At 40.9% G+C, this 60,948-nt stretch overlaps 3 protein-coding genes across 3 annotated transcripts in view; 1 reads left to right on the forward strand and 2 right to left on the reverse strand.

Moving 5' to 3' along the window:
* Positions 1-7,732, reverse strand: part of LOC306972034 (growth hormone-regulated TBC protein 1) — a gene marked incomplete at its 3' end in the record, with an annotated part of 15,102 nt that extends 7,370 nt beyond the window's left edge. Inside the window, exons 1-10 of the mRNA XM_079568477.1 lie at positions 7,540-7,732; positions 5,572-5,659; positions 5,330-5,437; positions 5,033-5,222; positions 4,801-4,926; positions 4,076-4,199; positions 3,860-3,929; positions 3,239-3,353; positions 3,028-3,145; positions 921-1,033 (exon numbers count right to left, since the gene is read on the reverse strand). Coding sequence (XP_079424603.1) covers positions 921-1,033; positions 3,028-3,145; positions 3,239-3,353; positions 3,860-3,929; positions 4,076-4,199; positions 4,801-4,926; positions 5,033-5,222; positions 5,330-5,437; positions 5,572-5,659; positions 7,540-7,685 — 1,198 coding nt within the window. The 5' untranslated portion in view covers positions 7,686-7,732. The remainder of the gene's footprint in view (positions 1-920; positions 1,034-3,027; positions 3,146-3,238; positions 3,354-3,859; positions 3,930-4,075; positions 4,200-4,800; positions 4,927-5,032; positions 5,223-5,329; positions 5,438-5,571; positions 5,660-7,539) is intronic.
* An 867-nt stretch (positions 7,733-8,599) lies between these two features.
* olfml1 (olfactomedin-like 1) lies at positions 8,600-11,602 on the reverse strand. The gene is made up of 8 exons (XM_079567725.1): positions 11,369-11,602; positions 10,563-10,666; positions 10,299-10,486; positions 10,126-10,229; positions 9,846-10,037; positions 9,266-9,446; positions 8,986-9,145; positions 8,600-8,910 (listed from the first exon to the last, which is right to left on the reverse strand). The coding sequence occupies exons 1-8, from the start codon at positions 11,495-11,497 to the stop codon at positions 8,754-8,756; spliced, it is 1,215 nt and encodes a 404-aa protein (XP_079423851.1). The 5' UTR covers positions 11,498-11,602; the 3' UTR covers positions 8,600-8,753.
* Positions 11,603-31,618: 20,016 nt separating this feature from the next.
* syt9b (synaptotagmin IXb) lies at positions 31,619-60,722 on the forward strand. Its single transcript, XM_079567369.1, has 8 exons — positions 31,619-31,966; positions 46,617-46,792; positions 46,873-47,090; positions 48,272-48,812; positions 56,126-56,246; positions 56,804-56,975; positions 57,195-57,324; positions 59,472-60,722. Exons 1-8 carry the CDS (start codon positions 31,819-31,821, stop codon positions 59,547-59,549), a joined length of 1,584 nt encoding a protein of 527 aa, XP_079423495.1. The 5' UTR covers positions 31,619-31,818; the 3' UTR covers positions 59,550-60,722.
* Positions 60,723-60,948: the final 226 nt, after the last annotated feature.

A 60,948-nucleotide genomic window follows, 5' to 3' on the forward strand; every position in this document is an offset into this window, starting at 1 on the left:
GCCTCTACAAACCTTATTTTACAGACTACACTCTCTCTCTGCCCCCTTTTTTCTTTCCAGAAAGCCAGCATGTGACTCATATCCAGACCAGAGCCTATCCCAGCACACATCTACTCACACACACACACACACACACACGCACACAAACACACAGAACTCTGCATAGAGGCACACAGGGGCAGCATTCCAACCTGTCTGCGTTAGGTGAAGTTGAGACTGCAGCCACGGCATTACAGATCGTGCTGGAGTGATACTTGAACAGCCTTCAAAAAGCTTACTGCTGCTTTGATCCTTGGAGCTGTGAGGTCTCACTCACACAAGCGTAGAAACACAACTCTCCTCATCAACACAAGATAACTTTTTTTTTTTTCCTTCGAATTACACAGGCAAACGTTTTGAGGTAACTAAAAACAAGAAGGCTGATTTCTTTTTTGCCTCAAAGTATGGCTGACTGTGGGGGGAAAAACTATTAGCTTGTTACCACAGAAACAATTGTGACTTTTCTAACCAGTTTTGCAATTGTGATTAAAAAACTATACTTATACCAGAATCCCATACATTTCTGAACATGTATTGGTCTAAAACTACTAGCAAGCCCTATATAAGGTCAGATGGAGACAGGATTTTATGGTGGATGAAAGAGCAGTAAAATATAATGTTGGTATGCAGGCATTACCTCCCTTCCCTAGAAAGTCTTGCAAAACTCCCAGTAGTGGACTCGATAAGATAAAAAGTGCACAATAAAAGGCGGCATGCAATGAGAAAAGGTTACATGTGTGCTACTTAAGGTTAAGTGGTCTAGGCCTAAAGACAGAACAGAACCCGAGCCACTAAATGCTCCCCATGGACTCTGACATCTTACAAAGAGGCTGTTGACGCAGTGTGTGTGTGTGTGTGTGTGTGTGTGTTGGTTAACTTACCAGGTGTGGGTTCACTGAGGGTCTCGTCCAGTACAAGGTTGTTCATGCATTTGAGCTCCCAGTCCTGCACCTCCATGTTCCACAGGGCAGAGATCAATACAGTGTACTGGGCTCTGGAAATAGGAAAGTTAAAATTGTAACTGGCTGTTCTAGGACTTCCTCAATGTTTGTTTATGCATTGGTCTTTAATGTGTGTGTGTGTGTTTTTTTTTTAACATTCTTTAATGTATGTTTGAATGTAGTTTGGCAATGCACATTTATCTTCAAGAACTTTTTCTGTTTATATACAAAGTTTGGTTTGTACAGCACAGAACAAATACAGTAAAGTTAATCTAAAGGAATTGGGGCAGAAAAAAACGTCTTGAACAAGAGGCGAAACATCTTTAATTCTTAGCATCCCAGCCCTAGTGTCTACATTTTTGAAAACTTTTGCTACTGGATAACTCAAGTACAATCAAGAGATTTCAGGTAGCCAACAAGTTTGGGAACGGTACCCTAAAACTCATAAGGCAACTAGAGAAGACAGAAGAAAAAAGACTTACATTCTAAACCACACACACTCCTGAACAACTTTAGGAAAACATTTTGCTTAATAATTAGTGATTTCAAACACTAAGAACAAGACAATAACACAACAAGAATCCCATTGCAACTTCCTCTAATTTCCAGGCACTGAGCAGGTTTACTACGGATTTCATTTCCAGAAATCAGACTTGGCAATAAAGGCCTGCCGGTTGGTGGTCTAAATGGATAAAGGCTCGACTTTGCTGAAGCCAGTAGTGTCAGAGTGAAGTGAACAAATAACGTGCCAACCCCTTCAGCAGAACGAGTGTCAATGTGTCAATGAAGAAGAATGAATGAATGAGGGGGCGCAGAGAGAGAGAGAGAGAGGGAGAGGGAGAAAGCAGGGGGAGGATGGACGGCCCGGGGAGATTTATGGGAACTGAGGACTGTGAAAAAGGGGTGAACAAAAGAGAGTGACGTCCAAAGACCCAAGTGGTAGTACTGCGTGGAACAGGAGTAACTCCAGGAAAACACTGTAGGTTGTGTGTGTGAATAACTTAATAAATAAATAAAACAAAAACAAAAATGAATAATCAAAGTCAACCACCAATAACAGGCAAACAATCGACGCCTGGTCCCATTTGGAAAGTAAACCCTCTACTTGCCAGACTTTTAGACATATTTTGCACCTTTCATCACTAAACCACAGAATAGTGTGTTTTGTTTGCTCTTTTTTTGGGGTTTCCCTTTTGTCAATCTGTCATTCTGTCTTGTACCTTTCTTTCTTTAAAGCTATCTTCCCAGAGTAAGAAGATCCTGCCACAAGAGACAAACCAACCACTTAGTGCGGACTTCCAATCGAGCAAGAAACAAGGCCCTCTAAATGTGACACTATGGCAGGCTGCCCACTGGACACCAGAGCTGCAGCCGCACTGCCCTTGTGTCTCCATGATACTTCTGTTTCAATCCATGGCATTGACTATTTAAATGTAGCCTTTTACACGTGCATGTCATGGAAGGAAACATTAGAAGTACAACAGGTAAACATTACTAGGAATGAAGTACAGATTCACATGAAGATGAAAATGTATGTGTGACGTCGGTGTTGCATTGACACACATAAGAAAGGATCGATTTACTCCAGTTTGAATTTCTACACTTGACTTATAATATGAAAAGCATTTGATCAATTAATAACAATTTTACCAACCACACATAAAATAAATGACCCACTGAGTTGCCATAACAACTATCCAAAGTCAGCAAAACATTCAATGATTATGCTCATGAAGTAAGGCGAGACTTCAAGAGAGCCATTGAAGAAGCTCATTTGCATAAAGGGCATTCTATTCAAACATGCATCAAAACAAGTGAAGCAACAATCTCACTTTATTTATAGAGATGTCAAAGCATGCCCACCTCTCATTGACAAATTCATATTCATGAGCTTCCGGGTGGCACTTGGGAAGTATGCTCGGAAAAAGAAGAAAAATCAGTATATGATTTTAGGAAAACTTTGATTTGATAGGAGGGTTGGCCCCATGTTGTCATTTCCCTTGCATGAATGTTGGTGATCTTATATTGCTAGCTAGACAGCACTCACACATCCACAGGGACTCGGAGCAGCAATGGTAATATGGCCCCTTCATCATTTAGCTCCATCAGCCGAGGCTCCAGCAGGTCAATGATGGTCAGCGCCGTTCGGAAAACAGCTGACAGGCCTGGGTTAATACAAGCAGGGCACCCACCAATCAAGCGACAAACGATTCAAGAGCATTGAAGTGGAGTGTGTGTGTGTATGTGTGCGCACATACCATGCAATATAATAAGATCCCAGACAGCTAGCACGGAGTCCCAGCAGGGTAGGGAAGTGAAGAGAGTGAGAAACCAGCGCATCACAAAGTCAACTGTCAAAACTCCAACTGACTCCTGAAAAGACAGCGCACATACAGAAGGGAGGTTCATACTACAAAAATATTATTTAGAAATTAGTATCAACTAATATCTTCAGTGAAGCACATACCAGGGAAATGTAATGAGAGAATTATTAGAAATCCCTACAACAATGTTACAATGTTTAGAACCAATAGCTCAAGCATGTCAGGAGAAATGATATTGAACAAGCATGTGAGAGTTAGCCCAGGGAAAGTCCCTGAAGCCATTTCAGCAGGTTAAACAATTGCTACTTTAAGTGAAGAAAAGAAATCCAGCAGCTTGGTCAACTTTGTGAATTAATAAAATGTGGATAATAAAACAACATCATACAATATACCTTTTAAATCTGTTTAAAAGGTACCTGTTACATGTTGTTGTGGTGAATTTAATTATAGTGTATTATAGTATTATAGTGTATTGTTTGTGCTGCTTTCAGCAACAAAGAAGTAGAGTCAAAGAATATACAGTATTATCACAAATAAAACTAAAGTAATACAAACCAGGTGTTGAGCGAGTATAGGTTTTCTGTGTTTCAGAAGCTGGTCAAAAACCTTGACCTGGTGCTGGATTCTGAAGAGACACAAAGACACAATTGATTCATCTTGAGAAAAAATAAATAAAAAATCCCAGACTGATTATTTCAAATAAAATAAAATTGTAAACTATTTAGTTTTGTTCGACCTCAGATCCTCTGATGGCACAATGTAGGGTCTTACTTTGACAGGTTCATGTCATAAAGGTCAGCAACATATTGCGGTTGATCCAATAGAGTCGTAAGAGCCCAAAATGCTTCCTCCTCTGCCAGCTGCATCAGCAGCACTGCTGCGATGTAGGACATCCCTGTTCACATATGAGACATGGAGCATTGCTATGATCCAAAACACAACATTGTTTATATCTTTCATGATCAGTTTATAAAATACTTACATAGTGCTGACTTACACACAGCAAAGTAGAACCACATACTGTTTGCATTATCTGCCTCCTGCTACCATCAAGTGGCCAGTGTAGGTATTGCAGTAATGTCTGTTCTATAAAGCAGTGTTTTTCAACCTTTTTTGAGCCAAGGCACATATTTTTCATTGAAAAAATCCCGAGGCACACCACCAGCAGAAAAAAAAAAAAAAAGTAACTCTGTAGCCTATATTCAGTAGGAACACCATATAGTCTCGCTAGACACAATGCCATTGATCATCACAAATGAGCTACCTGCGGCCACTTACTGATATGGAAGAGTATTACATGGTTACTCTGCCGAAACACTAGAGGGCACAGACATTTGAAAACTGTACATTATTTGCGGATAATAATGAATTTATTACAACAACAAAAAACTAGGTGAAATTGCATAATTTCCCAAGGCACACCAGACAATATCTCACGGCACACTAGTGTGCCACGGCACAGTGGTTGAAAAACACATCTATAAAGATCAGCTTACCTTGACAGTATCCGACCTCAGGGTTGTATCTGGCATAGGCAATGAGGACTCGGAAGAGTTTAGCCTGGCCCTCGATGGCTTCTGGACTGTTCCCCAACAGAGAGCGGTGTGTGGGGAAGGAGCGCTCTGTAAAATGTTTGTACTTTTACTGCCCTCTAGCTTTGGTTTTAAAGGTTCATGCAACAAATTAAATTTAGTTTGACTAATCTACACACGCAAGAGACAGACTTACGCAAGTCCAGAGCTATTTGTCTGAAGAGAGTGATGTCGTCCACAGCGAAGCGCATTTCTAAGCTGGTGGACTGCTGCTGGTTTGCCTCCAAATCATTCTGTGTCTCACTTAATGTGGCAATGGCTGACAAAATGCCATACTCACTGACGCCCAGGTCTACAAGAGGTCCTCGTACTTCTGCAAGACAGGCCTTTTGGACATGAAATTCAAAAACAGAAAAATAAATTACAACGTGTCATTAAATTTATGTGCAATGGAAGTGAATTAATTCTTAAAAAGGTGTTGATGGGACTTTACCTCATAGTTAAAATGGCTTGTTTGTCTCATATTATCAACGGAGAGAAGGCACCTCCACACACGACCTCGCAGACTTGAAGGAATTCCCATCCGGATGAATCTTTCAATCTTAAAACAAACAATTGCTACAATATAACAGTTATTCCCAAGAAGCCTTGATTATTTTACTAGTTGGACTTGTAACGTAGCTTTGCTGTAATACCATTGTTGGTGGTTTCTTAATATTGAAGTGAGAACATTACCTGGTTCTTACAGAGGAAGCTGGCTCCATTCCAGTAGCTGAGCAGTTCACACAGCTCTTTCACCCTCACAGAACTCAGCTGGGGGTACCTAACAAAGACAATACAGTAAAACCATTACTATTGGGAATCTGTGGCATTGTTATCCGTAATTCCAGAAATCCAGAGAAGAGTCCTACCTCTTGAAGTTACCACTATGGATAGAACACAACTAATAGGCTACTATAATTAACACAGATTAAATATATATATATATATATATATATATATATATATATATATATATATATATATAGAGTAAGCTTAATACTGTTCTAACAAGGGCCGGTGACGACTAAGACTTCAAAGTGACATCACCTTGACTGTGCATTTCATTGGATAGGAATACCTCAAAGGCAATCTGAAAAAGTTCCAAGTACTCTCTGCTCGGTTTTCGAGTCCCTGGTAGGGACTCGATACGATACCGATACTTTTGGGGTCTTTTTTGTCGATACCGATACTGATACTGGTCATTTCATATGGGTGAATGTATATCAATCAATATACATTTCTAAAACTGGTTGTTTTATATAATTAATTGGTCAATTAAAATTATATTACTTTAACTGGTTAATTAAACAATGTTAATGTGAAATTAAATACATAAACAACATTTGAAAGGAATACTTGACAAACAGAACCTAAACCAGAATGATAGGACTGGCTCAGTTCAATCCTTTGCTGTTGTGAACTGTTTTGGCTCAGAACAAAGAAATAAATCATCCTTTTGTGTTGATAATTGCTGCCCCGCCTTCCTTTTACATATGCAAATTAGTAGCGATACTTTTTGCCCAATATCGATACTTTAAAAGTAGCCGTTTGGTATCGATATATCGATACTTTGGTATCGATCCGCCCATCCCTAGTCCCTGGGGCTGGTTCCGAAACGGGCAGATTGCTAAGAGCTCTTACGCCAAACCGGATGTGCGTCAGCGTCCGCCATGGCAAGTTGCCTCCGAATTGGTAAGTCAGTTAGGAAGTAGTTAGGAAAAGGAGCCTTGATGCTAACTATCATGGCCACTTTAGCATAGGGACCTCTGATGCTAACTAACCAGTGATTAGGAGCTATGTGCCATCCCACAAGCCACTGCGCCAAATCCCCCCACCCCCCTCGCCCCCACCCTCGAGTGATTCATGCGCAACCACTGTTGATTGACAGGACCACATTTAATAATAAAAATAATAATAATTAAAAATTAAGATTCTGCACAAGCCAAACTTTATAAAGTGATAAATCCATGTTGTCGTCTCCACAGCTCAGTCACATGTCAGTGTTAAAGAGTAAACTCAGGAAACAGATTAAATGCTTTTGTTTTCATTTAGTAGAAACTTAAGCCACATGGATCATTTGCATAATGTAGTTTTATGAAACAGCTGTTGAAATAAAATAACACTAAAGGGAAATGTTTGGATCATTTGGATTTATTTTTTTCCTTAAATGTCTTTGTTTGGACACTATGTTGTTGTTGGACACTGTACACTAGGGGGCGACATGCACTTTTGTTTGGCTTGCACTCCACCAATAACTTTAAAGAAGAAGAAAAGCAGCTGTTGGTGATGTCACTTCCCCTTCCCCTGTTTAAGGACGGACGGATTGTTCAAATGCTGCTGAAGGTCTAGTTCCCTAACTGCATAGAGGTCTAACAGTTGACCCCATGAAAGGTTAAGGAGTTAGTTGCTAGTGTTAGTGCTTAGAGGCTACAATTTGATGGTTTCGGATTGAGCCCTAGTCTGTACCCCGGTTGGTTGGGAAACGGTCAATGTCACGTGAAAATGATCAAAGTTTTTGGGAAATATTTAGCAATATATTGTATACATTTCATGATATAAAACCATGAGAACCAGATAGACCCTTTAGCCTTCAGTAGCCTATGACAGCCCCCCGCTAATATCACCCTGTTGCCAAATAGTTATCAGTTGTGTATCTCGCACCTGTAATCGTGACATCTATGGAGAAGTTTTTGCCCCTTCTTTTTAGTGATAGCGAAGCCGAATTCATCAAATCGCACGTTCTCGCTGCGCCTTCTGAGAGTCCAGCTTCTCCTCCTGCTGCCTGCGCTGCTACTTCTTCTCTCCATGTTGACCACGGCCCATCACAGATCTGTTTTAGTTGTATCGGTGTGACTCAAAGCCGCAGAGAATGGTCAGGGTTTGAAACAAGCGGCTGTCAAATCAGCTGTGAACAAAGTCCAGTTAGTCCCGCCTCCTCTGACGGCACAGGCCAACCGAAAATGGGCGGGACGGGGTGAGATCACAGGCAAACAAAGGCGTCCCAGATGGTCCCAGCGTTTCCATGTGGGCAGGCCGAGGCTGTCATTTAATGGCCAAGAAACTCAAGGGCAGAGGCAAGAAAGTAGCCTTTCAAGAAAGCTGACTTATGTTCTACTTTATAAGGACGTTTTTCTGTAGTTTTTATTAACATCAAGCAATTTCATATTCTGGCCATTACACAGGCTATTTAATCTTTAAAGGGACTATACGGAGTTTAAGCATGTTAAAACTAAGTATTTTCATCCCCCTACATGTTCCAGCCATGTGGTAATGTGAAGAATGAGCTCAGACCTGTTCACTATCTGCCTCTAAAATCCTGCACTGTCACTCAAAAGTTGTTACTTTGGTCGAAGTGCCTTGCATCTAGTCCCTTTAAGGTTACTTTAGAGATGTAAAATGTGTTGAACCCACAATCTTGTCCTTTGGTCATGACACAGATCTCATGACCAAAGCAGGTGGCAGTAGGAATGTAGATCGACCGGTGAATTGAGTGCTTTGCCCCCGACTCAACTCCCTCTTCCTCACAGTGGCGCTACAGCGACCACATCACAGTCTGATGATCTCACGCTCCATCCGTCCCTGACTCTGGAGCCCGAGGTACATCACAAAATCGAGACACCATAACTGCAGTTTGCAGAAACATCTTTTGTTTCACAAGATGGAAAAAATGTTGTTGTCTGATATCATTTATTCTGTTGGCATACATTTTATATTGGTCAGTTATGTACTAATTTACTAAATAATTACGCAATTCCCATCCAGTGGCAGCGAGAATGACCATGTCACCATTAAAAATAGGCTATCAATCTTCTTTTGCAAATTATTGTCGGTCTTATGTCCTTGCAAAACTACGAATCCTTATCCTTTTGTCATAATCATTGAACAGTAACATCCTCATTTTGTTGTATCTCCACTTTGTAAATAGTCTGGTAGCCGTCATCCCAGGCATACAGCTGTTTGTCTTTGGGGTTGTAGTGAATGCTGCTGTGGCTTGTGTATCGCTTTGGGAAGAAAATCACCGGGCTCTCGTTGCTGTAAAAATAAAGGTAAATAGTCCATTATCAACAGTGTAATTCACAAACAACTGTCAGTCTGTGCGGAACTGACCTGTGAATGGTATCGTGAATATCAAAGAGACATTGCACAGTGGAGCGTCCTCCGTAGCGAGTATTATAGACCACATACAGAGTTCCACAAATGAAGAAGGCTCCCTCTGCATCACGGCTTTTACACTGAGTATCCCAGGCATAGTCTACTGCCAAACTGACTGAAGATAAATAAAATAAAATAGTAAAAAAATGAACAGAAGGGAAAAGGTTGGAAACAACTATATAACAACACTTCATAAAAGTGATTTTTGTGATAGCAGCATAAATGACCATGTTACCTTCATCCAGTTTAGTAATGACAAGGTTTCCTTCGTATTCTGAGTCAGTGTGGATGACCCACAGGCCCAGCTCATCAACAGCGAAATCCATGTATGTGTTTGGGTTCAGACTGTAGACTGGAATATGGCCTGCACCAGGAAGCAATGTGCTGTCCACCACTGTACCATTCAGCAAGTCAAGCTACATGTAAGCAAACACACAGGCTTTCACAACCAACGCAGGTCTTAAATTCTCAAAATATACTCCCAATGTCATGGTTAACATTTTTTATCCCAAGCTAGATTATTATAATAGTGCAAGCTGAAAAATAAAATATACTATTTTGCGTCCATGTTGCACCGGATTTAATATTTGAAATGATGTGTATTGAGGGCCACAAATCTGATATGTAAATGACAGAATGCTACAGGAGTAAATATTGCACAAATGACGGTGCTGTTAATCCACTTTTGCATGTGCTATTCAGCAAATCTAGAATTACACTGCTTGTCTTTTTCATTGTTTGCTAGCAGTCTAATTGCAATATTCCTATTGTAATATCCTCCAAGACAAATTGAATTAAAAAAAAAAAAGTGTTACCTTCAGAATCTGATTGGGCGTGTCTGCTTTGTGTAGGTAGAGGAACCCGTTGTACACCACCTGCCCTGTGCCTTGCCAATCGACGGACAACTGCAGCTCTCTGGCTGCTGGAGTGACCGCCTTCTCTGTGAAGCTCTTCAGAGAAACATACTCCAGCAGAGTGTTGTTACGGATTCCACTCATCAGGTACACCTGCAACTCATCACACACTGCACCCTTACTGGCCCATTCGTCGACCCAATAAAATGGAAAGCTCCACATACTAAAGGTTTGAGCTGACCTTGTTTGACCCCTCTGAAGGGTCTTCAAACCAGGATCCTGAAGTGTCTCCAGTTTTCTTCACAATCTTCAGAGACTTGATTTGGGTTAGCACAGTGCTACAGTCTATTTGAAACATCCGTTACTGTATTTATTATGTTTTGTTCCTGTATAAGATTTAATTTAGATATTAACCATTCTCGACTTTCATCTTGGCCTTCTGCTTCAGCTCACGCTCGATGTCTTTGATTTGCTGCTCGAGCAGGGCCTCCTCCATCTCGATGTCTGACTGCGTGGGGAACTTGTTCTCTAGATACTCCAGCTCTCTCTCCACTCGCTCCACCCGAGTGGAGACACTGTCCACATGAGTCTTCACGTCAGACCTGTAGATAAGGGGGCTCAGTGACTTGGATAAACTGTAACTGATTAATAAGCACTTCATACATTTCTCCAGCCTACCGTAAAACGCCCAGAGTGGACATGTGGCCTCTGAGATCTGAGGAGAGCTCGTAGATTTTCTGTGTGGCGCTGATGCTGTTTTGCTCACATTGGCTCAGGCGCTCCTGTAATTAGAAAATCCCTTCGTTATAGCAACAAGGAGGTGGTGTGAAGAGGTATCCGTGGTGGTAAGTTTAATTCAGGGTATGCTAGTGGTACGATAAAAACAAACTGCTGGCCAAATGGCACTCAGGAGCAGAAGCTTGCTTTGACATCCCCTGATAATGCTGATATGTATGACTTTTTGTGGCAAGCTAAAGAATCCCTTATGAGGATGCAGACACTTGGCACAAAGGGATTGGGATCAATGTTTTCTGCAGTAACTGTTGCTTACATTGTTTATTCTAACAAGAGACCGCACAGATACGTGACACTGCTTTAATTCCACAATGTATCAAATCCTGCTTTATCCAGGGAAGCTGCATGGACATCATTACTTCACTTTTTAAACAAGGAGATCTTTTGTACCACAAACCCTGACAGAAGTTGGAAACAAGAAATATTGTCTCCAGATGTTATCATCACGCAAACCCCTTTGTTATAGTTTACAGCAGAGTTTACTTGAGCTTGATCAATACCCCAAACTAACAAACCCCCAAACTTTTCTAGCCAAACTAACACTGCTTTACATTATTTACCATTTCTCACATGATAAAATAGGGCAGACAACAGATTTGTATGTATTCTATTTGTGCAAGCCCAACTTTACAGTACTTTACTTGAGTTGTCTGCTTAACGAGAAGCCAAACTGAACTGCGCACACTTACTTCTATCTGAGACAGCCTGCGCTCCAGATACTGTATAATGAAATTGTCATGTTGAGATCCCTGGCTTTGAACTGGGACCAGATCCACGCACAGGTGTAGAGCCACGAGAAGAAACAGGCTGCGCAACATCTTTATGTGGATGATGTCCTTGCCAGGCAGTCGTATTTGCAATTATTTACGGATTTCCTTGACAGCGTTCTGCAGCTTTAAGTGTCTTCCTGCTCACTCCGAAAAGTCGTGGGCAGGTTCTGATCCAGGACCTCACCCTCAGTCCCACATCTGAGAATCTGTATTTTTTTTCCTATTTTCCTTTGCTCCCACCCTTCCACCCTTCCTCCCTCCCACCTCCATATCCTGGATCTGGTTCCTAAAAAGTATGAGAGAGAAAAGTGGTAGTTGTAGGAACAAGACTCAGTTAGTCAGAGCAGTTTTTTGATGATGGTTGTTTTGTTACGGCGCAGAGGATCAGAACAACCACTGTTTACAAATCTCAAACCCAAGATTCCCATAGTTATAGAGAGGCATTGTTCTTTATGTTTCCCTTCGCCCAGACTGCGTCAACACATCACCACTCAGCTGTTTGCTACAAATTATTACTAACAGGACTTTTCATTTGACCTCACAACATGGTGAGAAAATGATGTGAGGTTTCAGAACAAAAGCAAAAAAAAACACTTCTTGCTTCTCCCTCTGTTGCTCTCTTCCCATGCAAGATTCCCATGCAAACAGTATGCTTGCCTAGACATACTAAGGGGTACTGTATGTGTTGATATAATTGTTAGTTAACAGTTCGCCTATGCTTTATAAATAATCTTAGTATAATCTTCCTCTTTCGAAAGCTGTTTTGCAACTCTTGGCTTGTTCAGTCCCTTAGCGTTCCACTTTTGATTATGAGAATGCAAGTTATGAGTAACCAAACCAAAAGTGGAAGCAGAGACAGACCGGGATGAGTGTTTACTGTTGCTCTTCCTGGGTTTCTTTATACAATTCACATATTAACAAAAAGAACTGCAAAACATTTAGAGCTGTCACAAATCAATATCATAATAATGATAACATGTATTACTCGATTTAGTAAAAGAATTAAAAAAAAGGTATGTTATTTGAAAGAGATTTTTTAGGAATTATAATTGTGGTATAGCTTGGATTGTTACAATTGTATATATTTCAATATGTATGTAGGTCAGTTCTGTTGCGGTACTTGTGTCTTCAAAGGGCTCTTATTTTAATATATCCTTGGTCCAGATATAGTTCTTTTGATTGTTATCCAACAGTGCGTTTATGAAGGACAGGTGCTGGTCAGCTGCCGATGGTTTGAACTTTATCTCCATCTGGTTCTCTGTGAAGTCACATGATGAAAGAGCACATCTGCCTCCAGCTAAGCTTAGCAGGGCCATACAACACATGGTACTGAAACCATTATGCAATTGGAAGATGATTTAACAGGACTTTTGCTGCTGAACAGATATTTATATATATATATATTTTAATTTTACTTTAGTGGTTTAGTTTAGCTTAAAGGTGCACTATGCAACTTTTTAAGTGAAAAAAAAAAACAGTGGCTTTATGGGTGCAGCTTGGCACCTTTGCTTTCCCCCTATGATGCTCCAGAATCAATTGTTTTGGGGTTTCTGGGCAGTTTCTGGTATGAACCCATAAAAACAACTAATCCATGAGTGTCATAAAGGCCACTATGAGGGAACACATAGGTGCTGTGCTGCACCCATAAAGCCACTGAGTCACTAAAAGGTCAAATATACACAAATATTTTTTGTTTTGTTTTTTCACTTAAAAAGTTGCAAAGTTGCATGCTTTAAATACAGTTAATCTGTGGCATTTGTTCAAAACCTAAAAAACGGATAGATTCATTTTCATTTAATAATAGGCAAAGGTGGGTGCATCAATAGGTTCGCTGAAAATATTAAAACATACTACTACATAAGGTAGCATAAGGTTTGGCCACAAAGATTATACTAAGCAAGAAATATCTTCTTTGTAAAACGTACAGTCAAAAAATGATTCAAATCCAAATTCTAATCACTGTATCAAAAGTCCTTTGTTTTACATGGATGTTTTACAAAATAGAAATACATTGCAAGTCATTTATCTCTGCTTTGTATAATTTTCCGTCAAGACTGTCTTCACATGAACAACAGCAGCCAGTTTCCAGGAGGTGGTGCTCTACCACAGGAATGGGAGATGTAAAGGGGACATGCCCCATTGTAGGGTAATGTATAGAACTGACATGACAAACAGAGCGGAATGTGAACACCAGTATGTTTGCTCTCTGGGGAGGCTGTTGTACATGTCAGCACACTGTATGTAACCTGATGAAAGATTGATTCTTGTTTGTTGTTCATAGCTATAAAATATCCATGGAGAATCAGCAATACAAGACTGTCAGCTCAGTGATGAAAACACACCTAATAATCTTGTAAAAGTTATATTTACAAATCCATACATACAGCCTTGTTATCTGATCTTGGAAGCCTCAAGCTATAAAGGTGGAGAGTGTGTGGAAATGAGAGGCTCTGTGAACTTGGCACAACAGTGGCTTAGTGATTAGAGCATACATCCACAATGGATCCACAGGTCAGTGGTTCAAATCTATCTCCAACAACTGCATACTGACAATCCTTGGGCAAGACATTTTCTCTCAGCTGTGACTACAAGCTTACCACCACAGAGTTTTGAAGTACTTTGGTATTCTCCCCGTGTCTGCCCTGGTTTCCTCCGGGTGCTCCGGTTTCCCCTACCACTAAAAACATGTACAATAGGTGAATCCTCCAGCCAGGTGTTTCTGACCACCAGCCTGGCTGCACATCATGGAGATGGGTCCCCGAGCGCCGGCCCATGCTGGCAGCTCACTGCTCCTACAGGTCGCTCCAGCGGCATTGAGGATGGGTCAAATGCAGAGAATGAATTTCCTGAGGGGATTAATAAAGTATACCTTAACCTTAATCTTGAAAAGCGCCATATAAGTGTAGGACATTGTTGGGTTGGTGCTTGAGTTGATACGTTGTAGGGAAACGAGTCCCTGGAGCTGTCTGCTGTAACATCACGTGTGACCTCCTGGTCATGTTGAGTGGAAGTGAGTAATGCAGGTGACCTTTGCTGCCAGTCAGTGCGGTAGCAGATGATGTTGTAATGACAGAGCAGGAAGGTGCTGCTGACATGTGGATGGACAGACAGGGAAATATCAATAGAAAATGATGTACGTATGATGTGTTGTAAATGTAACGAGTACATAAAAGGAAACATTTTTCTTTAACTTATATATAGTCATAGAAGTAGACTGCATTACAAGTGTCTACTTCTATGACTTTGGTACTGCTAAATACTTGCTAAATACAAGTATTTAGCAGTAGCAAATACTTGTAGCAGTACAAGTATTTGGTACTGCTATATTATGTACAAATAAGGTATGCTGCATGTGTCAGTAGACTTACATAAGTTGAAAAATGTAATGTGCATGAGGATGTCATGTATCTGACCTTCTGTGCCCCCTTGCTGCCCTGCTTCACTCCACCCCAACCTGACCTGTCTCTCTGTCAGCAGGATGTCTGACTCCCTAAGGTGCTGCCATTAAAAATGTAATTACAGCGGTGCGCCCGGGTGCAGCCGACGAAGGTGAATGCCAAGTCAACCCCAGGAACAGAAATTAATTAGTCTTAATGTGGCAGCGATCTATTGTTTCTTAGCATGCCATTTCCTTGTCAGTCGTTGCCTCTCTTCTCAGTTTTGAAACTTTTGATGTGTTCAGATCTTCATCTAGGCTTTTGCTTGAAAAGCATAGTAAATAATTATGCTGAATATTACAGTATGATTTTAATTCATAACTACTGACCTTTCATGTTTTTTGTCAGAATTAAAATGACCATACATGTGTTAATACTGTGCTTAAAGAAACATAACATCATATTTACATCAATCTTCTTGCCCCATTGTAGACTATACTGATTTATTCATGAACAAACTTTGGAAACAAGAGGCAGAAGCACAGTCTCCTGTTGTAGTCTTTACAGTGATTGATTCTGTACACAGGAGAGGGGACAGGTCTGGCATTTAAAATAAAATGAGCTTCGGGACTAAAACCATTAGTCTCCTTTAACAGACAATAGTTGTAGAGTGTTTGGATGGTGTAGTCCAAAAATATCACTCTGCACCCTCTAACTTGTGCAAAGATCGGAAGAATAAAAGTTGGCCTTCACATGGGCCATGGTGGCTCAGAATAATAGGATAGTTTGTGTAGGATTTCAAATTAAGCCTAAAATGGAGATATTAGTGGATATGAATAGCAGCATGAAAGACGTCTTGACGCATTGGTCAACACATCTACAGGTGTATTGACCTGTAGATGTATTGACCTGTAGATTACATTGGGAACCCCGAGTGGGTTTCGAGGTCCACTCTGAAATAAGTAAACAAAACTGCAAGAACTAAATTGCTCGATATTTCCCATTGGTCAAGTGTGAATGCAGATGCATGTAATAGATGCTCTATGGGTCTGAGGAAAAGGTGTCCAACTCAAGGACATCAGTTGCCATAGTGACAGGATTTATGAGAATGCATTGAGGAGGGGTCTCCAACGGGCGGCCCGCGGGCCAAATCCAGTCTGCGAGATGATTCAATACGGCCCCTGACTTGTAGAGGACAAATTCCTGAGTATGTAAAAAAAAAACACTAAGTCTCCAGCCCATTCCTGTGCGGAGTTATGAATTCTTAAAAAAAAATAACCTGAATGCTCACTCCAGCCACTAGGGGGCATCTTAAATAGAGAAAGGAAAGAATTCCACACATGTCCAGCAGAGGGCCCTGACATAAGAAGAGATCAGGATATAAACAACACATTATATACACTTGGTAAATGGACAGTCTGCCCCTAGGCGGCTGTGGCTACAATAGTAGTTTACCACCACAAAGTGCTGAGTGAATGAATAATGACTTCAGTGTAGCAGAGACTTGTGACACAGGCTTGTAAAGTGCAATACAAGTGGAAGCCGAGGCTACAGTCCTGTCAGGCTCATTAATATTCATTTATTGAAAAAAGTTTCCTCAATAGTATATTCCCAATCGAAACATATTTTACTCTAGCTTTTGTTTAAGGACCCGGGCGATACACTCCTGATATATTTTTGCCCCTGGCATAGAGGAAGGAACTCAAGAAAAATATATTGACAGATTATTGTGTGAAAATATTTTAATGGCTGAGATGGAGATTAGTTTTTGGTGCAAATTGACTGGGTCCAGGATTTTTGAGCGGGGCGTGTTTTTGTTTTGACCATAAAAGTGTTAAAGATCATGATCAATGGCACTAGTTGAGTTCGCCACAGTGCTAGGTTTAGGAAGTTTTGCAGCTTTGTTGATTTGGAAAAGTATTATTTAATTTCTGTTTTCCAACACATGCATTCTGTATTTGTTCACATTCTTTCAAAAATTCAAGCCTTTGTGACAAAAATACAGTAAAAGTCTTATTACCATAGATCAGGCACAATGGTCTGCTTAGCAGCCATTTCAAAGTTTTGCAAGGATATTAGCCGCATATTTGTAGGAGACAAAAACAAAGAGGTGCACTAATATGGTTACTGCAGTTGCCATGATTTCTTTCTCGAGTGTTAGTAGTGCTAAAGATTGGAGTTCTCGTGACTCCTAAGATCCTGTACATTTTAAATGACATCAAGGTCAGATTATGAGAAAGCAAGCTGGTTTTAGATGAAGTCTGATAAGTCTTCAAACTAATGCAGGAGCAGTCTTTGATGTTTAAGCCCAATGGCAAATGTTAATAGAGACACTTTTTGCCAGTGCATGGAATATAGAGGATCAAGGATAAAAAGCCAGTCAGATTTTAGGGAGTCATTTATTAAGGCAGGTTCAAACGAGTGCAAGCAAGAAATAAATTACATATACTATTTTGTGGGTATTTGCAGCTAATGTACCATTTGAAATTGTCATGGTTTGAGGTGGTACGAAGAAAACCCAAAATGCAGACTGCAACGGAACTAGATTTAATATATGCAAAAATCAAGAAACAAGAAACTGACAAAAACCAAAAATAACAAAATCCAGACATAACCAAAAACCGGGGCTGACAAAGACAATGACGCGACAAAGGACAAGGGAAACACAGGGGTATAAATACAAGAGGAAACGGGGCACAGGTGAAACACATCAGGGCGGGGCAGGCAGGTAACGAGGGAAGCAAAGCAAAATCACAAGGACAGAACACACGTCAAAATAAAACACAGGACGAGACCAGGAAACAAACTAAAAACAGGGGACAGAAGACAGATCATGACAGTACCCCCCCACCAAGGGACGGCTCCCAGACGTTCCATGATGAACACAGCCCCGGGTGGGTGGAGGGGGTCCGGAGGAGGGAATGGAGTGAGAACCAGGGGAGCAACTGGAGGGACACGAAGGACCGGGAGGAAAGGAGGCCAAAGTGGTGAGAGGGAGCTGGCAGATGAAAGTCCGGAGGGACACTAGAAGGTCCAGGATATTGCTCTGGTCGGAAGGCCTACTGAGGGCCATGGCGGATGAGGCAGGTCTAGGACATCAGGCATGTAGCAGGGACAGGAACAAAAAGAGCCCACTCCGGACAGAGGTCTCAGTCTGACGGCGGCCCCAGGACAAAAGGAACCCACCCCGAACGGAAACTGGTGTCCAGCGGTGGTTCCGGGACAGAAGGGGCCCACCGAGAACGGAGGTAGGTGTCCGGCAGTGGCTCAGGGACGGATGGCGCCAACCCCAGACGGAGTGTGTTGTCTGGCGGTGGTTCGAGGATAGGTGCAGGCACAGGAGGCAGCTGAGACAATGGGTGACGTAGAGGGATAGAAGCAGGAAGGGCCCACCCAGGACGAAGAACAATGTCCCGCAGTGGACCTAGGACACGAACAGGAGGCCACCCCAGACTGAGGTTCCAGTTCAATGGTGGCCCCAGGACAAGAAGAGCCCACCCTGGACGGAGAACAGTGTCCAGCGGTGGCTCAGGAACAGAAGGGGCCCACCTCGAACGAAGGAAGGAGTCTGGCGGTGGCTCAGGGCAGGAACGAGGGGAACAGGGTCCTCAGCTGCCAAAGGGCAGTCCGCTGGGTGTGGAAGTGGTCGCGTCATTCTGTCATGGTTTGAGGTGGTACGAAGAAAACCCAAAATGCAGACTGCAACAGAACTAGATTTAATATATGCAAAAATCAAGAAACAAGAAACTGACAAAAACCAAAAATAACAAAATCCAGACATAACCAAAAACCGGGGCTGACAAAGACAATGACGCGACAAAGGACAAGGGAAACACAGGGGTATAAATACAAGAGGAAACGGGGCACAGGTGAAACACATCAGGGCGGGGCAGGCAGGTAACGAGGGAAGCAAAGCAAAATCACAAGGACAGAACACACGTCAAAATAAAACACAGGACGAGACCAGGAAACAAACTAAAAACAGGGGACAGAAGACAGATCATGACAGAAATATCCTGTAATACAGAATTTGCCCCAAATCTCCCAAAAATGCAGAAATGAATCTGCTGCTGATGCACTTTTGCATGTGAGCAAAAGCTTGATAATGACCCTCTTTGTGTTCATATATGATGTTGTTAATATATGAAAACATGATCTTCTAAACCTAGAGATTCCAGTGTCAAATCTCCTATTTACTTTGTACTACTCATTTTTGAAGGCATGAAGAAGCTCTGTATCTGTGCTGCATTCTTCTCCCGGTTGTAATAATTTGCAGGTTAATTTGCACGCAGACATCCTCTGAGGAAATCACTTTATATTAGATAATGCTACTGAGTATTTATAATGGCATTATACAGTATCTTAGCAGGAGGTACATACAGCACATCTGGTCATGGCCAGGTTGGTACTCTATTTAAAAGCTTGCACTATAGATCAGGGTACATAATGAACTAAAAACTGTGTAAGTGCTGCTCTAATTTGGAACTCGGTATCATATCAATGAGTTTCATCTGTCAGAAGCTCATAATTATTTATTTTATCTCTACTCTGGTGGACAATAGTCATGTCCTTTTTATAAATAACTATCGGAAAGAAATTAGAAAGAAGTTATTATATGAAGCTGAGATGAGCAGCATTACTATTTTCAATTTTTTGCGCCATTTTCATTTTATTCTTCAAAAGAACAGTCACAGAATAGTCTTTGATGAAGATGTGGTGTAATGAATTCCACCAACACACTCCTGATGTATCGATTTGAAGAGGAGCGTAGCTTGTAGGCTACCTGATGAGCATGTGCATGTTTGTGATTCAACAAGCACCATAAGAACTGATGAATAAATTATTGGAGATGCTCACTTGAAGGAAAGGATGTCCTGAGTGGCTTGTGTTTCACATGCCATTTAGAAAAACTGTGCCAACAGGTTGTCAGCGGTGGGAAGCAATTTTCTTCAGTGACTTTTGCGATAAAATAGTGGCTTAATCACATGTACTTCTAGTTACATCATTTAGCGATAACTGTAAAACACTATTAGTTACTATTTGGGGCGACTGTAGTGTGGATACTACAGTGGATCTGTACTGTTCTTTGTGACCGAAGAGGCAGCTGTTCGAATCTGCAGAGACGCACTGTTGTTGTGTCCTTGGGCAAGACATTTCACCCACCTCGCCCCCAGTGTCTGACACTGGTGTATGAATAAGAGTGTGAATGAGTGGTTCCTTTATCCATCGTAGACAAAGGTTCTTGATTACCCATAGTCTTTACTCTGTAGACTATTTTAATGGATTTAATACACCAATTATATGTCAGAATTGTACAAAATGTATGCTAAAAATAATAATCCACACTTTGCTTTTACTTATACTTGCATCATTTTTGGGAGACTACTATTTACTTTTATTTTATGAACATTATTTTGAGCTTACTCTTACTTGGCCTCTCTACCCACGTCTAATAGTGTTAGCTGGCAATCCCACAATCCCTTTCAGTACAGAAATGTTCCTTTAACACTTTGTGTGACACATTCTACCGAATTTTCACAACAGACTTTGGTTTAAAGACACATGTTCTGTGACGCACTTCCCTAGACTGTGAGTGCTGTTTTGATTAAATATAGTTGCAGTGTGAAGTGTTAACACTTCACACTGCATGAGTTTAATCATACAGCACCTATTGCCACAGTCTCTTTTGTTATACAGTATGTAGGCATCTTGACAAGTTGACATAGTCGCAAGTGGAAAAAGCCTATACTCACATCTTTCTTTTTGTGAGAATAAGGTAAATAGAAAATGGAGTAAAAGTGTTTCTATTTGCCCTCAAACTGGAATAATGGCAGTACAGTTAAAGCTAAACAAACACATCTTACTACTAGATTGGATACAGTACATATTTTTAAATTGGGTTTAATTCTGGGAAAGGGATTCTGTCGAATAGGATTGCTGCCTTGTGGTAAATCCTGTATTTATTAGAGACAAATCTTATCTATTACTTTAGATTTATGTATAGTACACATTCTATTGTGGACAAAACAACATAGACACAAGGACAAGAGAGCGCGTGACTGGGAGACTGCAGAGGAAGACGTGGGCTGCCCAGACTCCCAGATAATTCTATTGTAGTTGACCAGATTTAAAGCAGATGTCTTGCTTCAGTCAGGGAATGGCTAATAGAAAAATCGAATTCAAATCCAGGGTAGATTGCATTATAAATTCACTCCAGACCTTTAAAAAAAAAAAGAAGCTTTCAATTGGGGTGCACGTACGGTAGAGGGTGGAGAGAATGTCGGGGTGCACTGTAGCTTTTTCCCAAGAAACAAACGAAGATGCATTATGCTGTGACGTCTTTGGCTATAAATATGTGCTTTATGTGTTTTATGCAATTGTGCTATGAAAGCCTGTTTCTGTGTCCTGTTAGCACAAATGCACTGAAAGCTTGGATATGTTTTTTCTTGACTAGATACACATACCACATTTCTTGATTAGAGTGAAGCCATGGTAATCGTGAAGGGCGTGTGTATATATACACTATACTGTAGGATGTAGAAAGGCTCCTTTGTGCCACTATCATCAGTCTAATTGCTTTATTATTATCACCTCTCCTCCATCAACCCACTTTATTCTCTTTTCACTGCATCTGCAACACTCATCTTTGGTTTTCCTCTCTAATCCTTAGCCTGGAAACACTAACTTCAGCATCTTGTCACAGTCGCCCATTGATGACAAGCTGCGACCCAATAAGCAGAGCTGGTACTCGCCTTTCTGGGGCCATGAGCAAAAGTCCACGCAGGAGCCCTACAGTACGCATCCCAAGGCTGAGAACAAACCCATTTACAGTGAAAAACAGATACATACAGAAGTGCAGGGCAGAAGTGGAACATAATGACCTCAATTCAGGCCCTTCCCCACTGTGTGAGAACCACTAACCATTTGCCACAGTCAGACTGGGGTTCAGGACTGCACTATTTTTCCTCACTTTTTAAAATGGAAAATGTTCACATTCTCTCACCTCTGGTTCCTGACTCACACCTTGATTTGAAATTGACTAAAACCTGCACCTGACTGGTTATTTCTATCTTAGCCTGCTGGTAATTAGCTCTCGACCATGCACCTTCAGAGAACTGCACTTAATAAAAGAAGATAGTTTAGATTAGTGTGTGGCCGATGCAGCCCCAAGTCCGCGTTTAATCCCACTGTCTGGGGGACGGGAGACAGACGAACAGGAGAGTAGGGACGCGATATGCACTCACGGCTTTGGGGTGACACGGGGAAGGTCTCTCCTGCTCATCCACTTCAACAGACTGCTCCGCTTTGGTGTTGTATGTGGCAAAGTAGGCGGGGAGTGAGTGAGCGCTGTCAGAGAGCCTCAAGCGCAATAACAACGTCATTTGACTGGGATAGCCCTTGTGTAGTCTGCATATAATAGGAAAAACCAGCTCTGCCAATGAGAATCATTTTTCAAACCCTAAAATCACTTTGCCGTTTGAATCTTTTAAGTATAATGTAAAATACTGTAATTTCCCTCAGATTATTATATTGCATTTAATAAGCCTAACGCTGAAACAATCGCAACAACTCAGCATCAGTGAAACACAGGTAATATTTCGAAGAAAATGTTCCCTAAAAGTGCTTACAACCCACAGAAATTGGCAGCGCGTCCACTCCTGACTCCCAAATACCCACGACTGCTCTAAATATTTGTCTTCAGTGTTTACTTGTTTGAGACCTTTCCGCAAACCTTGAATGTCTACTTTTATCTCAGGTATTTGTAGAAGCCATTTGCTGTCTGCTCCCTCAGATTAGGTTGAGTGATTTACAATGTCTGACCCAAAGCAGATTAACAACAAAATGTGACTAAAACATAAAATACATACTGCAAAATGATTTACTTTCTAAAATAAATGGCCGCTCTCAAACAGGTCCCTTTACTTTACAAATGCAAATATCAGACCATGCTTCATGATGATGAAAATACATACTCATAACCTTGTCCAGTAGAGCTTTTATTTCGGTTTTGCCTTTTATTTTGCCATTTCATGTAGAAAAACACATGGTCAACTTCCGGTTAACCATTTGTTTACAAAAAGCCTAAACCAATGTTGTAGAAGTTTTAAGTATAGAGAGTGCAGATAAAAATTATGGAAAACAGGAAAATTGTCTAAGGTTTATTTAGCATCAGTTAGTGACCCTATGAAATGAGCGTTCACAATATCGTGGTAGATTGACCATTTTAAGTTAACCTTTATAGGAAACATTTTTAAACGTTTTTTATTGAATGGACGACTGACGGTAAACAGAAGATTGCCTGCCATTTTTTACTTCTGCTTAATTCCGATTGTCATTCTGGGCCGTTGAATAATTCAGCAGGTGATTGCTGACCAAGTGCATTAATGTGGTGTACAGCACTTTCCTGTAACACTAACCCGGACTCTGTGAGAGGATTGCATGTCTACTAAGAGTGCTCTGTATGTAGTTATGGTCAATGTATTGACCCTGTTTTCCAGAGAAGCTCAAGTGTGTGCAATCAGAGCGAGGAGGAGCAGTCGGAAGTTCACACGTGGTTGTTAGGCTGCTGCGCTTGAAATCACATTTGTGTCCAAAGCTGCAATCTGTGAATGGTAACGACAGACTTCAACAATCATGTAACCTCTACGTCCAGTAGCACAGAGCTCATTTGTCAAGGAACACATATTGATTTTTGTTTACTGTAAAGGTCACTGCGTTTCCAAACTGAGGACTGGGATACCACTATGGTACTGGAAAAAAGAATTAAGGTACAATTGGTATTTGAAAATTCGATAGCTTTGATACTTGGTGTATCTGAGATATCACTAAAGAAAGTAATATAAATAAATGATGTTTTATGGAATTCATTTTTCAACTTTCTGTATTATGGTTCCAGATAATGAATAATCTAGCCTGGCCTTAGCCATCCGTAAACTCCGGTCAATTATAATTTCCCTACATGTACGTCTGGGCCTCATCTCAGTGGCTGCGTTGCATCGGTTCAATTTCAACCTATCATTCAGCGAGCGGGGGAGGCAGGTGTTGTAGGTGACGTCAAGCATTTGCGCCACATTTGCTGGTTGTAGTTTGGCAATGGCGGCGGATACGAAAGTAATGGAAACTCTTCAATCCGTTCTGGCTCGGCTCCCAAATAACCAGAAATGAAAACTGAAGCCTTGGAATGCGCAAGGAATGTTCCCAAGAGTTATGATAGGAATCAAAATGTATTGTTTAGGTACCAGTACTGAAAACAAAGTGCTGTTCAAGCACTGAACAAACAACTAAAAGCAACTGGACATGATGTGAGTTGACACATTTTGCAATGATTAAACCCTGTTCTGTGCCCAGATGAGGACTTTTGTGTTGAAGTCAAAGGTGTGTGCTTTCAGTTACAAAGTCTGACAACTGTAAAGAAACAGCCCAAGTTTTCTTTTTCCCCCTTTGAGGCAGGATATTGTATTTTGTCCGTTTTCCAGAATTCTTTTGAAAATACTTTTGGTATGCTCTTTTTTCTTAAGCCATAACGCACATTGAGCATTTCTTTCACGTTGTCTTATTCCTTTTCTCAAGACTTAATTATGCCAAAAATGAATAAATAAAGATCTTCAACTAACTATACAAGGTTATGACAGCATCAAATGAAAGGACATTTGTGAAAAGTAATGAGATGAACCAGGGAGAGGAGTATATGTGAAGTTGGTTCAGCTGAGGTCCTGGAAGAGGGTTGTCTTGTTATGTCAAGTCATCAGTGTGTAGTGCCCCCTTCTAAGGCAGCCCTTCAAAGTTTTACCAACGCAGATGTCTTTGTGAGCTGCTGTACACATACTGAAGCCTGCTCTCTTCAAAAATACATGAGTCTTCAGCACACAACTTTCCTTGAATCCTTATAGTCAATAAAAAGCTCCATTCTCGAACGAGGTAGTCTTACTCTGCATCTCAGAAGCAGAACTCTCAATTGAATTCCCATGAGGGTTCAATAATGGAAATCACAATACGCAATTTCAAAGCAAACACAACTACTGTAACTATGTCTTATCACTCTAGCTGTAATTTTTTGCTAATTGTGATTTTTTTATTTTCTTCAAAACTGAACCTGCTTGCTTATTGCCTATAAACAAATAACTGTACCCATTACCCATTTAGCACATAAGTGACTTAATTGTGCTTCCTTTTAAATACGTTGAGAAATGCAGTCTCTTTTATATTTATACTATTATGAAGCAACTTAACATGACAATAAAACCTGTATCGGCAGATAGAAGGCAAAACCAAGAGCAATCATGACACTCAGCCTGTGTTCAGTTATGTGAAGCGTAGACGGGGCGGATCATGGACCTGTGTGGAGGCCTGAGCCCAGTGTGGCTGCACTGGTTGAATTGCCGTTAAGCCATTACCACAGTGATGTATTTCTTGATGGTTCTGTTCGACTCACATCCTGCAGGCAAAGGCCAAGGTCTACAAAGATTCACTTGTTTGTCTGTGCATCGCTCTGGCCAGCTCTAACTCTCTCTTTGGACCTCGCAGCTGTCCTTGCTTCCTGTTGTTTAACCTCTGCTGCCAAAGTATCATCTCATGGCCTTCACAGGCAATGAAAGCATCCAAAAACATAGCATATATATAACATTTATCAAATTTCAATATCAGTAGGCGCTTGTTTGTTTCTAAACATCAATGCTGAAGGGCAAAGAGAAAAACACACACATTTATTCTTTTCAACTAAGCACTCTGGTTTTTGATCCTTACTTTTGTTGAACTGGACAGAGTAAAAGAGGGTGAAGACCAGGAAGCCACAGCCAGCAAATTGTTAGAGTCGGGACTGGAATGACACGGATCAGAACAGTGTTCCATGACAGCAGCCAGAACAACCCACAATGCTCTATATACTTAACAAAGGTTTTGTGTTTAACAAAAGTATTCATGGCTTGAATTCAACATTAATGTGTGTGGAGTTTGCATGTTCTCCCTGTGTAGGTTTCCTCTGAATACTCCGGTTTCCCCTACCACTAAAACATGTACAATAGGCCAGGATGAATGAGAGTGTGGGACAACGGATGGTTGGCACGGCAACAGTAATTGTGTGCCTCTATCGATGTCACTTCCTCTCAGTGTTCAATAAGGAAGTGAAACTATTAACATCACATAATTGTCTAACTCAAAAAAACTGGATACATTTTTTTTTTTTTTTTTTACAAAATCTTGTAGTGATGAGTATATTTTAGCAAAAATTATGTCTAATGTGTCATATGCACTTTAACTGTGCGAATAAACACGGTTGACAGTAAAATTGTTTTTGGCTTTACGCGGAAAAAGTGTCTGTGCCACTAAAGTGTAATTTTGATTATGTTATTAATTAATTGGAATGAATCAAAAAAGGTCCCGCCCACAATATACATATTACATAAACTTGGAACCGCTGCGGTCATGTTTTTCTTCTGTCCGCTGTTTAGACATGCCCAGATATTAGCATTGTCTGCCTTTGAGGGACATCTTCTCGGTTTCATAATGACTTGTTGCTAAGATACACAAGATCTGCGCGGCAAAAGAGCTTCTTTATAACATTAAATCTAATCCTATCATGGCATGAACCAGAGCCAATTTATGAATTAGATACTGTCAAGGCATCATCAGCATATGCCAAAGAAGTTTCTGTTGCTCTTATGCTATGAAAGCAAGATCTAAACTGAATCTAGATCCAGGAGCATTTGTAAGAATGCCATTTGAAAAAAAAATCTTTATCGGGTCCTGGTAGTCTTTGATGTCCAACTGTTTATTTTGTCAGTTACATTGTGTGGCATGTAATAATACTACCTGGATCAATTTCTTGTGTGTTGGCCTCTGCACCTGTTTTCAACAGTTTTTTCTGTTTTAATTGCACTTTATTTGGTTCGTTGTACTGCACTTTGGGTAGATGTAGCTGATTAATGTGCAATATAGATAAAGTTGACATCGACATTTAATTGATCTTTAGTGTTTATAGGGTACGCCACTATGTCCACAGTGGATTTGATTTCCAGCGCTGGCTGGTTCCGGAGCTCTGAAAAGCTGTCACTCCAGCAGCGGCTAATGGCTGGTGGTGTTTCACTGAAAGCCAATAAAGACATGGTTGTGCCACAAAAGCTTAGTCTGGCCACATTTAAACAGGGATCTGTAAAATGTGGCTCACCGTTTATTGAGACAATTGTTTTAAGGCCAAAAGCAAATTGAGTAGTCTTAAATTCCAATACATATTTTGTAAAGTTACAAAATATGTCTCTTCTACTGCAAGTTCTACTGCCTGGCTAAGTTGTGACAAAATTGTGTACTTAAATAAAGCCCTTGATCCACATCATGGGCCAAGGTAAAACCATATACAGTAGTTACTGTACAGTGGAATAGTACTTGATTACATTTATAAAGCCACAGTCATCATCAGTGACCCTTTGTTACCCTTTGAGTTGACCTGGAGTTCTGGAGGTTTAAGAGGCTCAACAGATGCCCTGTGTTTCTGTGAGGCAGCTGGCCTGGCACTCAGCTGTGGTAACATAAATCCAAATTCAACTCAGACACTTCCAAAACACATACACAGACAGACAGAGCAGGTGCACAGCTCTGTCACAAGTGTGGAGCTCATCTGTGGACTATCTCATGAACTAATAATGCACATTAAGTTCAAAGGTGTTTCACACACGGCCACACACAATGACCCACATTAAACTGTTTAGTGGTCTGGTCTGAATAACAATTGGTTTGCATGTAGGAGCTTGATTCAAACCCGTCCCAGGACAGCATGTTGGGACACCTTGTTATACACCGTCAATAATATTCTCTAATAGTATATAATATCCTATTACTATGATCAGTGCCAATAAGTGCAGGATCATTATTGGGGGGAAAAAAGAAAATATTTATAGAGACACAACATCAAATTGATAAAATAATATTTCATTTGATCAATCTGTTTAATAATGATTTGTAGAAGGCCTATTTGCAAAATCCTGCCATCCATCAGGGTCCTATTAACAGTTTTTTCCCCCAATACTGTACTAAGGGGATTCATCAAATAAAAGAAAATCTGGATAAAACATTCAATGATGCTAATAACTGTCTGATAAACTGAGCCAGATGTATACATACACTATATAAAAAGACACATTATGCATTTTTTTTCTCACTATCTGACATGAAACCAGAATCAATTTGTACTTTTTTAGGTCAATTAGAATGTTCAAAATTATTTCTGTTTGCTAAACACCAGAAGAATGAGAGACTTTCTACACGGTTTTATATTACTTTTTACAAAGCCAAAACCAAAAATGTACATACATTTCATTAATATTTGGTTGCATTGCCTTTAAAGCCTGGGCACAACCGGTCGCATGGGCTCCTATGACCGGTCTCCATTCAAAAAATGCAAAAAAATGCAGAGAGAGTGAACATGTCACATGGTTATTTTCGAGTCGTAGACTGACCGCTGACCCGCCGCAAACTCTAGGGGCACTTACGTTTTTTTACGGTTGCAAGATCGCTGTAGGCCTACGTCTTCAGATTCACCAAACATCCATCAAGAGACAGTCACAGAAAAACACTATTTTGGTGATAGTCGCTGAATCCCGGAGAGAAATTCCAACTTCTGGCGAGTGTCGTCTTCTTTAGGAAGGTTGAATAAAGTTCTGCATCTCTCGCAGCCAAACGCGCTTTTCTCCGCGACATTATCGTTAAGTAAGAAAAAAGAACAGGCGTGTCCAGAATAGTTTAGAAAGAGCTCCATCTTCACATCCCTCAGTGCAAACATGACATCTGTTCAGACGCTCAGTTTGTTTTGCACATGGAAGCGCTTCCTTTTTAAAATCTTTTATATATATATATATATATATATATATATATATATAAATATCAGGCCGTGAGGCATTACATTACAGAAGTTGTGCTCTTCCACACTATGACGTAAAAAAGAGTGTCACAACTTAGTGGTTTTCCAGCAGAGGGTGCATGGAGCAGGATTCAGGAGGATTGCTGAGAACTGCGTAAATGAAGCCAAAAACCACGCTGGGGGTGTTTTTGATAAGGAAATAGCATAACAACATGGCTAAAAGCTCCAAAAAGTCGATTTTGCATGATATAGTGACTAAAGTGACTGCAAAGCTATTAAAATGTTGTATTAGATTTATGATTGTAGGGAAAATTACTTATCTCACTTTAGTTATATATTGTTGAGAACCTTAGTTTAACTTTAAAGTTTACTTAAATAATGATAATTAATTGCAGTAATTTAGCTATGGTATACAGTAATGATAATAATGCACATATAGCGCTTTTCTGGGCTCTCAAAGACGCTTTACATTGCATTATTCATTCACGCCATACTTGGTGGTGGTAAGCTACTATTGTAGCCACAGCTGCCCTGGGGTAGTCTGACGGAAGCGAGGCAACCAGTTTGCACCATCGGCCCCTCCGACCACCACCACCAACCACTCACTCACTCACTCACTCACTACATTCGCTAGGCTTCCTGGTCTTACCAAATGGTCTCCCATCCAAGCACCGACCAGGCCCTTCCCTGCTTAGCTTCCAAGGTCTGACGGGATCGGGCAGAGCAAAGGTGGTATGGCCACATACAAGAGTTCTTTTGGAATCTGTGATGGATCACTTTCACTGTAAGACTGTTCAACCACAATCTCAAATATCCTTGCATTTTTCGTAGCAAGTTTAACCCTCAGAGACCAAAAGGTCATTTTTACATGGAGTAGTTTTTTGCCCTTTCATGTCAAAAAACACCCCTTTAAATGTCCCCTTCAAGTTTTATTATAGTTTTATCACTATCACTTAAGGATCGGAGGATTTCTGCAGGTAATTGTAAAACTTTATCTTTGGCATCACTGATGATGCTCTGGGTCATGATTAACTGTATATAAAGCTTAGCCTGTTGATTCTGCAGAAATCTAGTCGGTTTTGCAGATCTTTGTGTGATTTTGATTTGTCTTCTTCTAAGCATTTGACTTACTCACATAAGCTGCCTTGTGTTTCTCTTATTGGTTGCCTGCCTGTCCTTCATTCATTGGAACCATGGATAAGACGAGGTCCCAGACTGTTAATAAAAGAGTTGGCTCTCCAGGCTGTTGTTGCAGATGGATCTATGTGTGCTGGTATAATGCTGCCTTGGAGCGCTTTATAGTAGCCTGTCCAAGTGCTAGTCTTAGATGTTTTTAGTGCAACAAGGCTATTTTTTAAAGGATAAGGATCCATTTGTGAATATGATATACCGAAATGGTTGAACTTTGAATGTGCATTGTGCACATTCAACAGTCTCAAAGTATTGTGAAAATACAGACCACCAAACTATGTTAGTACCAAGCAAAAGGCTTCATAACTAATATTTAATGTCATAATTAATTGTTTGTTTTTTTACTGGTTTTCAAAAGTCACAGCTTCTCTTTTGAAACAGGTTCACCCCTGCAGCAGAAACTTACCATTGTAAGTCGTCTGCCATATTGTGGGCGTTATAGAAAACTGGTTACTTCTCTGTGTCTTGTGTATTTGCTGAACAGTTAAAGGTCCCTCTTCGGCTTGTGGAGCAAAGTGAGACCGCTGCAGCAGCCGTTATTAGCAGCTTCACTATAGGGCTTTGGTGTGACATTTCTGAGTCGTTTCTCCCTTCATTACTCGCATCAGTAAAAGGTCAGGCTCCTGCATGTGGGCCCTCCCAGGTGTCCACTGCACCCTCCGCCTGTTTAAACATCTGTTGCCACAACCACAGCCCTATATTACTTTAGTTCTGATTGGACTGTGTGAAGAGATCAATGCATTGGGCGATTAGGGCTGCACTGTGCGAAAAGAGCAAGAGGGAAAACGTCAAAATGCGATTCATATGGTCACAGCACACACCAAACTAATGAGGGAATATTATTTATCTGAATGTTACCAGCGAGGCAAACACAATAAGTCAACTGCTCCTTATTTCAACTAACTGCCACTTTCCCTTTCACCACTGGCCAACTGCTATAGTAGAAAATGCACCCCCCTTATTCCTGGTCATTATTCATGGCTTAAGTGACTCAGGCCCCCCAGAGCCCTTTGACAGTCCCAAGCGGGTTTACGTTTAATGAAAAGTAGCCTAATGTGTTTGCTGTTTGGTCATGAAGGACAATATTTACAAAACATAAACACAAGCCTAGTTTAAATTGAAGCTTTAGCACAGGTCGAAAAATTACTTAGGCTATTAAATAAGATCCCATTAAATATACAATATAATTTGTGTTTAATTTCACAAGAAACGCCCCCCCAAGTGTCTTTCCAAAAAAGTTGTGGCCCTTAGGTAAACATAAATAATCACATATTAGGTCCCAGAAAATCTGAGTTTGAAAACTGACATTTTCCCTGAACTGTATTTTTAGCCTTCTGCTTCCGCATTAGAAATAAGTCAGTGGTCTCTCGATTGAGGCTGTGTGATGATGGAAGGGGGAGTGGTGGTGTTGAAGGAGGCTGAACTTCCTGTCTGTCTCTCCGCATCCTTGCGCTTTCAGGAATAATTGAGCGGCGTAAAAGGCGAGGATTCATTCAGAGACCTTTCCGAGTGCTGCGCGGATGCCCGGGGGCTCGCTGCTGATTCGACAAGCACCAGGACATAAAAGCAGCCACTTAGAAAGGAGCGAGACGAAATAGGGTCAATCTCAGAAAAACAAAACAGAAGGAGGAAGTGTGCGCTCGTTTTGGATGCGTAGTTTTATTTGAGAAACCTGCGCAAAGTAACCCGCGAAAACTTGTGATATTGTTGCCAGCACCATCTGTTTGTTCGTTTTGCTCTTTTTTTTCTTCTTCTTCTTCTTTTTTATTTTTTTTTAAAATCGAAACTAATACACTTGATTGACGGTTTTATGCGCTTTTGGGAATTGTTCGTGGGACGTCTCCGGGGTGTTGTTTTTTCTTTAACCCCGCGTGAGGCGCGTGTCCAGCGGAGCGCGAGCGCGTGTGAGTTGTGGAGAATCACCCGAGCACTCAAGAGGATGCTGGAAGGCAATGCCTGGAGAACGAGAGGATGAGATTTGTCGAAAGGCGCTGGAGCTGCTGTCCGACCTGTGCTCCCGGGGAGAAGTGCAGGACGACCACTGCCTGGACTTCACCTACTATTTCCGGGACCTGGCCAGACCCCGCTACACGGACTCAGGTAGCCCTACGCTAAAGAAAAAGCGTTTCTCTCAGTGAAAGGCGATTAGGGGAATGTATGCAATGATACTTAAACTTAAGCACAGACACATGTAGATAGCCAAATTATATATGGTACAGTGGGGGAAACCACGTTTGACTGTGCGTAAAAGTTTTGGTGTCTGTGAAATGAGCTCAGGACAGTGTAAAACTTGGTGTTAACGGTGTCCAAAGTGCCAAGCGCAGGCCCAACCTTTTGCCTAGAATGTTGCGGGTGGTGGGTGCTGCCCAGGCTGGATTGGTGAGGACAGCATGGCAATGCTTTTTTGTACAGCCCAATCCCAACAACAGAACCCATACATTTCGATGCCTTAGTCTGTACTGTATCACTAAGACGTCAAGATTTCTACGTCTAGTTTGATTATCCACTTCGACATGTAATTCCTTTGAATATATGAAAAAAATAAAAACTATAAGGATGATATTAAAGCTTATATGTGCCTTATATATGCCTATAGCAAATCTAGCCTAATCCTAGTCATCTGGACTTCAGTGTGTTGGTACATTCAATTGTATGTGAACATGCATTCTAAATTAATCAACAGATCTTTGGCTATATGAATAAATAAAATGGGGGTATTTTGGGATCTTCATTACGGTTTAATCCCTCAGATGCTTTACTATAATTTCTGTGTTGGCCTACTTGTTATTTTATTGGTAAACATTCCTTCTTCAAACCTTAGTAACTCTATCAGGCTAGTCTTGACTGATAACGAAGATGCAAATGCTTAATAATGTATAAAAAAGACACAATAAGTGGGTTTACCGTGCTTCGCACTTTAATTAAGTGTGTGGTTGCATCAATATCTGATCATTTGACTTGCCTGCTCCCAAACTGCTCACTTTGTTCTATGCATGTGGTTGTGTTGGCTCTGTGATGTGCTCCCCCTGCTGGCGATTGTTGAATTAAAACCACAACAACCTTAATGCATACCATTGTGGTGGGGAAAAAATAAAGAACAGAAATGATCCAGCACCTTTACTATCACTGTACCAATACCTACCCCACAATGAGTTATGTGTGGGATAAATCACCCTTTTCCCCAGTTCATATGTGATGAGAAGGGACTGTGAACTTGTTGCTTGCATGCATTAGCACAGATTAGATCCAGAAAGCCTTTGTGACCCGTGGCTTGTTCAGTATATGTGTGAGAGTCTTTGGGAGCAGCTTGACTAGAGAATGCCTCCTCCTCTGTCAGCAGCTGAACAGTGGAGAGAAGGCCCCACCCTGTGCTCCCGTCCCCCTTTAGCTCAGTGTAGAAGTGGTGAGCGTAAACAATTGCGAGAGAGCCGAGATCATGTGTCATGTTTGCTGGGCATCGACTGGACTCGAATTCAAATCACTTTTGACAATAGTAGTTCGTAGTTTTGTAAGGGACACTGGAATTTCATTATTCATTTTCATCAACAATTGTGTAAATGCTGTAATTCCTGCTCGAAAAACAAAAACAACAACAACAAAAAACAGTTATCTTTTATGGCATCCTATATATTCCAAAGTAATTCAATAGCTGTAATGATCAAATAGTGGCAATTAATCGATTATTCATTTTAGCCCTCGTTTGCTTTATAACCATCAAATAAATGCTCTAGCTGTAAACATGCCCAACATTGTCATTGATATAACATGTCTCTATATGTTTACACACTGTGTCCTATGTGCCTTTTAATAGAAGGATGGGCCCCAGCCTTTATACATGTTACAGGCCTTTATTAAACATGTATGATAAAGAGGATGTTGAAGCATCCAGATTAGTTCCCCTGAGGAGCTGTGACCCACTTCCTTTTGTATTATACTTTCACACAGCGCGCACACAAACAACCTCATTGCAAACGGAGAGGTGAGCCACTGAAGTTATTTCATGTACGCTCCCATTATTCATTCATTCATTCATCCATCCATCCATCCATCCATCCATCCATCCATCCATCCATCCATCCATCCATCCATCCATCCATCCATCCTTCCATTTCAAAACAATTCAGTTCAACTTGCACATGAAAGGAGGTCAGCCGGGAGTGCGCACTAATAAACTCTCAATGCATGGTGCCAAAACTGTACCCTGAGGCACACCTTTGATCAACTATACATAGATTCAGGGACACTCTCATACATCACAATTAAAGCACTTTTTCTGAAGGTTAGGCTGAATAATGACTGCTTGGAAAACAAAGGGCTTTTTTTTAATTATACATCAGCAAAATATCATAAAGAAAAAAATGGCACACAATTATTTTAATGGGTTGCGTTATTGAGGATTTGGCTTTATTTTTAGGTGAGATCAAAAGATGACCCTTTGCCTGAGTCAGGAATTTACAGTCAGACAGAGCATTCTTTTTTTTTTTGTGTAAGTATGCTTTACTAGTGTGAATCACCATAAGCCTTGGTGGATGAAAGCTACTTAAAATTGTTATGTTTAGCAAACTCCACAATAGCAGATGCTACTAAGTAAAGTTGGATTTAAAAAGTGCCACCTGTTTGACAAGCTAACTTCCCCAGTTTGTTGACGCAGACAGCTTTTGCTAACCCTGGAGGGCATGCCTTAAGTGAATTTAATGTTTGTTCATTTTCTAGAGGCTAATAATTGAATGAGAGAGTATCAGTTCTCATTAAAGCTGTGATGTCTCCTGATTAAAACTAGCCACTTCGATTACTTTTGTGGATCTGTTAAATCTGACGGCCCTGTCAGAGAAGCACATGGTTGAATTTGATAGGTGTTAAGCAACGAAGCGCTTCATGATTATGAATGAGTATGCCAACAGTCTTCTTGCTATCTTCTGTTGATGCCAGATTTTATTTTTTGGCAGGCTACAATGGACTTATTTTTATATAGTGGTTTAAATCCCTGCATATGGCTTTTAATTTTTGCTCACTGAACAGTCAAGAACCATTTTCCACTCACACGTGTGAGTGTTACAACGTTTTTTTTCATCTGAACCAACAGGGAGACATCTCTATGCTCATAAACCCAATGATTCTGTCAAAGTTGCAAACACAAACCGCTGGTGGTCTGTAGATGTGGGACTGATGAAATGCCTGAGGAAATAGGTTAGTTTTTATTGCACCCATGATTGCTTTTGAAGGTACTGTTGCCAGGCGACGTAACATTATTGGATGTTTGGTTTGGAAATCTTTAAGCCGCTAGTGCTATTCTCAAATGAGCCCAATAATGTTAATGGTCCATGCACAGTCTGTTCTCTCATCTGCTACGTTTGTCTCGTGTTCACGATACTTTTAATCACATAATGTTTCATTCAAGTCGACTCGATGTAGGCGACACCTTGGAGTGCCATGTGGTAGAATGATATTTGACACATAATGCTCCTCTGGCCCACCACTTGTCGATCACAAAAACACAGGAACTAACACAATGCAGCTTTTTTCATACTGTTACAAATGCTGTCCATGGTTCAACCTACTTTCAACTTCAACCATTTCAACAGTTCTGTTCCAACGTTTAACTTTTTGTTAATAACAGAAAACATCTTCAATTCAAAACCCTCCAGCCCAGATGACCGCAAACAAGAGCTCACACAGACTGACAGAATGAAACAGGCTAGTTGTTGTTTACACGACAGTATTACTCACTGAAAGTCATGAAATTTGCTTATAAACTCATCCCCATAAAGAATTTTGCATGCTTTACAAAAATTAGAAATGTGTTTGGATGACAGCTAACAATAAAAAAGTTAAGAAATCAGATTCCATGTTTTTATGGATCAACCCGAGACCACCCGAGTTTCAACTGCATTTACTTGAAAGTTAGTTCAGTCTGTGTTCACACGCGCTCGCACCAAAAGTCACACCATCAGCCACATAACAACGGCAGTACCTTATTCCCATGACAATGGACATGAACCTGTCAATGCACCGACACATGCGCACGTGTGCACTTCCCTGATGTTAGGCTACACTCTTTGCTCTTGTAGTTAAATACAATGAGGCTGATATGTGAGGCCAGGAGAAATGCACTTTTATTGGCACATGGAGAGTATAGCTTTACTGCGCAGCAGGAAGGGATAGAGGGGCAGAAGAGAGACATACCTGGATGATATAAAGTTGATCCATTTCGCCTCATCAGAAATCCGATCATCCTGTGATGCAGAAGGAGTGTATATCCATTCTTTCTTGGCGCAATAGAGAGGCGCAAAAGTGAGAGTAGTTCGGCCGTCCGCCTTCACACCACACCCGCTCCGCCCCAGAGTGTGGCACAGGCCGCTCCAAGACCACCTGTTTCAGCCGCACGTGGAACAGCTGTTTAGACCGGCCCAAACTACTGCGATTGGGTTCACACAATGGTTTACACTGACCCAAAAGTGCTGCTGGATTTTGACATCAAATTGTTGACTTCCTCTTGCCTCTATTGTGTTGAAAATATTTCCTCAATGTAATTCCCAGTCTTCTTGTTAGCCCATTTTCCTCTCGCGTTTCACCTTGCCTATTGACTGGTGCTGAGTTGGCTTCTGCAGCAGTGTATTGAACTGTTTGACGATTGCTCTCCAGAGAGAAGCTCGCCTGCTGTACACTGAAGCCTAATGAGATGCCTGGAGTTCTGGGCACAGTTCTGGGCAATAAATTGATCATGATTGTAAGCTTTCTCAGCCTAATCACGGTTTTAAAATTCTATTAGCTCACAGCTCAAGGTGAGAGCAAAGGCCTTTTATTATTATATTATATATTAATACATAATTAAGCAAACTTCAATTGGGGGATGTGTCAAGATCAGACTTAATGAGTATGTTCCTTGTAAATTGTTTTGGGGGAAAATATTGTTAAGAAAGTCCCCTACCTCGCAGTGGTACACAAATATATTGTGGACTTTTAAGGAGCTAAAGGTTTTCTGTATTTGCCTGAACAAGTTTTAGTCAGTATTTCATTTAAGCGTCCCTTTTTGCTAGTGTTTATTTATTTATTAATGTTACTTATTAATTAAATTCAACACCCTCTTTATCCTCTTTGGTTCACAGCAGCAAACCACGCTGCTACTGTTACATTATATCTGAATATGATAAGAGAATCTATCACTCGAGTGGGATGACTTTTGCAATGCCATTCGACAATTTTTTTCAATCTCTTTCACCAAATTGTTCACTTATTATGGTCTTTCATTCATTATAATTGTACCTCATTAGTCATCTTTGTCAAAGAGTTTGGGTATAAGCTTCTTCCATTTCGTACTGTAAGAACATTAGAACTAGATTGTTTCCAGTGAATGGGCCGTTGAGTTCTATTTGAGCGGCTAATTGCAGGTTATTATGTGTGTAGGTGTGATGGATGCCAACGGGAGCAGCATCTCAGTGAGCACAGGTAGTTTGATGCTCTGGGCAATGTTTAGGACTGAGGCGTGATGGGCCCATAATAACTGTAACCGGACCCCACATATACCCTCATCAGTGCTCCTGAGACCCTACTGTCAAATTACACACACATGATAGTAATAGTGCATGAATGGATAGTAAATATATATCTTTATTGTGAATTTATCATTTTCACTTGGAGATCTCAGGTCATTTGCTCAACAAACTTACCTTCACTGCTCTGCGTTTTAATGGTTGTTCGAACACCATTAAGCCAACAAATAGATAAACCCATTATGACCTACTGCTCATTATAGCCTAAATGCCTTCATGTTGTGGTCATGCATGGGCTGACTGTCAAAAGAGGGACAGGATCAGTTGAGGTCCCATTATGGAAATGAGTTCTAGTTTGTCTCACACAAGACACCCACTCATGTTAATTTAACATAAATAGTGGCATCTTATTGTAGCTAATTTGCTGTTATATTTTTTCATCCTTGTAAATTGAAAATCTCGATGCAGCTTAGTAGTTTTGATCATAATAACAGGAATAATATCACCTTTTCAGTTTCTGATACTGACGTTTTTGCATTTTCCAATTGACTCATCACCGCCCAAGAAGTGACTTCCTGTTTCGATCCAGCACGCCAAAATAAAAGCTCCATCTTATTCATTAGTTCAGCAGTTCATTAGTTCAAATTTCTGCCTACTAACAGACAAAATACTTAAAATGTCTGTATTTAATTATATTCTTGTAATGTTGCAAGTAGCTGTGTGCTTTTATTTTGGCGTGCCGCATCAAAACAGGAAGTAATTTCTTGGGCGGCGTTGTTGTGATTTGAAGTTATGCACAGAGTCAGTTGACCATCCCTATCTATCCAATTATATTTATTATGTCTTTCTACCTAGATCGGTCTGTCTGTTTGGCTTTGTCTCTTTGATCATCACAGAACTATTTCAACCTGGAATGTATGTCTTGGATTCATGTGTTGTGCAATAAGTGAGTTGGACCGGTCTGACTTGGCCTTAGTCAAAGTTGTAGATGTAAAAATCCTTGATATCCGTGATATGTTCCTAAAGAAGTGTTAAGAAAAGACAAAAGACAAAATATAATATATTATTTACAGGAGTTGGCACTGGCAAGTGGTGGTTTTGGCAAGACAAATAATAAATAAATAAACAGCACAACAACGGGATCTACAGTCATTTTCAAATAATGTGGAAGCGCTAACATTGATACTTTTCAAACAGCTCAGTACACCATTTGGCTGCAGTGTTTTATCAGGATCCAAATAGGATGTTTTTTGTTTTGTTTTTTGCTGGTCTTGGTGAAATAGGCTTTAGAGAGTTGTGTAAGAAAGACTACTGACCCTCAGTGTTGCCGGAGTCAGACCACAACATGAAAGAGAACAGTGCTGTCAAGGAAACCGTATTTTTAGTTCATTTCTGGAAAGTTGGTTTTATTAGAACTTCCTCCCAATGTGCAACATAATGAACAGAGACAAAGAAATGATTGAAATGCAGAGTCTAGTCCTCTTTGTCTTGTTGCCAGGTTTGTTTGGCTGTTGGTCTGTAAGAGTTGACATTACATAAGTGAACCTTTTTAAATTGTTCTTTATTTACGTATTAATAGCAGTCGCATTATATGGCAGTTGAATGTTATATTAACCCACATTGTATGATTGAGATGTTCGTTGGCCTTATTGTTATTTTTCCCATGTTCGCGTCATTCTACATGTATGTTGTTCTTCAAATATTTAGGCTAGCAAGTATGAGCTGTACTGTCTCTCATCAGTCTGTGTAAAACCATATGACAAATTACTCCGCAGAGGCTCAAATGATGAAGCTCTTGTTCCTCCACAGAGAAACAAATGCAAGATAAATGACCACCTGAACTTTATGCACCTCCAGAGCAGAACTGTTAAATAAAACACACGGTGTATATGCAGAAGTGTGAAGCAGTACCTACACAGTGCAAAGTCTATGTTAGAATATGTGCGACTGGGGAATGTGTTTCAATTTTTTACTGGGCTTATACATTTGCATTAGCAGCAGTTTATACATAATATATATCTGATACACGTCTTTCAGTTTGCATCAATAGCTAAAAATATTAATTTACTCTAACACTGCCATGTCCGTGCATTTCGGACCTTTTTGATGTAATTTTCCCCATGCTTGTGTTTGTGTCTGAGGTTGAGCCGCTGCAGAATGTGCAGAACTGTGCTGTAATCATCTGACCAGGGGTCTGTTGTTGATTTACACAACACCTCATCAAAAGAAGATTTTGTCCAGAATCAATGAAAGCCTCCGCCTGTGTGGTGTTCACTCTGGGCTTTTCTGATCAGCTTCAGAGGCAGCGGGGTTTCATCAGTAATCCATTGGACAAAGAGAACCTGACTGATCGAATCGGTTGATGCCATTTTCTGCTGTGAGTGTTGGCGCTGAGCCTCAATGCGCTTTCTTTGTATGAATCTCCAAGGTTGCCAGTGCTTCGCAAAGATATATTTTAGCTTTAGAAAATAAAAACATAATACTGAATTACTTACTGGTTTGATACATACTTCAGCAGAAAGAGACATTGAAATAAAATGTATTCAGAGTGAATGGAACAATCAGGTAGTAAGGTCGGCGGTTGATGCTGATAAAAGGAAAGATATATTGCTGAGGTACACTTACCGTAGGATAATACTTGTGCAGAGATATGCAGACAGAACTATGGTTCATGTAATCGATGGATTGTGTTTTTAAAGGCAGAAAAGATAAAGATAGTCTTGGCTGAATTTGAAGATATAAAATAGATGGGAAACGGTTTCTGCTTCAATTCTGTTTAAATCCAACCAAAACATAGTAATGTATATACGCATAACTAATTTTACTGAACCCTTAGTGTCTTTTACTGCATAATTGACATGGCGATTGTCGATCCTTTGCTGGTTTAGTCATGTGGATGTGCAGAGGCACCTGGGCAGTGATGAGACTTGCATATCCATCTGGTTTAGAAAAATGGGCTGCATCTCCAGATCTTTATTCCGACAGAGCTCCAGCGTGTCATGTCAAACCTGATGAAGTTGTTCACACATCACGCACCAAGTTTTTCAGCTTCATCACAGATGCAAGTGTGAGGAGAAGAACCTGTGAATTCAGGTCGTGCCAAACGATTCCTACTAAAACAGTAAGACAAAATAATTAACTGGATATAAATGACAATAATACTGCAACAACAGATCACAAGTCATAATGTCAGTATGATGAAGCCTTTTTGTTTGCTTTTTTGACCACTCAGTGACCAAACAGTTAATCAAATGTATTTCTTGGGTCTAACCAGAGAGGAGAATCAAATGAGTCTTTATTTGTATATCTGATTTACAGCTGCAGGATACTGGTAATACGCTCTTTGCCTGATGATGATATCAAGCCATGTCCTTTTTAAGGTGTATGACTGATTCTATGTGCGTAGCCGACATGGGCATTACCGATCGGCTTAATGTGTGCCTGTTTGATTAATTGATCATCATGTCCTTGAGATTTAAAAGTCTAAACAGGGCGTCATCCTTGCTATGTGACCTTGCCTTGGGATGAAATGGATTTATCTCATACATTGAGAGCTGTGCCGAAGTCAGCCCTAACAAGTCTAAAGTCTGTATTGACCACTTGGATGTCACCAACAGAACTAAACAATATAATTTATACTTGGCTTATTATGCCCCTAAATGAAAGCAAACTCAGCGCAGACAATTGCTGTAATCAGAGGCAGCATAACCCATTTTAATTATAATTGTTGACTTCCTTTAGCGAGTGCTGAGCCGACTGATTATTGAAGCCCTGAATCCAATTAGGCCGTGCAGCTGTATACAGGGTTTAGGGCCGGACCTGATTGCAGCCAGCGAAGAGACATGAAAAGAGCAGAGGCCCTGTGCCTTCAGAAGGGACTGTAACAAAGGTAATTGAATGAGGGGCAGGGTCGGACGACTGCTTTGGCTGATGTGAAAGGGCAATTTTCCAGGCTACCCAGACAGGCATATATTCCGCCCATTGCACGGCAAAGTAAAAACACCCATTTCTGCTATGCAAACGCGTTTAAGGGCAGGGCCTAGTTAACTATTTTGAGTATTTTCTATTATATTTTTAGCACATGCATCTGTGGCAGCTGCTATCTGTCCCAAGTCGCTGTGCTGACTGGGCTCCGCGGTGACCCACTGTCCCAGGTAACATGCTTAAATCAGCATGTACAGGTGTGTGGCAGGGAGACTTTCATGCGGCTGCTGTAAGATATCTATTTCCGATTGTAACAGCATGGCAACAGAATCCTATGAGTGTCAACTTTGTGATATGAAATGTAGTTTAGTTTAGTGCAGTCTATGTGTGGAGTATCAGAGCAACCCGCAGGTGCATTCAGGAATGACTGCAAACAGCTGTTAAAGACGTATTGAACAAGTTCTGTTATAGAGTCTGGGGGACTGTTTGCGACTGCCTGGCATGCTGTTTATGTGCTTTTAGACAAGAAGATATGCTGTCATTGATTCTGAAATCTTAATTTAATGTTGCAGACCTCTGCTCTAGACAAATTGTGGTACCTATAAAGCAGAGCATGTACTATTGAACAAGCTGGTGTCTGTAGCAAAGCGCTTCTTCATTGCATGAAGGCTTTTTTTTTTTTAGGCTTTGAAAATGCAATATATAATTGGGAACATGGTAAGTAAAAATACTGTTCTTGTTGCGCATCTAGGGACAATGTAAGGGCAGAAAAATGATTTCCCCAATAAAAGTATTTAGTGACCAGCGTGTCTACCTCACACTGACCCCACGATCTATCAAACATATCTTCTAAATCAGATGACAGACCCAAAGAGCACTGCAAATCTCCCAAATCTCTGAACTCTGTATTGTCATGCTCAGTTATTTTAGAAACAAGTGTCATTAAGTTATTGATCACGGTAATTGGTGATACTTTCCAGTAGAAATGATATTGGGGTACTGTTGCCTCTGCATACAGTCCCGTAAACAAATTGTTTGCCAAATCTTCCTTACTTACAACTTTTAACCCATCTGCTGTGGAAATCAGTGAAAGGCCTAATTTGCACATCAGATCTCGACCCAATAGGTTGACAGGACATAATGTGGACAATAGGAAAGAGTGTTTGAATGACTCGCCTACAGAGTCATAACATTTGAGTGGTGACGTGAACTGCTCCTTGGTTGCTGCCCCTGATGCTGCTAAATTTTTCATAATTTCCATAACACCACCAAGTCTCCAGGCAGTATCTGTGGAACTGTTTTTGTGAGTCTGTGTGGGTGAATTTATTTAGACTGAACACAAAGTGGTTAACTATGCTCTTGTCGTTTTTTGTTTTGTTTTGTTTTTATAACCGCAGCTGTAATTCAAACCTGTATAGTGGCCAAACGTTTTTTAACCTCTTAACCCCCGCCTTAACCAAGTGCGTTTTCTCCATTTCAGCTTTACCCAAATCTAAAAGGTTACTACCAGTGTAACGCCTCATTTGAAAGCCAAGACCTACAAAGCTAGCAGATCTTTTTCTCATTGCTTTTTTTGTCACTTTGTTTCCATTTTTCTGTTACTCTTTTGTGGTGATTTTGTTGCTTTTTCGTCACATTACTGTTGCTCCTTTTCACATTTTTTGTCACTTTTTCTTGCATTTTCATCACATTTTCGTCTCATTTCCGTCATATTTTCACCACTTTGCCGTTATTTTTTCAATCACATAGCACCTAGCACCAGTCTATAGCACACTACAATGATGATGCAACCTTCTGCTGGTCTGTAAATGCAGTAAATTAAAATAACTGCCTTGTATAAAATTGCTCTCTCAAAGTGGCTGTAGCGAATGTCTTGAAATAGCCCTCTGTCTCTTTAAGAACCTCTGACCCTTTCCGACACGCCCCCTCCACACACTGTCTGTGGCATCAGTGGGCAGGGGGCTCTGCTGAGGAGCAGTGGTTGGTTACTCGGCTGGTGACGAAAGCTCGGAGGCGTCTCCAGGAGGTGGGGGCGTTCCTAGGAGGACTCAGGCAAACCTATCCCTAAAATGGCTGCCATCAGAGTTTTTACAGATTACTCAAAAATACATGAATGTGCCAAGGCAACACTTCAGGCATGTTTTTAATGAGGGAATGACATAATAACATGATGTAAAACTTGAAAAAGTCGATTTAGCATAATACCCCCCCTTTAAAGGAATAGGCCACCGTTTTTATATACTAAGATATGTTCTTACCTCACTTTAGTCGAGTTAATATATCCCCGTCTGGTCATTGTCCGCGCGCTCTGTCACGCAAACGGAGCACATACGCAGCCTCTCCCATATGTGACATAGCTCCGAAAAAGCTCACGATAGAAGCTACCAAGCTCTTCCACGTGTTCCCTATTTAAATAAAGTTACGTGAAGTGTTTTCATGCGAAGTATATTTACACAGAAATGTAACGTGTCGATTTTATAAGCAAATAAAAAGGGGGACTATATTGTGAGGCGTAATGATACGAGGAGCACAGCGTCCGCGTAGTAACTCCTAAAGACTTCCCCCGCTCACTTCCGTCAATAACCTTTAGGAGTTACTGCGCGGACGTTTTACTCCTCGTATCATTACGCCTCACAATATAGTCCCCCTTTTTATTTGCTTATAAAATCGACACGTTACATTTCTGTGTAAATATACTTCGCATGAAAACACTTCACGTAACTTTATTTAAATAGGGAACACGTGGAAGAGCTTGGTAGCTTCTATCGTGAGCTTTTTCGGAGCTATGTCACATATGGGAGAGGCTGCGTATGTGCTCCGTTTGCGTGACAGAGCGCGCGGACAAAGACCAGACGGGGATATATTAACTCGACTAAAGTGAGGTAAGAACATATCTTAGTATATAAAAACGGTGGCCTATTCCTTTAAGAGGTTCACAAACTCTCAAACCCAACAGTTTTCGTCACGCTGGACTGTTGCAGTTGCCCCGTAAATGTCTGCAATACTGTATCTTATTTGAAACTTTTGAAATACAACACGCACAAAGTTTGCCACTGTGCACTGATGGTTAATCAGAGGAGACTGGGAGTATTTTGGACATGAAGAGCGGGTGAGGGCACGCTGTTGCTCGAGTGGATGGGGAGTTCGAAGCCGTCAGAAGGACTGAAGGTGCACATAACAGGAGATTTATGGATGTGGTGAAAAGGGCATTAATATAGCTGGAGGGAGAGAAGGGATGCAGAAGATAAGGTTAGAAGGAAGGCGGCCATTTCTCATTTTGACGATTGTAGTTTGCTGAAATCTGTAATGACAGCCTCAGTGGCGCGGCTACTATAGGCATGTTCCTTACCCTTGCTCCCTGTTTATTGTATTTTCACCGGCTTCTGCTTTTGTGAGGGACCCAGTGACAGCCGTTTCCATGGATACGACAGGGCGCCATAATCCTCGCATATGTCGTTTAATTACATGTTCTGTGCACCAGCTGGAATTAGTGGAGGTGTGTGATGTTTCTACACGGCGAGGTGAAAATGAAGCCTTTATTTGTGCAGAACAAAGTGCACTGAATGTGGTGACCTACTCGTTAGCCAGAGCTCGGGTCGTGTTGAGTAAAACAAACAGATTAAAGCAATGTTTAAAGGTTGATGTGAAAGGTGAAATTGCACAGACTACGATGATGAAATGACACCAAATTTCCTTCAATGACATGGTGAAAATATGTGTAATATTAGTGTTTTTTTACTTCTTCCACTCTATTACTACCACTACTACTAGAACAAATAATAATAATAATAAATCACTTCCATTTAGATCAAGCTCCTGCAATGTCGGTTTTGTTTGTTTTTGTTTTTACCTGAAATGAAATTTGTAAAGTGATCTTAGTTAATGGTAATCCGAAACGTTCTGAAAATGAAAAATCTGACATCTCTGAACCGAGACCACTCTGAAGTGTCAATTAAAGCTGTTGTATAGGTGAGAATATTCATGCTACCTATAATAAACCTTTCACACAAAGAATCCATTCTCAGGTTTCTTCCCCAAATGACATGTGCCTGATGTGATGTATTATTTTAAGTCAAGGTGTGTCATGATGAGAGTTACACTGTACTTTTCAAAGACAGTTTTTTTTTTTAAGTAAGTACAGAATGAGTATTAAAAGTTTGTTTTCTTGTTCTTGTTCTGTAATGTTTGGATATCTTCTCTTCATTTTTTTTATTTTTATGAAATTAAATACACTTTCTGGGCAAATTTTAATTTAAGATGGACTTTCATCTCGTACTGGAAAAATGCTCAGGAAAAAAAAAGTTTCTATTTGAGAGAACAATAGGCTATAATCTCCCATTACTACTTCAACAAGCAGAGATGTCTGCTCTTAAAAGATAGTATCTGTGACAGCTGAAAGCTCCTTTAATGACTAACCTTTAGATGACACATCTGGTAGTATCCTTTCATGCACTCAGGCTTTTTGAGACAAACCTGTCGTGTATAATGACCTATTGTGTGATGCTGGTTGACCAGGGTTACTCAGGACCATCGGTATCAATGTAGAGTTAGATGCAATGTGGACTTTCCACTAAATTGGAAGTTGGCCTGAAATGACCTCTGACTGTCTTAGTAACTTGGAGAAGGTAAGGAGATTGTGGGAAGAAAGAATATGCCTGTTTTCTTTTAGACTTTCCAAAAGGGCTGTTTAATATATGATATATATATTGATCTCATCACAATATCAGTTGGTGCAATCTCCATGTCACTAGATGTTTGTGTAAGTTCTGTCTTTGTCGTTTTGTTATTTTCCTCATTTCGCTTTGTTTTTAATGTTGTTTTAATATTTAAATTGTTGGAACTTAAAGTGGTGAAAAATCACAGTGAAATTGTCAGAATATTTAAGACAATGAAGAACTGTGACTGTGTCTTTATAACACACTTATGAATTGGGAATTTTTACATGACGCTGCTATGCCAATGCCTGGCAGGGCAGTGGCCTATTTAACAGCCAATTTGTTAAATGGGGCCATTATTGTGTCTAAGCAAACAGCTTTTCACATAGGAAAAGGGGATATAATTCAGGTTATGTACAGATTTACGCTATTACATTGATGCCATTACTGATCCTCCTTCAATGAGGAACTATTGTGTACTGCAAGAAGAATTAATAGATTCTATTTTTGGATGATAAGGACAAAACAAGAGAGAGCATGCAATGTTTACGAAAAAGGCCAGTCAGTCCAGGCATTGAAGCTGTAACTTCATAAAGATTGAGACATTTGGGGCACAACCATGTTTCCCCCATCTGTATCCAGTGCACACTTAGTGATAGTTTTTTTTCTGTGTATCTCTAGATGTCTCAGTGAGCTTGCTGTCTCTTCTGGTGACTTCCTGTGGCCTGGCGCTCTTCAGTGTCTCCCTCTTCGTCACCTGGAAGTTATGCTGGGTACCACTGAGCGGACGCTTCCTCCCAGACATCCTCAAGGGGACGCACTTCCTGGGGGGTGACCAGCAGCCTGTACTCACTGAGGTATAAGCTCAAGATGCTGATACTGCTTTATTTAGACATAGCTGTGTGTGTGAAATACTGTGATAATAATGCTATTACAGGTGGATGGGGAGGAGAGGGAGTACAGTGAGGATGGGTGTGTGAAGGACCCCTCAGGGCCCCCTTCGGCCACAGCTGTCCCCGAGACAGGCCTGAAGATCAGCCACACGTCGCCCGATATCCAACTGGAGGCCCAGGACAAGGTGGAGAAGAACCAGGTCCACACCATCGCCAGGGACAGGGTGCAGAGACAGATCACAGAGCCCACCTCCTCTGTGCGGTCAGTAATCAGTGCCACTGTCATCTTAGATATTGTTGTAGGGAAGTATCATCCAGCTACTCGCCAGGCCCGACTCGGCTTAGCTTCTGATGGGATCGGGCATTCATAAGGCATCAAGGCCTTGGTGGTAGTAGGTGCATGTCCTCATGAGAAGGATATGAATGTAGCAAATAGGACACTTTTATTTATGACACATTCAGATAGCTGAGGCAAGACTAAGGTGAACCAACCTTGAGAGACATTTTGTTATAGCACCACCACTGACTGTGTATCTTCAGTTGATCAGGTCTCCCCCACCAATAAAAAACTTGTGCAATAAGATAGAAAGACCTAACCAAACCGAGCTCATGAGCACTGAACTGAGTTCGTCCACGGCTCCTGAAAGACAGTAGCATTGAATGATGGGTCAAATGCAGAGGACAACACACAACGTATCCTTTAGTGAAGTGCTACCCAGCTGTTGTTGTCTTCCGGACCCCTTGGACAGTGGTAGTCCGTGTACCCCCGCCTCTTTATTTAAAAAGCAAGCACCTAAAAGGGCTATCCATCCATCCATCCATCCATCCATCCATCCATCCATCCATCCATCCATCCATTTTCTTCCACTTTTCTGTTGCCTGGTCGTCAAATCACATTGCACCAGCCCCTTATGGCTCCTCCTGCAGGTGGTGGGTCCACAGGAGGACGGCCTCATGGTTCTAACCGGGCCTGTTGGTCTCTCATAAGGAGCTTCTGAACCACTCTTTGTCTGACCCATCACCTAGGACCTGTTTGCCATGGGAGACCCTACCAGGGGCACGAAGCCCCCCACAACCGAACTCCCAGGATCATTCGGGTGCTCAAACCCCTCCACCACGTTACGGTGGTGATTCCAGGAGGGGTTAAAAGGGCTATTTGTAAGTAAAAGACAATGTCCTGTACCGCTAGTTGGGAAACACTGCTTTAGTGAAATCATTTGTATAGGGCTGTACATATAGGCCAAATGTTCTGTTTCTGCAACAGATGTTTGCCCATAAATTAAATCAAGATCTTGAAAATGACGCGTCGCTTGTTTTGAAAATCAACAAAAATCACACAAAATGTGTGTGACAATCAATTTTTTTTCAGTCATTATTAAATTTTTCCTAATCAGCGTTTTTGATTATTCCTAATTTACAAAACCTATTCCCTGTGTGTTGCAGTCACAACTCTATCCGGCGTCAGATGAACCTGTCCAACCCGGACTTTAACCCGGCTCAGTTCCAGCGTCAGGACTCGCTGTCAGGATTGGGACGGATCAAACCGGAACTCTACAAACAGCGCTCTGTAGATGGTGATGACGGCCGGCGGACCAACAGCTGTGGACGCCTCCTCTTCATCCTGAAGTTTGACTTTGACCTGGAGCAGCTTATTGTGAAGATCCACAAGGCTCAGGACCTTCCCGCCAAGGACTTCTCAGGGACGTCTGACCCCTATGTAAAGATCTACTTACTGCCAGACCGGAAAAACAAGCACCAGACCAAGGTGCACCGCAAGACCCTCAACCCAGTGTTTGATGAGGTCTTTCTCTTCCCTGTGGCCTACGCAGAGCTCTCTAGCCGCAAGCTTCACTTCAGTGTCTATGACTTTGACCGCTTCTCACGCCATGATGTGATTGGACAAGTGGTGGTTGACAACTTTGTGGATCTAGAAGATTTCCCAAGGGAGACAAAACTTTGCCGAGACATACAGTATGTGACCTCGGTAAGTCTTTTCCATCTTTTTTTGAAAATATAAGGTTCAGTAAATATTGGATTCTTTTTTGTGTGTGTAGTGTGCTCTGTATGTGTATACACAGAAACAAAAGCTTCCACAAACCTTTTGTATTTGAACACACACTTTATTTATATTGGGTTTACACATGCAGGTTTATTGCAACAATGCATTTTCAACCACTTATTATTAAGATCTTTGGGTGGGTGGAGCCTATTTAAATCTCTTTCACGGTTGAGTTGTACTGTGACATGGTGGTCGAGTGGTTATCTCTCTTGATTGAGTGCAAGAGGGTCTCAGGTTCATTCCCAGACCGTGTGGACCTTTCTGTGTGGGGTTTGCATGTTCTCCCGTGTCTGAATAGGTTTTCTGGGGCACTTCAGTTACCCCCACCTTTCAAAAACATGCACTATAGGCAACCCTTCAGCTAGATAATCTGGATATAGGTCCTGGCCTCTGCTTCTTACAGGCTGCCCCAGTGGAATTGAAGGATTTGCTCTAATTGCACAAACAGGGCCCTCTTCAATGCTGGGAAGTAGCAGTTGGTTATACAGCATTATCAGAACCAGCCCCGTCTGTAATTAAGTCTAATCCAAAACAAGCCAAAAAGCCCTGTAAATGTTGTCCCAGCAAGCGGAGGAGATATTCTGACTCCCCTTGTCTCCCATTCTCCTCTAACTGGGTCTCACTTGTGGTTTGAGGAAGCAGCGACACAGAAATATACTTAGACGATGGTTAAAGTTTAATGACAGCGGTGGCAAACACATGGGGCTAGTGACCCAGATCTACAGTGACACAAGACTGGGATGGGGATGAAAGAGATACAGCCAAACTGTCTATCCATTATTCACTTAGATAAATACTGTCATTTCGCTTAGAAAAGTCCACTGGAAAGCTATATCCTCCTGCCAGGGAATTCCTCAGCACGGCTGTGTGGTGTAGAGTGCTGTCCAGAATGTAGTGCAAAAACAATTTTAAGTTTCACGGCAAAGCTCTGATGCCCTGACCCGGTAACTCTAACTGAAGTTAAAGGTTGGTATATGTACGAAATGTCTCATCAATCTTGCTTTAAGCTTTGATGTTTCAAAAAGAGTTTGCTATATCAAAAGTCTTACATTGTTAAGAACATGAATAATTGCAAGGCGTGTAGAGGATGCTACATAGACTACGATCCTTTGCTCATTTCACACAACGCTGTACTTTTGTTTTTTCAATAGTTCAAATAATGTTCAGTAAGGTTGTACTAAAGGCATGTCAGAATAATTTTAGAGAATTACATTTATTTCTACAATGTTGAAAACGTCCTCACTATATTGAAAAAAAAAAAAGGTTAGAAAAAGTTAGATTATTAATCAATTATAGTGAACTATGAGATTTATGTACAGCACTGTGCACTGCTTCATCATCCTCCAACTATTGACATCCAGGATGTCATTATTGCATGTCTTTCTTTAGGGAGCACACTGCAAGAATGAAAAGTGACTAGTAATTAAATGTTTCAGTCACAATGTTTTCCAATCAGTCAGTTACTCTTTGGAAGCAAAAAAAATCAATGTGTTCTCTGCACCTTAAGTTTCTTTCCACTTTCCAATTACTTTATTGAACAGTTTGAGGAACAAGTAAATCTACAATGACCATTATATGCTGGAGCTGCCAAGGTCAGGTCTGAGTGCTTTGAATAGGAGCCTCATTCCAGCAACTATTCATGGAGATTGAGTCCATGTGATAGAGCAGTACTGAACATTCAATGTGAATACAGCAGACGTCACCAGTTTGTCAGCAGGCTGGACACTGGACTATTGGAACTATTATAAATCCTATCAGACAGACAGAATGGTAAAGGCAAACCAACCGGACATTGTGGTGGTGGACAAAGAGCAGAGGAAAGCCGTTGTGGTCGACATAGCAATACCATGCGACTTCAACATCAGGAAAAAGGAACACAAGAAACTAGAGAAATACCAGGGGCTCAGAGAAGAGCTGGAGCTGAAGGCATCAGTGGTGCCCGTGGTCGTTGGGGCACTCGGGGCAGTGACCCCCAAACTGGAGGAGGGGCTCCAGCAGATCCCAGGAAATACATCAGACATCTCGGTCCAGAAAAGTGCAGTTCTAGGAGCAGCAAAGATACTGGTAGGGGACCCGAGCTTGGAGGAAAAAGAGACCGCCCGTGGAGGGTGAGGAAGAGTTTTTAAAAAAAAAATATATATATATATATTGTTTTACTTCTGAGCCATATATGTGTTCAAAATGGTGATTAGTAAGAGTTTATTTAGTACGTGGACCTGTCAAAAACAGGACATCTAAAGACCATGAGTGGTTTGCCCTGGAGGGGCTTCTAACCCACTTACTTCGACCTTATTTAACTGCAGCACCCCCTCGAGTTTGGATGGTGTTTAAACATTACTTTTATAGACCTGCAGAGATATATATTTATGTTTTTATGCATGTGTTATTCCGCTGGGTTTTCTCTAACATCGTTAGTGAAACGCAAGCAGGTCAACATTTGCGTGCGCTGCCCAGCTAATGATCTCTTTTTTTTTTGTCTTTGAACTTAATTAGTAGAGGAGACACTGTGCTGTTGATGTCAGACTGAAGAAACCAAAGAGTGCTTTTGACAATGTAAAAATTAACTCTAATCACATGCACAGATTTTAGTCTTTAGTCTGTTAAACATCTCCAATTACACATAAGGATATGCTATGCTTGGAACTGTGTATTTAACTACATACCTCTATGCATTTTAAAATATTTTTGGGGGGGATATATCACGTTTGGGTATTTTTTGTTTTTATTCCAGGATTCAAATGCTGTTTTGTTCAATACATTTTTTGACCTATTTTATTGTTATAAATGGCTACCCTGCGAACCAACCAACAAATATTTACAGAAACCAATGTGGTAGTTTGGTTTTAGTGGTGAAAATGCGATGCCTGAGTCTGTTTCTCTGTGTCCCTCCCCTGCAGAACTAGGCTGTGTCTCCGGGGACCACTGTGAGGGACCAAGCACTGGTCCAGTCTCCTGGATGCATGTGCATTAATCATGGCATGGCTCTCTGTCCATCCCTGGCCATATGTGCCGCTCAGATGTGGACATTATATGTAGCATTTTTCAACACAAAACGAAGGTCTGCTGTACTGTTTCATACTGAGTTTGCCTCATCCTGAGTCTTTACACTTAAAGGTGCCTTATTTAACATTTTTATGCAGGAAAAAAAAAAGATATTTGTGCGGAATTGACAGTTTTGTTACCCAATGGCTGTATGGTGGCCTCTGTAATGCGACCAATCAATCAGGATCAATTGTTTTGTAGGATTCAGGTGAGAGGGTTCATCAGCAGTGAAAACCTACCAGTAAAACAATTGATTCTGGAATGTCATAGAAGTCACTGTGATGGAAAGCAAAGGCGCCATGCTAACCACCCATACAGCCACTGGGTCAATAAAAGGTCAATACGCACTTGGGTTTTCTTCCCCCAAATAAAAAGTTCCATAATGCACCTTTAAGGAAGAAGGCAATAATTGCTTATCAGTTATCAGGATAACAATGCATTAAGTCTGAACTGTGAGGTTTGCTTTAATTCCAAGAGCCTTTAGTCCAAACAGTTGGGGCTGGGCGACATGGACCATATCTAGAGCGTAGAGCTTTAGATGCTTATATTAATATAAGGATACTAAATGTACAACAATCTAATCTAGGGCAATCACCATTTTAAATATTGGACACCCACGAAGAAAATGTAAATGAATCCATATGAAGAACAGGCTATAGACCTGGTTCTTATCAAGAAAACGCTAATAGTTTTTTTGATGATATCGTACCAAAGTGATCTCTTGTGCTTCAAGGTCACGGTTTTGAGGTGAAAGTGAAATATAGAGCTCAATGCATGTTTGACCAGCAGGTCTTGTCATGGATCCATGTTATCGACTGGAGTTTGGCTTGAATGTAATTAGGGCCTTGATCTATGGGGTCAGCATGTGTCTAAGTGTGTGTACATTCGTTTAATTCACTAAAAACCTGCCTGCTTCACAACAATGACAAATAGAAGTCTACAGCATGCACTTGTCCTCCCATTTACCCTTATTGACTAAGTGAGATGTATGGTGCTCTGAGAGGAGGAGGTGTTGTGGGCCAGACATGCATGTTATATAATGACGAAGGCTTTTGTGAGTGTCTGTGTCAACAGTGTAGGCCCTTGATACTGTATCTTGTAGAAATCCCATGTCCCTGAATCCATTTTCTTGTTATTATACAAACTGAAAGTTGTCGGTCAAAAGGGAGTTCAGCATCAAGTCAGAATCCAGGCCTCGGATGCTGACTTGTAAGGGCAGCAGATCTGTGTTCCTGTTGTAGACGGTCAAATTATGCTAGATTGGGTTTAATCTATTTTGTGCAACATGGATAGTTGAAAATAGTCTACCAACTTTGTTCTGTTTTGTTTTTCTGTCTCTGCTTTTTCAAGCCAATTTCCATATGTTTTCCTTAAAGGTATAGTTCAATGTTTTTCCATACTGTGATATGTTCTTATCAGAGCTTAGACGAGTTGATATGTACCTGTCTGGTCTGTGTGCATGCCCGTGGAAGAGCGTGGTCTCTCCTAACTTCACCCCATTTGGAGATATAGGAATATACTGGGATAGGCCAAACATCTTTGGTCTTTTTGCGTGACTGAGGGCACGCACAAAGACCAGACAGGTACGCTTCAACTCATCTAAGCACAGGTAAGAACATACCTCAGTATGTAAAAACTGTGAACTTTTCCCTTAAGGTGAAAAGTCCTACAGTTTCTAGATTCTAACCATTCAAACAAAACTTTATTTTCTTTCAACATTAAAATACAGTATCTGCTTAAGAAAATGTATGCCACAGTTTTCCTTGAGATTAAATCACATTATTGTCCCTGGTCTCATTAACATCAAATGTGTAAGAACACTTTTTCATTTAAAAAGGGCTTTGTGTAGTGAGAGAAGCCATAAGTCCTTATTCTATTTTGAGTCCTTGATGGGATTCTTGTTAAATCCTGTGAGCTCTCGGGGGTGAAACGGCGCTGCTTGTATAATTGGAGAAGATGGACAGTCCACACTCTGTCTGCTGTATTGGGGCCCTTCGGAGCAGAGACCTAATTTCATTGACTGAGAGTAGTGACCATAATGCTGACCACAGGCTGTATGGGAGTGCTCATAAGAGTAGTGAGCGACACTCTATCGTCTGCAGGCCTGAGTGATGGAAGTGGATCATATTATCAGAGAGAGCCTGAGGGTTTGTCTACACACGGCATTTTGTAATACAATGTGTGTTAGAACTTAAGACAAGGGAGTGGCCGGCGAGGCTCTTGCGAGTCAGGCGAGACTTCTGTTTGCTCAGAGCTTCTATATTACAAACAACTTCTGTCATTGTCCGTTATTACACTGGTAAATACAGTACATTAGAAGAATAGAAACAGGGATCAGGACTCGAAGGAGGCATTTTTGGTAAGGATTTCACATAACGCAGATGTTTATGTCTGAGTGTTTAATCAACTATGGAAATTTGCCCTAAATCAACAAAATGAATAAAAAAAAAATCAACAAATCAACTTCAACAACTACTGTCTAACCAACCTCATTGCTAAGTATGAGTGCCTTGGATTTCCTTTGTTGCTTTTGATATTGTTTACCCGAAATCAGAGGTCAAAGAATGGTGGCCCATGGTCTGGATCCGGACCCACAGTCGCGCCAACCCATCCAGACCCGAACTTTGCATCCAAAGTCTGTCTGCAGCAGAGCGGTATCTACAGCCCAGATAAACAGAAAGAGAAGGAAACGGCCGAGAAATGATTGAAATACGGCTCGTGAAAGTTTTAAAACTGAAGACCCATACCGTTGAGGTGAATTGCAGTGTTGTGGAGAGGACCCTCACTTGTCACCTCCTGCAGAGCCAATCTCCTGCTGTGCGCCATGTTTGTCTTAATCAGGGCTAAGATGAGTAATTACTACAGCCGGTGCTCCCCACGTAACCTCTCACTTTTGTGGAGATGGCTGTGGTGGCATTGGCTGTTTTAAATTCGATAAATTTAGCCATCAGATTCTTTTATTCTGCAACCTTGCCTTTTAGAACATGTCACAAAAAAAATGTCAGCGGGCAATCTGATCTCTGGTCGGATGGTGAATGCAATGCATGTGCTCTTGATGCAGTGTATCAAGAGGTTTTACAAATGTGAATGTTGCTCCATCAGTCGTCTCATCTGTGAATTCTTGGTTGAAAGTACATGGAAATCTTTCTCAGTTAAATCTCACCTCGATGGCATTATTTTTGCAAGAGTGTGACGTAAACCATTTGAAATATATGATTTTTTTTTTTTTTTTTGCAGGATATACAGCTCTCTCCCCTGGGCTCACACGTTATTTTCATGTGTTAATTAGGGAAAGGCTTGGTGCGTGGATGAATGTGTGTTGGGTAAACAGAAATAGACTCCACAAGTTCGCGCTTGGGCTGCTTTACACAGTGTGAAGTGTGCCCAGGCTGAATCCAGTGTCATGACCAAGTTGTGACACGACTGGATGCAACAGCTCATTACAAGGACGGTGACTGAGGCCTTTGTCTTATAGTCTTGTGACGTTACAGCATTTATGAAGTTTTAGTCTCCTTCTTTCCCATATATTAGATATACAGACATCTATATATTATATAGATATATACAGAGGGTTTTTCTCTACAGTGGCCTCTCTGAGGAAAGTGAAGAGGAATTTAGAGTGACCTAGATAAATGAATAATTAATCTGAGCTTACAATAAAATCTTTACATATTTTTTGTTACAATTTAGTCTTCTTGTAGTGTAGTATATCAGCATACAGCTTTCTTCACAAACTCCTCTTGATTCAAGCCTTGATATATGGGTGTTCTAAATCTATCAACAGTGTATCTTTGTAAAGGCCCCGAGACCCACTGAAAAGCGTTACATGACCCTCTTCTGGATCCCGACCCACCGGTTGAGAACCATTGCTGTAGGCTATGTTTGAGTGGAACTAAATCTGGATGGCTTGAAGACCGGATTGTGTCAATGTATTCAAACTGCATGCCACTTGGCAGATTATGTATGAGATACTTAGTGCCTGATCCAAAAAACACATAATATAATAATAAATGAGAATGATTCATGATTTGCGTGGCCGTGAGCCATGATAAGGTGGGTGTACTCTGTTGCAGCGTTGCTTTTAGCACAGTGGCTGACCTTAAACGACTTGCCATCTGTTGCACCAACTGCCTGATACAACAAGTGCTATGCTCATTTTCGCTGCTTGTGAATTGACCCCACTGTGTAATTTTCAGGACAATGTGGACCTGGGAGAGCTGATGTTCTCACTGTGCTATCTACCAACGGCTGGCAGGCTCACCATCACCATCATCAAAGCCAGGAATCTCAAAGCCATGGACATCACTGGAGCTTCGGGTGGGTACACAACGGCCTTCAGGAGTGGTCACACCAATCACCTCTAATACACAGAGTTAAAGCGATATTTCAGGATTTTTGACATAAGGCCTCATTTCCTAGTTATCCATAGTGTTGTTGATTTCCGGAGATATATATATATTTTCTAAATTCATGCAGCCTACAATTCTGTTTAAACCCCCGGGGTCTATGGGTACATTAAGGTGGGCCTGCATATCTGATTTGTAGAAAGCTCCTTTGTGAATTCCATGTGTAATAGAGCTGGGCACAGGTAAACAAACTACTGTAACCTAGCAGATCAGTTCGCCGCTATGTAGCTTACAACCAATTCTCCAGAAATCAACAACACTCTGGATAATTAGGAAATGAGGTCCTATGTCAAAAATCCTGAAATGCATCGCCCATTGATATGGCAGAATATGGAGTCTCAGTCTTCGTTGTGTCGTAGTTGCTCTTTTTGATTTCTTCTTCCTTGTATAAGCATGTTTGACCGACCATGCATCGCTCTGAGTATGTTTGCATACATTATTTTTCTTATTTCGTGATGTTTGGCGCAGATCCGTATGTGAAGGTGTCCCTGATGTGTGAGGGCAGGCGTCTGAAGAAAAGGAAAACTTCCACCAAACGCAACACCCTGAACCCCATCTACAACGAAGCCATTGTGTTCGACGTGCCACCCGAGAACATAGATCAGATCAGCCTGCTCATAGCTGTCATGGACTATGACCGGTAAGCCATGCTTTCACGTACACACTTTGGGGAGGAAAAATAAGTAAAAATATGGGATGGATGACAGTGCCCCACAACCGATTGGCAATTAATGAGCATATGAGGCCCCTCTTTGATCCTCACTACGAGCAACACCACCCCATCCCCCCGTATCAAAACTATTGATCTTTATCTTCTCTTGATTTTAACTTGTGTCGTAATACCTGTTTTGTCCTGCAGGGTGGGTCATAACGAGGTGATCGGAGTGTGCAGAGTGGGCAGTGAGGCGGAAAGTCTAGGCCGGGACCACTGGAACGAAATGCTCTCATATCCACGCAAGCCTGTTGCACACTGGCACCCGCTCATCGAGGTGAGTGAGCCGGGGATTTGTTTACTGTTTGTTCCAACAGAAAATGAGGAAATGCAGATTCATATTCAAACATGTGTGTGATGTTTATCTTGTATAAGGTGTTTCAATGTTTACCTATGGGTACAGATAAATCAACCTAACCTAACAGCTACTGAAATATTGTCATAGTTGCTATTTTCAATTCATTTTTAAAACGTACTGTGCACCTTTGTTTACATCTGCACTAGAATAAAATTAAAGGGACGGGGAGCAACTGCAAAGTGTCTATTTCGGAGCCAACTCACTCTCATTATATCTGTGCATATTTGAACAGCTGCTGTTAGTCCATTCATGTAAATTCATGACTTGTCGAAACACATTTTATTGCTGTTCAGCTGGATGGGGTCGTGGGAAAAAATCTCAAAAACAGATTGTGCATGTAACACGTGATGGTGCCTTTGTTTTTTTTTTACAGCATTCAAATATCTTATTCTAATACTTATATTTAGTGATTTGAAATGTGCTGCTGTGCATGCATTAGTGCAGGAGCCGTCACACAGACATCGTTATGTTCACGGCAGGAGGTCTCGGTATGTCTCATTAGTAGAAGGGGCCTGACCCCAGGAATGGGACTGACGCTTTAATTAACTTGTACCTTGAAGACATTTCTATCTGCAATCAGGCCAACGGAATTATAATGACCATTTTTAATTTGAATCTCTTTTTTTCGAAACATGTTATGTACACAATCATAACTCTTTTAAAAAAACATATCTATAGAAAAGAAAATACAATTAAATTAAAATAATACATGATGGAAATGGAGTAGGAAGAAGTTAAATGTATTTGATCCTACCCCATGTCCATACTTTGTCATAATTTAACATTCTTCAGTATTTAACATGATGGCTCGGTCTCTTTGTATCTATTATACATCACAACCATTTGTCCAGTAACAACAGTAAATGTCAGTCCTTCCTTACGGTACAAAGTATGTTAACAGCTTACAGTCAGTCCTTTAGTCCTCGTCCATTTCTCTAAACAATATCATTGCTCATCTAAAAACATTAGTAGATATCATTGGCAGCTAAACACCTTTTTTATTGTATTTTGTAAATGATAATTTGCTTGTGCCTGTTTTTAAATTGCTTTATGTTTGGACATTGCTTTAAGTCTGTGCTGAGTTTGTTCCACAATTTCAGGGCGTGGCTCAGCGACTTGGGCTTAGTGTTACGGCTGCAAGTCTGTTTTTAACAAATGTAATGGAGACACTGCAGAGGGGGCACTTTTTGTTTCAGTGTGAACATTCTGTCAAGTACAAGCACAAGTATATTTTGTGTGCACAGACGAGTGGCACTGTAGCCCAAGACTATATTCCCCTCTGGGGTTAATAAAGTTTGTCTTATCTTATATTATGTTTTCTTAATAATGATTGAGAAACCTAGATCTATTTAAAGGCAGTCCAATAAGGTTTGGATTTAGCCATCAGACATTAGCTACAATGACAACAGCAGTTTAAAAATGTTGCTAAAAGTCACTTACACTTGACACCCAAAACATTGCCTGTGTGAATTAGAAACTTCTCCACCTCAGGCTTCAGCAGCGTTTAGTGTAAACTGCAGTGACCCTTCAACCACAGTCCAACAGCATTAATAATTCAGCCAATTGAAGACACGGATACACAGATACACACAGCGCAGGCAGTGGGATTCCCTGGAGCCGTCTCAAGCCAGTGGAGATGCTATTGAGCGGAAGAAAGGGAAATGTAGAAAGCACACAGCTCACTTGTCTCCACTTTGTCACAGAGCGGGACACTGAAAAACAGGAGAGAGCTCACTGCAGTGGCCACTCTCACAAAATACAGGGTTCACCTGGTTTCATTTTTCACACAGGTGCTCTGCTGACAGGAGGGCACAGAAAACTACACGCTGCCATGGTAACACACGTACAAGACAAAATTGGCCTACCTTTTAGAAGCTTCACACTCACCTTTCTCATGTCAGGTGAAGAACATACACTTGCGAAATGGTGGTTCTTTCGGGAGAGAAAGGTTGAGTAAAAAAATGTTGCTCAAAGACTAATAAATCATAACCAATTGAACCATCTGTTTCAATGGTCCTGCAAACATTTCTATTTATTTAAACATTTTCTTTGTTTGTGTTGTGCAGTGGGTAGGACAAGCAGCCACAGAGAAGGGAAGCCAAGGAGGATCCACCAATTCCCTCAAGACACCGCCATCTCCATAACTTCGTCTCAACACACCGTACCGCACTGGTACTTTGTTACCGGCATTAGCCATTGTACACTTCTCTGTCTGTATGTGGCCTATGTGACTGATACTAAAAGGCTAATCCCCATTATTTACTTCCTCATAAATTTTCACAACCAAAAAAAGCGCTCAACTACATTCCAAATAAAGTAGAATGTGTTAGTGTTGCATTAACAAGTTTTAGGACTCGGAGTCTTGTGGACCAACACCTTATCCGTAAAATGAAGGCCCGACTGTGGATGCGGGGCAGAGAACAAAGACTGAACCAGGCACTAACAGAACAAACAGTATTTTACTAAATGCATGTAGATCCAGATCCGACCAAGAGTGTTGGATGAAAACACAGTTCTGATCTGATAATCTATGCTAATTTTGTTTTTGTGCTCTAATTTAAGATATATTTTGTGACTCAACTTAACATTTCCTGTACACATTTGTTAAATTTGAGATGTTTGCTACATTTTGCCATTGAACAATCTGTTTCTCGTTAATAATGTAAAACTGTAACATTCCATCCTTCAAGGGGGCTGTTTGTAAGTTTACACTGAATTGAAAGTACGGTGCAGGTGACAGGAAATTAAAGCGGATATATAATGCATATGGGGTTGAAAATAGGCTTTAAAACATTATTTCCTCAGCTTGGAGCTCCTCCTGCTGGCAGCTGTCGGAATAACCATTAAAAAACATTTTCAGTTTCGGTCTACAGTGTAGTTTACAGCTTTAGCAGAACGGATCAGAACCGATTCAATGTTGGATCATGGGCCTTAAAAATGTGGAGGACAGTTTGGGTTTTTTACAATTGTATCCAGAAAGTACAGGATGAGGTGCTGACACCATAGAAGAAGAAACAGCTACATTTAACAGCTTTGCTGGAGGATTACTCAAAACTACGTGAATGTTATTAGATGGTGTAAAGCTAACCACAGCCACAGACCAACATAATATTAAAATCCGATGTTAAAGCAGAACTAAGTTACTCATGCCCCTAGAGGCCACAAATGTCACTGCAGGTGTTTTTTTCTCATTAATTATCTGTGAGAGTAAATACTACGCTGACAGAAAAGACAAAGGGAGAGAGGGATATTGTACATTGTGCCACAACCCAATTACACAATGGAGATAATTTTGGAGATAAACTTGGCTGTAAACACTGCTAAAGTGACGCTAGCCCACAGCGTTGCCCATTAGCCTGTTCTTCATGATTCTATTAGTGTGTATTGTAGGGAAGTTGTGAGGGTGATTTTCTGGCCAGATACACCAGGGGGAGAGGAAAGACCCCCGAATCATCCCAGTAACACTTGTGTTACCCCAGAGGGACTACGAAAAGTATTTATTAAGGTAAACAAGTTACTTAGTTCTTCTTTAAAGACACATCT

Source organism: Gobius niger (genome assembly GCF_951799975.1).
Source record: "Gobius niger genome assembly, chromosome: 12".
Classification (NCBI taxonomy): Eukaryota; Metazoa; Chordata; class Actinopteri; order Gobiiformes; family Gobiidae; genus Gobius; species Gobius niger.

Coding starts and splice junctions, on each gene's coding strand:
- syt9b (XM_079567369.1), top strand. CDS start 31,819: ATGCCTGGAGAACGAGAGGATGAGATTTGTCGAAAGGCGCTGGAGCTG. Junction 31,967..46,616: donor ACCCCGCTACACGGACTCAG/GTAGCCCTACGC, acceptor GTGTATCTCTAG/ATGTCTCAGTGAGCTTGCTG. Junction 48,813..56,125: donor ACATACAGTATGTGACCTCG/GTAAGTCTTTTC, acceptor TGTAATTTTCAG/GACAATGTGGACCTGGGAGA.
- olfml1 (XM_079567725.1), bottom strand. CDS start 11,497: ATGTTGCGCAGCCTGTTTCTTCTCGTGGCTCTACACCTGTGCGTGGAT. Junction 9,447..9,845: donor CGCCCAATCAGATTCTGAAG/GTAACACTTTTT, acceptor GCTTACATGTAG/CTTGACTTGCTGAATGGTAC. Junction 8,911..8,985: donor ATTCACGATACCATTCACAG/GTCAGTTCCGCA, acceptor TTATTTTTACAG/CAACGAGAGCCCGGTGATTT.